Below are 72089 nucleotides of genomic sequence, written 5' to 3'. Positions count from 1 at the left end.
TTTTTTATCTAGACAGGCTTCCTGATGAAAATCTTCATGGCCTTGGTTTATCTGCTGAACCTAGGAATAAAGATCTTATGCTGAAGCTGGTTAAAATTGCTATTTTTTTTCTATGGCTAACCAACCCACCAGGCCACTAGACCCAAGCCAGCAACATGACTAGATGGTATTAAAGTCAGTGTAATTGATAGGAAAGTATTCTCAACCAGAGGCTCTGGCTTCAGCAGTGGCTTCTACAGGTCTGAGGGGAGAAAGGTGCTATCCTAATGGCACGGTGCTATCTCGATAAGATCAAAAGGAAGAGGAAGGTCTATGAAACGTGGAAAAAGGGCCTGTCCTCTTGGGAGGAGTATAGAGGTATTGTCAGGGCCTGCAGGGACGTGACGAGGAAGGCTAAAGCCCACCTAGAGATGAGGCTTGCAAAAGAGATAAAGGATAATAAGAAGGGTTTTTTCAAGTATGTAAACAGCAAAAGGAAGACTAGGAATAATATGGGTCCTTTGCTGAATGAGGAGGGGTGTTCTGGTCACGGGATATGCCGAGTAGGTGAAGATACTGAATGCTTTCTTTGTTTCAGTCTTTGCTTCAGGGACTCCCCCCCAGGACTCCTCACCCCTGGCGAGAGGACAAAAGGTCTGGGAAATTGAGAGCTCCCCCCTGGTTGACAAGAGAATGGTTCGGGAGAGTCTGAGTGGGCTCAACGCACACAAATCCATGGGTCCCGATGGGATGCATCCGCATGTGCTAAGGGAGCTGGCAGAGGTGATCGCCTAACCACTCTCTATCATCTTTGAAAGGTCCTGGAGAACAGGTGAGGTGCCTGAAGACTGGAGGATAGCCAATATCACTCTTGTCTTCAAGAAGGGCAAGAAGGAGGATCTGGGAAACTATAGGCCAGTCAGTCTCACCTCTGTCCCTGGAAAGGTGTTGGAGCAGCCTGTTCTGGATGCCATCTCCAAGCAATTGGAAGAGAAGAATGTTATGAGGAGTAGTCAGCATGGATTCACCAAGGGGAAGTCGTGCTCAACCAACCTCGTTGCCTTCTATGATGGCATCACCAGCTGGGTAGATGGGGGGAGAGCAGTGGATGTCATCTACCTTGACTTTAGCAAGGCTTTCGATACTGTCTCCCATGACATCCTGCTAGCAAAGCTGAGAAAGTGTGGGATAGAGGAGTGGACGGCGAGGTGGGTTGAGAACTGGATGACTGGCCGAGCTCAGAGGGTGGTGATCAGCGGCGCAGAGTCCGTCTGGAGACCTGTGACTAGCGGTATTCACCAGGGGTCGGTGCTGGGTCCGGTCTTGTTCAACATCTTCATCGACGACCTTGATGAGGGAATAGTGTCTGCCCTCAGCAAGTACGCTGACGACACAAAGCTGGGAGGAGTGGCTGACACGCCAGAAGGCTGTGCTGCCATTCAGCGAGACCTGGACCGGCTGGAGAGATGGGCAGGAAGAAACCAAATGTGGTTTAATAAGAGCAAGTGTAGAGTCCTGCACCTGGGAAGAAACAACCAGATGTATCAGTACAGGCTGGGGGGACGACCTGATGGAGAGGAGCCCTGAGGAGAAGGACCTGGGGGTCCTGGTGGATGACAGGTTGACCATGAGCCAGCAGTGTGCCCTGGTGTCCAAGAGAGCCAGTGGGATCCTGGCGTGCATTAAAAGGAGCATGGCCAGCAGGTCAAGGGAGGTGATCCTCCCCCTCTACTCTGCCCTGGTCAGGCCTCACCTGCAGTACTATGTCCAGTTCTGGGCTTCCCGGTACAAAAAAAGACAGGGATCTCCTGGAAAGAGTCCAGTGGAGGGCCACAAAGATGATACGGGGCCTGGAGCATCTTCCCTATGAGGACAGGCTGAGAGACCTGGGTCTGTTCAGCCTGGAGAAGAGAAGACTGAGAGGGGATCTCATCAATGTCTACAAATACGTGAGGTGTGGGAGACAGAAAGATGTAGCCAACCTCTTCTCAGTGGTTTGTGGGGATAGGACAGGGACAATGGCCGCAAGATAGAGCACAGGAAGTTCCGCACCGACATGCGAAAGAACTTCTTCTCGGTGAGGGTGATGGAGCACTGGAACAGGCTGCCTTGAGAGGTTGTGGAGTCTCCTTCTCTGGAGATATTCAAGGCCCGTCTGGACGCCTACCTGGGCAGCCTGCTCTGAGGAACCTGCTTTGGCAGGGGGGTTGGACCCGATGATCTTTTGAGGTCCCTTCCAACCCCTACAGTTCTGTGATTCTGTGATTCTGTGAAGGTGCCATGTTATCTCCAGGCAGGTTGAAGGAATTGGTCTGAGTTTAGTTCAGTTCATTTTTTGAAGGTGCCTTTAAACTGAAGTTGTTTTGTTCTTTGTCTGGGGGGTGGAGGTGAAGAAAAGAAAAAGCAAAACTGGAGGGAATACACCCAGCCTGCAAAAATCTGGTGGGGAAGGGGTACTTCATTCTCACATCTGTTTGGCTTAGTGTGCTTCCCCAAGCAGATGGGAGGGGTTTTTGTTCTGGTTTACACGTTGTGTCCTAAAATCCTACCTGTGTGGAGACTGGGAACCATTTGGCTGATGCTTCAGAGAGGAGATGGCACGGTGCTATCTCACAGCTCTGGCTGACGCAGGATTCCTACCAAACAGTTTGAACACTTTTGCATAAATATGTGAAGGAAAGATACTGAGGTAGTAGGTGGGTGAAGTTTTCATTAGGGACATGGTATAATGTAAGTAGAATTCATTTCAACTTACATTAGATGCTTAAGAACTAGCTTGTCCTCTGGGTTGCATGCATATTCAATAGAGAGAAACAAGTTGCTTAGGAGAAGCATCCACTTGATCTTACAAGCAAATACATGCAATCCAGAGGTTTCACTCTGCTTCCACTGACAAGAGATAGAGCATAATTAATGGGAATTACAAAGTGAGGCAAGATGAATCCCACAATTGTCTCAATTTGAAAAATGTATATGGATTTGATATGGCTCTTCAAAATATAAGTTGGCATCATGAGGTACCTTGAAATCAGACTGCGGGGTGGTGAATGCAGGCATGTTACCTTGTTTTACCATGTTACTAAATACACTTGTGCTTCCTGGATAATTGAGTGCAAGACCTTTGCCCTTTATAAAATGCACGTGCTTAACTTCCCCTGTAACTTGAAGCTCTCACTCCTTGCTATCTCTCGCTATCCACAGAACACTTGGCTTCAGGATAAAGCAAACAAGTGTCATTTGTCTATGAAATAGTTTTGCATTCCTACAAAGAAGCAATAATCCTTGGAATTAGTGCTAGAAAATCTAGGGGATGTGTGAAAGGGAGCAAAGAAAAACACTCCTTACTGCTGCAATCAGACTCGCTGCTTTCAAGCAGCTTGACCCAACAGCAACTTTGAGTCTAGCTCTTCCCATCCCACTAGTATTATCTACTATACCACTGTGCTCTTCTGCTGTTTGCTTTTCTCATCCCCTGGCTCTCCCACTGCAATTTGCATCTGCTACTACTTAGCGGCAGTGCTGGCAAAAGCCCTGCACTGAGTAACTCCCTCTTGGCATGGGGGCCCTCCTCCTGGTGCTCCACTTCCCAGCTGCTTTGAAACTGCAGAAATTAGAGGCTTGGCTGAACCACATGCCGAGAATGCCAGCAGTTTGGGGGGCTCCAAGTAGACAACATTTCAATTAACTGTGCTAAGTCTCAAAAGCATATTAAACACTAATGATCTTCCATAACATAACAGCTCTGACAGTCTTGCCTGAGTTGGTCTTCTCTGCCTGAGAAACATCAGCATCACTTAATATATGAATGAGGGAATGAGGAAGTGATATGACATTAAAACCACAACTTCCAAAGCCAGATTCTGTTCAGATCGAAGGTAGCATAATCCTGAAGTAATTTCATTGTTATCACTACCCTAGGTTCAAATCAATGTAATAGGGAATAAAATATATTCCAGCAAGCACTGCTAGCCCTTGCTTTAACAACACATTTTAACTTTACAGAGAATGTTAACTAATGCAATCTGAAGAGGAAGATGGAAATAGAGTGTGGAGACAAGTCACTTTCAAGCGAATGAATATATAATGTCTCCCTGTGAAGCAGCTTGCAAGCAATGCAATAGCTCATCCAGATTAGGCTTTTTAAAAAAATTTAGCTAATGTTAATTTAAATACCATTTTAATAGCTTTGAAATAAATTTAATACTTGATTAAACTTTATTGTGATTAATTATTCCAGTATTTTTTAAGCTTGATGTATTAGATTTGATTTCACTTGTGTTTTTTTTCCACTACTTTAATTTCATTAGCTTCAAAGCAATAACTCCAGATTTTTATAAAGAAATCTTGGAAAAGAAATAGGCTCTGTATAATTTAAAATATCATTAAATTGTGCATGATACAACTGTTATTCACACCTCCTTTCATTTATTCTGAAGACAGGAAAAACATAGCAACTCCAGTAAGCTGAACAGCATGCAGAGCATGATTTAAGCACTACTAAAATATAGATCTAAACAGGTGACTTTCATGTGATTCATTTTCTCTTTTATTGGGTAAAGTGTTAAATAACCAACCTAAGAGAAGCCAACAGGACAAGTCCACTCAAAGGAGGCTTCTGGGAGACTGGTTTAAGGCTTTTACCTTTAACCCTGCAATCACATAATTTCATTAGAATCGTAAAAATTAAAAGGTTAAATAATAATAAGAAAACACAACTGAGTGCTTTTGGTTCTGCATCTTGCATTTACAATGAGACCTAGCAGCCCTATTGAGCCTCAGCAAAGATGCTGAGCGGAGCCTCCATGAGTGAGACTTGTTTTCTCTGGAGTGAATGAGTGAATAACCCTTTTCTCAGGTGTGACTAAGTCTCTCAGTCTCTCCAAGATGTCCAGATGGCAATGTTACCTAAGTAACATTCAAGAATGATGCTAAATTTGCCAGGTGCCCACAGATATGTAGAGAGACATCTGTGTTTCAGTGATACTTCAGCACTGGTTAAAATTTTCAGCAATAACTATGCAGGAAAAATAATGCTCCTTCATGGATATTGCTTCTCACATCTCCGACTGGTAAGACATTGCCATTCAGTCTTCACTAAGTGAATATTCTGGAGACATTCAGAGCACTGCTCTCACAAATTAATGATGTCCTCCTTTAGAAGCTCAGGAAATGAAGCACAATTGGTCACACGGGAAATAAAAAGCACTCAACTGTGACCACGAAGCTCCAGTGACTTATTTCAAACCCGTGAAACACACCTGACAGACAGGAACACGGTGAGAACCAAGGCTCGAGCACACAAGGAAGTTTTCTCAAAGACCCAGAAACATCCAGGTGCACTTGTACTTGCTCAGTAAAGCATATAACATAATTTCTAAGCTCATGGTGTCGATATTGGGAGTTTTCAGCCCTATGATTTTTCAGTGCATTGGTTAACAGACACATGACATTCTGGATTTGTAATCCCTGAAAGGTTGTGCTGCCACGTTATACTTCAATACATTTATAGATCTGTATATACATATGGAGATTTTCTCTGATTAAGAGCAGTTAATGAGAGAGATTCCTGAAGTAAGAAGCTATGCCATAATATGCTTGAGTCCTGCAAAGTAGAGAACTGGAAAGGATTAGACCTTAAGGACAAGTTCACGCATGAGTCTGCCCTCAAGTGTGAATGATGTGGGTGTCCCAGCAATGGCTAACATGGAAGACCCCAGTGCATGAACACCTCTGCTCTACCTTCTCTGACAGGCAGTTTTGAAAAGTATCATGTCAATACTTAAAGCTCAGCCCATTCTTGGATGTAACATTACATTTTGTCCAGGAAAGCATACTGCCTTCACTGCACAACACTATTTGAAAAAAGTTTTAATAATACTCATCCTATAATTAGTTTAAGAAATAATTAGCATTTTCCTCCTTTCTTTAGGTTTGTTTTCTGGCCTGATCTCCAGTTACTCAACTTATATTTATTTCTGTTATTGGATTTCTCTAGCAATTCAATTTCCCATCAAACAGAACTCTTATACACCCCATTAAGAACAGAGGGTTAGTTATGTTGCATTAGGAAAGAAGAACATTTATTGTACTACACTAACAAAAAACATTCAGTTCACCTCCTTGGTCATTTTAACATCTGTCTTTACAAAAGTCCCATTAATTTACAGCCTGTGATTAATTTGTGTTTGCTACTCCTTCTGCTTCTTGTGAAGGGTTGTAGCATGCACCACAGCCCTGGATTGTTAATGCACCCATCTTTTCACTGTTTTTAATCCCTCTCAGCGATGGATGTTTCCGATGCCACTAACAGATTCCATTAGTATTGACTGTTGACCACACCAAATGCTTTATGTGCACTGTCAGATTTAATCGGGTGTGTGCTTGAACAAAATCCATTACTACCTTTCCTTGTACTGCAAAGAGCAAGACTAGTAAATTTTCTCACCTCACGGATTACTGAATCTTTTTGATGAACAGTGTTGTTTGTTGATGGACTGAGATTTAAATTATGAATCCTGGAGAATTTTGAATGATACACGATAAAGGGCTTTCAGTCAGTGCATGGGACTTCGACTAGATCCAGCTTCTCTTGCCTGCCCTGTGGAGCAAGTCTCATTAAACAATGAACAAAAGCATCAACTATTCTCTGTGTAATAGGTATAGACTTACAGAAAGAGAGAGAGAGATCCCAAATCTCCAGCTAAACCAGTTTGAGCTTAGGCAGGGTAGTGTGACAAATTTAAACATGGATACAGCTTATACTATTTCCTTTAAATTTTCTTTCTGGACAAAACCACCTCTGTTCAGCTCCATCATCAGCATGTTAAAGTGCTTGTTAGGACTGCATGTAGCCCTCTGGTGACTGCGTTGATGGATGATAGCTTTCTGCTGTGGGAAGAGATCGACTGCCTAGGGCTGATTCTTTCATATGTGCTAGCATTTTTTTTTTTGACCATGAGGTTTTGTTCATATGCCAGTATCTTAGCAACAGCAGGCAGCCTGATCAGTGAAGTTCACTGTTTCCTCCCTGGGAAATTAATACAATGGTGACATTCCAGTTTAATCCTCTATTTCACTGCATTTTGATGTATGGAAGATCAATTTATTTAGTGCTGTACTCTACAAAGCATCCGCTCCTGGAGCAACCAGCCCACAAAGGGTTTGAATAATGTTGCTGTGATACGGAAAGCAACCAGTGCACTAGAAACACAGTGCCAGTTAACACATAGCTCTTTGGCAGGCTGCTAAGTTTGTAACCTAGGGATTTTAATGACTTAAAATCAGGAAACAATAGTAAACAAGGTAACCTGCAACTTGATGAAATATAGGCCAGTAATTTAAAATACACCTGCAAAAAATTAAAAGTTCAGGAGATCATATATTACTCAGGATACAGTGGAATAGAAATAAGCTCTTTGGGAGGTTATACCTGAACAGCATTATGACTGCAATCACATTTGGCACAGTACTATTTGAATTGTTGGGAGGACAGTATTCGGGTATATAACCTTTTTTTTTTTTTTTTTTTTTTTTTTTTTTTTTTTTCCTTCTTCTTAAATGAAGGTTAGAAACCAAGCACAAGGCTCCATTTCCTCTGACACTGCTGGCTCTTCTGTTTAAGGGTATCTCTTACTGTGTGGGAAGGCACTGCTCTAACGTAAAGTGGAAGTATAACATGTCTGCACATTTCTAGATATTAATCTAAACGTTTAGCGTTTTTTTTTTAAAAAAAAAAAGAAGTGTTGAGTGCTATAGCTAGATAATCTTGTCTTTAGTGTCCTGCTTTAAAAAACATGTTTCTCCCTACTTTCTCATCATTATCCAAAAGTTTAACGTTACATTGCAGGATATGCACTGAAAGCCCAGTCCTGCAGCCCTTACTCAAAGAAGCAGCCCCAGGGAAGAAACCTGAACAGCATCTGTGAGGGTTGCTCTTCTCAGGCACACTACATACAGGGAAGGAGGGAAGGAAGGAAGGAGGGAGGGAGGGAAGGAGGGAAGAAAGGAAGGCAGGCAGGCAGGAAGGTATTGATTACAGGCTGATAGGTTCTTGTTCAAACAAGAACATGGTGCGTAAGGTATGCTTAATATCTGAACAGCACTGCCAGTCTCCTGTTGTTCAGATTTTCCAGATCTACAGTCTGGAGCCATGCATTCAGTTATATTCACACCCCAACATTTTTGTGCAAGTTTCAACAACACTACACGTCTGTGATGTTAATGCAAGAATCTCGCTGGTCAGAGACCTGCAGAGTATGTGTGAACTGACCACAGCAGACTTGTACAGGAACCTGGTCAGCAGCAGCCTCTCTTCTTCTGAAACTGATACGCATTTGATGGCTCCTTGGCTGATAATTTTCTGCAAAACTCAACATTTCCACGCTGTGATTGAAGAGAAATTACAGGAGGCCTTACTGGCAATGTTTTACAATTGCCACAGAAATCTAAAGACTTAAATGACTTCTTGATCATGAGACCACACACTGCAGAAAGGATTAGCATGAGATGCAAAGTGTTTTATTGGGGTGGCTGCATATAGATTCTAACGTTCAGAGAACTAACTTGTTTTTCAGGAAACATTTACTTAAAGTAAAAAGGAGATAAAAAGAAGTGGGATTTGAGGGGGAAATCCTTATTGTGTTAGGTTCAATGTGCCCAAGGCCTTGGCTCTGTGAGTGCCTTGGAATTTTTTCAGTTTATTTCAGAGAAACATTGTAATTGGCAGGAATTATTTCTTAGAAGCAGAAATCAAATTGCGATTGCAGAAAAATAAAGGAGATAACAGCATTTTTGCTTGTTTACAAATAATTAACATTTCTTATTGTAAATGATATTTTTATTAAGAAAAACAAAAATAATATTTTTATGAGAAAAAATACCATTTATTATTACTTTTGAAGCTCTTTAATGTTAAAAAATATGTAACAGTTCATAGCATTTTCTTTGCCTGACCAGGAAAAAATGTTTGAGCTTTCAAAGTTTAGTATATCTAAGAAATATTCTTACTCTTAGTGCTCACAAAAATCTTTATATTAAAACCCTGTATTTCTATTCCAGAATCATAACCACACAGAAAGAAAGAAGGCCAGACTGCAATATTCAAACAACATATAGTTGTTTTGGAAAATAATAATAAATTGTAAAACTACTTTTAAAAAATGTTAGTGACTGATGCAATCCCTGCATGTAGTGCTACTCTGTTCATCACAATATTTTATTTGAATACATGAAAATGCTTTTTCATGGACCTGATGAGAACATTTGCTCATGTCTGATAGCACATTTTTTTGCAGCTGTGGGGAATGAGAACCTGAGTTTCTGCTCCTTATATCCTCAGCTTATTACTTCCACAAAAATCTTCATGGAGCAACTTACACTCAAGATACATTAAAGGCAGGCAGCCAAATGTTTGACTCTTTTTGAAGCAAAAGGATTTTTGAAGCAAAAGATAGGCAAACATGAAACCCCTTGTTTACAGACATTTTGTTGATGTGCAGATACCACAGTAGAGCACAGTGTTCTTTTAGAAGTGGAGAGAGAGGCACTGCCTACATAATACCAGTAAAATAAAAGGACAGATGCCCTATCAGATGTCCGCAATTAGCCATACATAACAATAACAATATTATCACAAGCAAAAGGATCTCATTTTTAACAGTCTGTTACTTAGGAATGTTTCGGCAAAATGTTTTTCAGAGTTTTCAGTGATATCTACAGAGATAAAAAGTTTCCCACAAAGAAATATTTGAGAACAGCTGGTGATGCTATTTTACTCTCTCTACTCCCCTACTACTCCTTTTTATCTGTCTGATCTTACAACTAAAAAAAAAGTATTAAAAGGACAAAACAACAATTACCGTTTCAATTATGTCTTCCCAGGTAGTCTAAATCTCACCTGTAATTTTCTCATTTTCCTAATTAAAGTCATAAGAATTTACAATTTAAAAACATGTATTGGAAATTAAGTACTTCAGTCAGGATCTTACTAGGAAATAGTCAAGCATAAATATTTCACACAGTTAGGACCAAAACTACCATTATTAATATCACCATTAATAACAGGATAAACCAGTGAGGACTTGATTAAGGATTTAGAAGATAAGGAAAATGATACAGGTGTGGCTGAAGGGTAATGCCAAAAGCAACTAATTACCACGGGTTTCAAGAAGAGACTTAGAATGTGATTAAGCTGGTGATAATTTAATCCCACTTCTTCATTTGTAAATATACCCTCCCAAAACCTTATAATGAGTAGGAAAACCATCATGGAATTTACAGAAGATGAGAATTGAAACTTTAACAGGAGCCTTTTCTTTAACCATTAACTGGATCTCTGTCACGCTGACCATCTTCAATTCACACCAAAACCAATGAGCAATGACAAGCTGCATAGCAGAGCCTTGTGCAGGGAGCATGGACAAGTAGTTCTGATATGGCACTGCAAACACAGTCAAAAACATCTGCTTTATGTCAGTCATGTGCTACCATGTAAAGCCCCCTTAGGCATCCATGAAAAGACAGACAAATCCAGACCCAGGCCCAGCTCTGGCTACGGAGCTGCTGGACAGATAGACCAACAGCAGCTCTTCCAGTTTGTAACTTCCCCTAGTCCCACGGGCTGTTTGCACTGGAAATCCTCGTTACTATAAAAGAAGATCTGGGGGCCACCTTTAATGGAGGAGTACTCCGAACTATGTGGAACCAGAAAAGAGAACTTTTCTACTGCAGGCAGAGAGAAACCACTCAGCCATTGTATATTTCTTATAAAAGCTGTCATTTATGTGTTACGAGGAAGCGAGCAAGTAAAAACAGCATGCTATCAAGTCTTCATAATGAGCAAAGAGACCAGTAGAGGTAAGACCCTTTGTCCTCAGCAAGATAAGAATGAAAGTAAATAAGTATTTCACCTTTGATAATTACGTGGTGCACAGGCACCAGCTTCTGGCTGCCAACAAGCCTCCCTTTGTGTTTCTCCTGGCATTAGCCAGCACGTTAAGTAGTTATGTGATCTAGACCTCCAGCCTATTTCAGCAGTCACATTAAGGAAGAGTAAACTAGAGTCAGCAAAGTCATCACGCTGACTCCTTTCTCTTTAAAGACTCAGTGTGAAAAGCTGCCTACTGCTCCTCGCAGTAAAACTTCTGACTTGTTCATAGAAAATATGAATATACTAGAAACTGCTGCACACAAACTATACATCATTGGGTCAACTTAATGTAACAGTTATGTTTAAGTCATTGTTTACAGGAAAGTGAAACTTTACTCCAATAGCTGGCCAACTAGTACCTGTAGAAATATCACCTCCACAAGAATAATCTAGCAAGGACTTGTTTCATTAATTTCTCAAAGAGCACAAGAATGGAAATTAAGTAATGTTGGTTCATCCACTTTTCCAATGGGAAATCAATCTCTGCTTAAAAACACGATCCTCTCACATAGAATTGTGTTTCCAGCTACCCTGACGCTACTTTCCAGTTGGCAGAATAGCAGCAGTGGCAGCAGAATAAAGGTAGCAGCTACGAGATTTTCAAAGAAACCCAAGAAAATACAGCTTGTAGTTTTCAGGGAACTTCAGTGCCAGCTGGTTGTCTATTGGCCCTAGGCACACAGAAATTCAAGGTGAGAACAAACTGGCCTACAGCAGCCAAGGGAAGCAATTTTATGCAGGCTAATTTAACATTCATATTCTTAATGACCTTTCTGTTAAAGCCAAGACTATAAAGTCTGTTACTCACTTGAGTCTACAGAATAATAATAATAAAAAAAGATTTACAGGTAGTAGATGGGATGTAAAACATTATAATGTTACCTCTGTCTATAGTCTCATGCAATGTCACCAGACTTTCTACCGGTGGAAACTCTGGACTGTAAATTACGTAAGAATTAATTTTAAGTTTAACTGATGTATACAGGATAGACACTTGTCTCTAGCTTTTGACTAAGAATATATATAAAATAAGCATATTCTACTTAACACTTTCTGCTTGACATTGTTCTCTAATGTTGACAAATAGATCACTGATATCACAGATGGGATGATTAATGGTTATTGAGATAAGTAAAACTGAGTAATTATCAGTAACATCTGGATTCCCTCAAAAAAATTAGTAAGGTCTCCCATTTCAGTTTCCTCTAAGCCTCAAAACTAGACTGCTAGGGTGTTTAAGAATACCAGTTATAAAAGTTTATAAGCATTAAGTATTAAAAAATATTAAAGTATTGAGTATTATAAATTATAGGCTGAGACTATTTTTGGAATAACTACCATAAAATCATAAACTTTTCAACAGTGTTTTTCATGATCAAAGATAAAGATAATCATCTTATTTCAACATTCATCATCCAAATAAAGCCATCACCTCAGTACATCAGAGTAAACTTCCCTCAAGAAGGTATTGTTAAGTAAGTTTAAAAGAATAGAGTAGAGGACCCAAATAATTGTTCATTGCCACAAACTAGAAAGAACCTTAAGGGATAATGGAGCTTGTTTGAGCTCCTTAACTTTCCGAGCAGAACTTTCCCTAAATTCTGATCTATTAGCCCTTCATAAAAAGTTCATAAGCAAAGTATGTTGCGAGGCTTTGGGGCAGAATCCTCTCCCCATCTCCGCAGAAGGGTATCCACAGGGAGGAGGCACTTGCCACTCAGGTGTTTCTCATCAAGCATAAAGCATGAGTGTCTTGAAACCAGATGATAATTTTGAAGGCTGAGGTCAGGAGTTCTGAACTATCCTAGACTTCAAGACTTCTTCAAATAGATTAACTGTGGAAAGACCTAGATTTGGGGTCCCTTTGAGGTCACCATCCTTATATGTTCAAAGAGGAGCACGGGCACTTTTAAGGGTATTAGCACTCTTTTGTGGAGCTATTTTGAAGCTGCAATAGGAAGTGCAGGTGGTAGTTTCACAACACAAGACTTTGGAGACCATACTTTGGAGCCTCACGCCAAGCCCATGGCATAATATGCAGTGTCTCAGGACACAGCAAATCCATTTTGCCACCCAAAAGAGCAGTGTAACACTTAATCTCTGTGCCATGCCAAATATTTGTTTTGCCAGGCTAGCTGGCAGATAGATGAGTTCTCTGGCCCAGTTCCCCACATGGCTTCACTTACATGAGCCTGTGCGGAGGTGGTGGAAACACACACTTGGGGACAGCATGTTGCAGGGAGAGTGGGTGGTCTTAGACTTGCACCAAGCTAAAAAGCTCAAAAGGGCAGTGCCACACAGGGATATAAAACTGCTTTAACCCTGGGTCAGTTCACTGTCCCAGTTTGCAGTGCACCTCCGTGAATAGCTGTGTTGGCACAACTGAGAGAAGATGACGACTGCAGGGCCAGAAATGAGCAGTCGTGGGCAGGAACTGAAGGGAATAAACACTTCAGCTGTGATTGCCACTCAGCTACTGAGCAATTGATAGTGTTCAGTGTCATTTCTGAAACTTTCTGCAGTGCTGGAAGAAGCAAATATGCATTCTTGTTTTGGGTGGATAGAAGTATGTGAAGAAGCTTCACAGCTCTGAGAGGTGCCTCTGTCAAGCAGTGTGGTGTTAAAATGAAGCTCTGCCTGGCTGAGGGGATTTTACCATCACAACCAGTTCTGGGAATGTCTGCTAAAACCCACTGGCAATTAAACCTCTCACGTACCATAGAAATACAATAGAGTTTTAAATGAGTCTCTCCATAAAGCTGTGAAATTTGGTTATTTCATTGCCTTGCACTTATACGGTCATCTTTTTCCTTTGTAAACTGAATGGATGTTTCAATTTAAAGGATAATTCATATGTAAATGCTATTCTAATTTAAGAGCATTTATAGTCACTTTATAGACTTGAAGATTTTACATTAAAGACCAGAAATTACTATCAGGTCATTTAACATCATCTCTTTTTCTTGCACCCCTAAATTTTACTCCACCTTGAGCCAAGTAATTTATTTGACCAAAGTGTAGCTTGTGTTTGACAGCTGCTACAAACTCCCTTAATATCCCTGCAGTTCAGTGTCTTTCCCACTGTTTTACCATCATCACAACAGCTTCCTTATTGTCACCAGAAGAAGGAATACTTCTCTGTATTCCCTGATGTTTGTAATGGTCTCTCTCAGACTGCTCTGTACAGCTTCAATGAATTTCACCTGTGCCAGAGTACTGGCTGTTTCCTAGGATGAAATGCCAGTGCACTGCAGTTTAGATTCTCTACAGCCTTGGCGTTCAGTTACCAGTTAAATCACATCTAACTTTCATGCTATTTAGAATCCAAACAAAAGGATTTCTCTGTATGTCACCTAAAATTGACAAGCTCAAACTTTTTGCACCATGATCAAATATAAAAAGAGGTCCCTCCTCATATCTCCTGTGACTGCAGTCTTCTGCATACCATATGCATGTGGTATCTACAGAGCTTCTTTCTATGTATCACATAAGCTTTTACAGATAAGCTTTCTCTCCTAATCCTCTAGAGATTCCACACAAATTCAGTCTTCCCCTTCTAAACTTCTTAATTTCATACTTATTCAGAAAATATTTCTACGCTTGACTTCTTAAAGATTTTTCATTTCCTTGGAGATATAAACATCATTTTTTTCAGACTATCTGCTCAGCTTTGTACGTCACTGGCCTATTAACAAATCTGTGACTCAATAAAATAGTAAAATTCTACCCTTTCCCATTATCCTAAACTAAGTTAGACCATACCCTAAAGACAGCATAAGGTCTTACAGCCACACGTTAAACCTTTGCAGTCAGATGAGGCAAACTGCTGATCTGATTTGTAAGCAGCAAGACCATTAAAAACTGTTCCAAACATTCTGGCAAAGCGGCTTTGTATCAGATCAAGCAGTAGCTGCCTGTATCAGAATTGCCCAGACCACCCACGGGTCCTTGCAGCCCCTTCCCATTCCCTTCCCACGCCTTGGCTCCCTTCCTAGAGCCTTACCACCACGTACCACAACTGATCACCACAACTGCTTTCTCACTCCTCGTCCTCCAACAGAAAGGGGCAGAAAATACGATGGAAAGGACTCAAGAGTTAAGAACAGGCAGATTGCTCAAAAATTATCATCATGGGCAAAAGAGACTCAGCACAGAGTGATTAATAAAATTTATTACCTAGCTCCGGCCCGGGTCCTGCTCCTGCGGGGGCTCTCCATGGGCCGCAGCCTCCTCCAGGCCACCTCCACCTGCTCCACCGGGGGCTCCTCCACGGGCTGCAGCGTGGAGATCTGCTCCGTGTGGGACCCATGGGCTGCAGGGGGACAGCCTGCTCCACCAGGGGCCTCTCCACAGCCCCCAGGGGAACTGCTGCTGCCTGCCTGGAGCACCTCCTGCCCTCCTGCACTGACCTGGGGGGCTGCAGGGCTGCTTCTCACTTCTCCCTCCCAGCTGATGTTGCACAGCAGGTTTTTTGCCCTTCCTTAACTCTCCTCTCACAGAGGTGCAAACAACATCGCTTATTGGCTCAGCTCTGGCCAGCAGCAGGTCCCTTTGGAGCCAGCTGAAACTGGCCCTTATCAAACATGGGGCAGCTTCTGGATTTTTCTCAGAGGACACCCCTGCAGCCCCCCACTACCAAAACCTTGCCACATAAACCCAATACAACTTTGCATCTGTCTTTCACCTTGGACACCTTCTGCTTTTCCGCAGGCCCTTTCCTGAACCACAGGTATTGTATTTAACACCCTTGGCATTGCCACCAAGTCAGAGCCAAGCCGTAGTGCAGAGCCAGCACTGCTGTCGGCAGCTCTCCCTGGACAGAGCTCAGCACACAGAGGTGCACAGGAGCGAGTAGGCAGGAGGGCAGAGCAATCTCTCCTGCCCGTCAGACAGTGAGGAGCTTTACTGCACTGCTTCTGGCTGAGCATCTCAGTACCAGCGCTTACTGGATCTGGAGCAATGCAGGGAGACAGACTCTGAAGAGCATGTGCCAGGGGACCATGAATGTCCATAACAGCTCTAGTTCTGGCAGTGTGACCTGCTGAAAGCTCCAGGAGCTGGATCCTGTCCTGGTGAGGAGCTGAGATGTAATTCCCTCATGCAGCACAGATTATGTCTCTTTCCTTTATTTGGATTTAGATGCATTTCTTCTCCACTAAAGAAAAGGAAGCATCCATAGCCATGGACCACACTGCTACGGGGAGAAACCCTTTCAGAAAGGTTGGGCTACAGTAACCTAGGAATTCTTCAGTTCCTACAGCATCCCAAGTTGGATCCCAGATCAAGACCAGATAAGAAATTCACTCTGTGAGACCTTTCCTAACATAGTCATTTTCTCTTCTGGGACTGCAGCCAGGCCTTGGGCATTTAACCGATGCAATGATCTAACACAACAACCAGTATGCTTCACCTCCAGCAGTGCCCAGCCATGTGGTTTTCATCACACTCCAGACTCATCCTGCAGCTGGTCCCATGCATTTAACAACTGCTCCATAGTCCTGCACCATGAACACTTTGGCATGGGTCCTACTAGTTGACATTTTGTTGAGAACGATGAAAAACTGTGTTCCTGCGCCCACAGACAGAGAGATAAAGGAATAGTGTATCTATCCCAGAAGAACACGCTGGATAAAATTGAGCAAGGTGTCACACATCTCTCTCAGGGACTACAGTTGCATATCTGACTTCACCTAACATTGTGACCTACAAAACTGCACTGTAGCTTGGTTAGTATTATACATCCTTAGGATATTTTGTGATGCAGTGGACTTCCTTGCAAAGCCTCTTTGGGTAACTTCTGCTGCCAAGGCAGTCACTCTATCTGTCCTGGAAAGCCATAAGCTGCAACAGCTTTGGGACAGAGACACGTGGTCCTGGCTGTGCATGCAGACACTCATTGTCCTGAACTGACTCCAACATTGGTGCCATATCTGGCAATATTGGTTTTGTCTGAAAATGGATGTTCTGTTTCCATTGCACACTTCTCACCTACCCACCCACTATGCACGGATCCCTCCCATCAGCAGTAATCAGTGTGCCCAATGGATGACCTACACCAGAATCTGTTAAGGTCAGAGCCTACAGAAACAGCAGCAGTCTGCATCTCTGTGGGCACTATACCCCACTTCATGCAGCAGCCTTTAAGACCAAGAACAGATAAAAACATATAAAAAGTATTGTGCTATTACCAGGGCTGTGGAGAGCTGTCCCTAAATAGCTCTAAGGATGCATGTTACCTCAGATAGTTAATACAGGGCAGTGTGAGGGCAGGGAAGAGACTGCTGTTCTGCCAATAGGAAATGAAGAAATGGGATTTCATGATCTTAACAGTGCTGGATTGTTCTGTGGTGGCCATGGGCAATCACACTAATTTCATTTCTTACTAACAAGCATAAAGTTGGTGTGTGAGAGTGCACAGATAACAAAGGGCATCTATTCAAGTCCCTGCAACAACCATGGAGTCCTTCTATACTTCTCTTACTATTTCACTGTTGTCTTCTACTCTACATATGCAGCCCCTATGGCTTTTCCATGTCTCTCCTATGCAAACCGCTAAGCACTTGGTGGTTTGGTTGAGGAAAAGTGGGCAGTAAAAGGCACAGCAGAAGTATTAGCCCATCGCTATTTGGGATACCCAGAAAACAGAGACATACCTCTTCTTCATTCTGTTTTCTCCACCTTCATGCTTCAAAAATCGTGAAGCATTCTGCTTTTATTTTACATGCTACTTTACATAAAGACCTTAAAAAATATCCTTGAGTTTAATAGAACTCTGCACAACCCTCCTGAGGTTCTCATCCCTCAGAGACAGCCAGGATATAAGAAAGAGCTAACTATACCTGGGGCTGCTACTGCAAAAAAGATTGGGTGAGATAACATTACAAGCAAAATTACTTGGCAAGAACAGGAAATATGAGGGCAAAAGAAAGGAGAGGAAAAGAAGGAAGAAGCCAATTATATAAACCCAACGATGACTAGTCAGAGCTCCCCATACACACTTTGTGCCAATCAAATGTTCTCTGCAAGAGAACATTTCCCCACACTACACAAGACTTGACACTAAATAGTGACTGTGGGCTTCCCTCATGGACTACCTTCCAGCTCTCAGAGGCAAGTGAAGTGGCTGCAGGTGTGCTCGCGCTTGCATAGCAGGTTCCCCTCGGGTCCTTCAGTCCCATCCAACAGCCATCTGCTCTTTCATGGCCTCTATGAAGCACAGGCACAGCAGATCTTTTTCATGCGCTGCAGATCAAACTCAGCTCTGGCCCTGAGGGACAACCCATCTTTTCTTCAGATGGCTGAACAGATACTCCACTGGCACGCTGCAGCTGCAGGCACAAAAAACGAACACTCAGCGGGGTTGCCCATGAGTGACTTTGTAAACCATTGGGGTTAGGAAGGAGTCACGGAGAAATGACCAGCAACACAGCCCTTCTGTGGCTGTCAACAGACCCTGTTAACCTGCTCGCATGGCTGGAGCTGTGGAAGATGCAGGCATCGCCTGCTTTTCCACGAGTCAGCGCTGATGCTGGCAAAGCAGATGTGGCAATGTACTGCTGAATAGAGTGCTGTTGACAAAAAGCTGCCAGTCTGGACAAGGATAGGAACTGCCTAGGTGTATACATTCTTACCACAGACTATAATTTGGAGACACAAAACTCCCTGTGCTCTGCAATGCTCCCCACACAGCTATCACATAAACTGGAGCTTTCTGTATGGTCACAGCACCATCCTTCTCCCCCTGGCAATGGTCAGGAGTTCCCAGTACCTACACAGCCCTCTTCATTGTGCTCCTCAGGGCTCCCCACAGGGTGTTCAGGACACTTCTGTCAATGCCTTTTCCCTACCAGCAAGTGGCCCTTTCATTTGTCAACCTCCCTCACTCCAAGCATAACCAAAGTCATCACCACTCGCCTCGTCACTGCGGTGGTGAACAGCACAAACACCGCCCTCCAAAAGTTCTGGGAGTCAGACTGCATTATATCCTCATTGCCTCTGTGTCACGCACAGCCTCTGCTAGATGAATTAAACAGAAAGCAGCACATTTCACTCCCAGCATGCTGCAACCCGTTCGAGAAGCTCTGCTGAGCCCTTCTACAGCAACTGTGTCTGTGGGAGGTTAAAGGGGCCCATTGCTTTTCGCTCATCAGCGTGTTGTTTGGGTCATCAAGGTCAGGGCTGCCTCCACATGAAGCTGACTCCTAAGACTGCAGCTGATACAGATCCCACAAGTGTATATATCTTCTGACTTGCATCCTCAGCTCCACTCCAGTTAGAGCATCTTTTTTCACTCGGTTATGGAACACTTCCTTCCAGTGGATGTAATTTTCTTGTCAAAAACACAAACGTGTTTGTTTAAAAACTCGGTTTCATTTAGGCAAAACTAATGTTTGTTGTTGTTGTTGTTGTTGTTGTTTTATTTTTTTTTTTCAAATGTGTCAAATTATTTGGCCCAGAATTAGTTAGGGTCCCAAAGGATCTTTTTATAGTTTCAAAAGGAACATTTCCATTTTTTTTTCTTTGCCCCCATAGAAAGGCTAAATCTTATTGTGCTATAAATAAACCAAAACATTTTTTTTTTTTAAGTGTATCTACAGTTTCTGCCTTCATTATGGTCTCTAGAAACCCATCTTACAGGTTGCAAATGTTAAGACAAGCTTGCTTAAACTGTGTTTATTCTGCCAGGTCAGGAGCATTTTGCAGAGATCTCTGCTGTGTTCTGGAGCCCAGCTGGTGTGAACGGCACCCTGGAGAAACATGAGGAACCCAAGCCAGGGATCTCCAGAGGGTGGCATGGGATGTGCCCGATTAACACCTGTGAAAAGTTATGCCTGTAATTACAGAATAAGATTATTATGGAGAAAAAGGATGCCAGCAGATTGTCTATTGGTTACACGGCTGTACTCAGCAATAGACGTGGTGAATTCGGAAGGCCAGCAGAGGCCAGCAGTACGTACGCTGCTATGGAAATAAAGAGCCCTCTGTGCATTGTCCACTTCACAGTTTACATTAATGCCAATATTTACAAGCTATATTTATTGCAGGCATAGAAATCTTTGCAGCAAATAATAAATCCTTTACTTTTCTATGCCTCTGGAATGTCTTTGCCAATTCAGCGGGTTAAAGGACTGTGCATTTTACTTTCTTTCCATTAAGTACGAAACCAGCTCAGAAAGTTCCAATTTAAAACAGTGGCAGGTTGTCTCCTTCTCCTGTTTCCTTCATCCCTAGTCTAAAATTCCTGTTCACTGACCATGCGAACTGTTACTGACCGCAGTGTACAGCATAGCCGCTGGCTGCTTTGCCCAGCGTTTTTAACAAGGCGACAAATTACAGGCACGCCTGCTTCGTTAGCCTCACGGTCACTGCTCGTCGCAGACGCAGGTTTACTCTTTATCAGACACCCCCACTGTTTCTGCATGCCATTCGTTATTACTATACAAAACGCTGAAGCATGGAATCAATGAAAGGAAAATGAGCGGTATATACATAAAGCCCTTCCTCTGCCAGACAAGACTGCATGAAGAAAAATGTTAAAGTGTGGAAAGGTGGAAAATGAGGATGTTCTAGTATCATAGAAAGTTAAATCACAGCATAGCTGAATAAAACCCAGCTCCTTGGAACCCCATTTCAAAGTAAATGCTGTATTCCTGCTTTCCCTCCTTGGTAGCCCCTGCACCCCGGGAGGCTGTATGACGGCCGTGTGGCGGCGATGCCAGTAACATGAAGCGCAGGGACGGCGACGATATGACAACCTCAGTTTCCAAAGACAACCTTTATTGGGGGTCTCAGCTTTCACATTCTTGAGCACAGCAGCTTAACAATTAATTAATATAAAAAGCACACGGGATGGCAGAGAGGAGCCGTAGGGCGCTCCCCTCGCAGGCTCGCCGCAGGCCCCCTGTGGGCCAGCGGGATCACGGCTCCGGGCGGGGAGCACCCACCGGGGCCCACCTGCGGGTGCCATCCCCGCTCTGCCCGGTCCCCCCCCGGTCCCCCCCCCGTCCCTTCGGGCCATGCTCAGTGCGCTCGGCGCCGCCCCGCCTCCGCCTGACCCGGATACAGACGGGCGCCGCCTGCCCGCCGCGGTGCGGAGCCGGCCGGCCCCGCCGAGCGCAGGGAGCGGAGCCATGGGGCCGCGCTGAGCGCCCGTCGCCCGCCCGCTCCGCCGCCAGCCCCGGCCATGGCGCCCATGGGGATCCGCCTGTCGCCGCTCGGCATGGCCGTGTTCTGCCTGCTGGGGCTCGGCGTCCTCTACCACCTCTACTCCGGCTTCCTGGCCGGCCGCTTCGCCTTCTTCATGCTGAGCGAGCCGGCGGCCGGCGGGGCCGAGCCCCCCCGCGGCTCGGCGGCCGCCGTGGACCTGCGGGAGCTGCTGGCCGTGTCCGTGCTGGCCGCCGTAAGGGGCGGCGAGGAGGTGAAGCGGGTCCGCGAGGGCAACGTCCTCAACGAGAAGGCGAAGGGGAAGACGCGGGAGGGAGCCGAGGAGAAGCTGACGAGCGGAGACCTCCTGTCCAACCGCAGGATGTACCACCTGCTGCAGGCCGCCTTCCCCGGCGTGCAGGTGGGCGACCCGGCACGGGCACGGCCGTGATTCGGGTTCCTGGCTGGGGATGGGGAATGGTACCGTGATTGGTACCGTGATACCCTTTATTATTATTTTTCCCTTCCTTCCTTCTGGTTTTGTGGCAGTGCCACCTCAGCGCTCGCCATGCTGCGGGTGATGGGGCGCAGAGGGGTGGTGGGGCAGCTCGGGGGGCTCAGATGGTGCCCAAGTCTTGCAGGGCAAAAACCTCCTCTTTCTGCTCTAGTGGAAGTGTAACCTGGTAGTGCCACCTCAGCACGCGTTTGGGACACCCAGGTGAGCGTGTGCTGTTAACTTACCTTCCTAGTTACCCTTCCCACCCACCGGTTGTCCTTCCCACTAGGTTATAGAGCCAGAAGTGGGGAGAGCATATAGAGAAGTAATAGAGTATAAAGGAGTGTAGTGCTGCGATACCCGAGGCTGTTTGGCTCTGTGGGTGAGCAGGTAAGCCAGCAGCTGTGCCACGACACAAACCACTGCCCACGTGGGCAAAACGGATTCGCTTTTCCTCCAGAGAAGCGTGGCCCTCTCTGCCCCTGTTCACCTCCAAAACTTGGGTCTGATATTTCAAATTGCACCCAAACCAGAAACAGATTTCAGGGCCTTTTTATTTTTTTCTGCTTTGTTTCTATTTTTCTTTTAGTAAATGGGAACTTTTCTTCAGTCTTTTAATGTTAAATCCCTTAACTTTTTATCGACATTTGAAATGGGTGGAAAACTTAGAGTCTGAAAGGTGCTGATTGCATGGCTTTCCTGCACAGGTTGAGGGAAAAAGAAAATAGTTATGTTCGCTTAAGCATAGTCACTATTTAATCAGTTCTCAGTGACTTTTTAGAAGATCCTTATGGTGTGGTGGTTGTTTTTTTTTTTTTTAAGTGTTCTAGAGACCGCATTGAGTATGTAATCTAAAAGAAACACCAGAGCGATCGGTATTGGAAATAAACTTAATATGTACTTAGCCTTTTTCTGCTAAAAGATTATAAAGGTTATATTTCAAAGATTTCTGGCTTTTCTGACAATGGCAAGCCACTTTCAGAAGCTCTATATTAAAGGATGAAAAAGTATTGTTCCTGTTTCTGTTTTGCTATTCAGTGCCCTTGTGGAGCATGGCATTATGGTATAGCTGTATGGCTGCTGCTTGAAATTACACGTTTTCACCCTTCTGCAGAAGGAGGGGCTTCATTCCTTTAGGTATAAGGGTTCTCTGTGTTACTTGAGAAGGTTGGGGATTTGTTGGGCAATACTGAACTGAACTGCCTGCTCCGTGTCTGTGGTTGCCTGCATGAGCCCTGCTCGGGTGAGGGTCTGATGTGGGTGTGTTCCCCTCAGGGGCATTAAGTTTGACCATCTTTTTAAAAACTTCGGACTCCTTTTGATTTTCCAAGTAGTTGGCTTGTGCTGCTAGTCTTTAAAAATAGATGGCACTTTCTATAGCACAGATATGTTCAGCAACACAATACGAAATCAGAAATGCATGTGTGTGCATGCATCTGTAGAATCTGATAAAATTCAGGCATATGCCTTTCTTCCCACCCCGTGCCCTGCCCCATTAGACTGAAAGAGCTTGAACATTGAGGAGGATGAGGAAGAGTCTGTTTGAGAAATCTTTCAGCTGACTTAAAGTTGTTAAATCTGACAGGTCAGCGCTGGGATGTTTAGCAGCACATGATCTCAGTAATAGCACCTTATCTCATGAGGCAAGTAAGAAATGTCTACCAAGCTGTATATGCTGATAACCCACACTGTCTCGTAGTCTGTAGCATGCTGAAGATGTGTTCATAAGTATTTGTCCAAGCAAACAATTTGTTTTACTATATACGTGTTGTAGTGTACACTTTCAGGTGTGAAGACAAGGTCATCTCAATGTGTAAATCCATCATATGAACCTTTAGCATGACCTGCCTAAAACTGCTGCTATTTCACTCAGCAGACCTGCAGTTTGAGTTGGTATGAATATGAGGATTGTATGGGATTTCCCAAGACACCTTTCATGTTGAGGCAATAAAAGACTGCATCGTGCAGTAGGTGTCATACTTCATAACTGCAGCCTTATCTCCAAGTACAAAGGGATACTCCAGCATAAAAAAAACCTGCTGAAGTCAAATAAAAGCTCTCTTTTCTGCTTGCTAGAGAGGCTACTGCTCACAAAACGACTGACAAACAAAAACTGAAAGAATGCAAAGAATTCTGAGGGTAAACTTAAGCAAAATTTTTATTTACTCGCATCATGGAAGCCTTGAGCCTAACGGGTATCTCAGCATTTAAGCTGCTGCCAAATTCTGGCTTTCCAGTGTTAAAAAATAACTAGGGGGAGAAGTCATTTGACTGAAATAAACTGAATTCAATGAGCAGTCTTGGTTATCTTGTATTGTGCTGCTTGGCACAGCAAAAAACACATGCAGTCTGTCAGAAGCAGATATTCTCCTAAGGCTTGATTATTAAGAGAAGATAGGAAGGCTTTGGCTTCTTTCTCTTCTAGAAGCTGAAATAAATCTGGGAAGATTCTCACAATCCTTACAGTTGTGGTTTATAAAAAGTGTTCAAAATTTGAGGGGAAGAAAAGGAAAAAATATTGAAAAAGACAAAGGCAAAACATTTTGCAAAGCTGTTGTCTCTATGGAGGAACAGAAACTCCGCTGCTTACGTTACCTGTTATGTTTGGTATAAATGGATGTGTTTGCATCAGTTTATAAGCAAGACCTTCTACAGCAAGGTTAGGTGATACAGAAGAGTGGCAGGTCAATTCGCTTTTATGACTGCATAGTAAATTGAATGGTACTGAGCATTGTCATTACACCCCTCAGAAACAGGTGTGAGGAAGGGGCAAATCAGTTCTTTCTAACTCAGGTATTACCCAGTGTTGTCTCAGGACAGTCAAGATCCAGCAGTGGATATTTGCACGCATCTTCTATGAAACAGGTTTGTGCAGTTGATCTTAAAATACACTTTATGCTGAAATATATGCAGTGGTTTCTTCTGACAGAGTCGTCAACCACAGTTACTGTTACAGGCTGGAGGTGTTTCCTGCTCCTGCATTACAATGTGTTGTCCTCTGCTATGTGTTGTGGTGAGAACAAGTTGGGGGGTCTGATCCAGCTAAAATCATCCCTTCTGCTTCTTTCAACTTTTTTTTTTGAACCATATTTATCTATTTTAGGCTACTTCACTGCTTTCTTGTTTGTTTTTCCATGCAGGCCCATTTACTCCTTGCTCTAGCGTAGTGGTGGTGCAATAAGAAGGGCTGGAGCAGGAATCAGGTTAGGGGATTGAGGTGATGCTCAAGGCAGCCCTGCTGCTGGGTGGAGAGAGTGTGGTGGGAAAGCTGTGTTTCCAAATCCAGTTAGAGACTGGCCAGAAGCATGAATAAGTTCTGTCCAGAAGAGCGCTGGGTTTGAAGAATTGGTCTTGTGGTACAGGAACTTGAGTTGCGTTGCCTGCTAAGAGCTCCTCTGAGTGCCACGCATCAGGGTCTTCCCTTTTGGCAATGTTCCTTGTCCTGGGGTTGGTATCTGAATGCATCTAAGGTAGGAAATGTAAAACAAAAAAAGATTTAGGAATACCCCGGCTCACTTCATGCTGCAGCAATACCTGTGTCACTATATCTGCAGGATTGACTGGCAAGGGAGCTGCATGCATACTCTTCAAACACGACCTTTGGCCAAAGTCCCTCTGTGCTCAGACTGTGGAAGAGCCAGTTTTAAAGTGGCACAAACAGTTCTGCTGTTTTGCTTCTGCACTACACTACCATGATTTTCATAGATCCAGTTTTATTGACTCAAATGAGTTTACCTGATACTCTCGCTTTTCCAACAGTTTGTGCTCATTTTTGACCAGCACGTTGATCTATGTTCTATAGTTGTGCCAGCTATATGTCTTGTTTTCTAGTATAAATACTAAGCAGAGAATTATCTTTCCTTTCTTTCTAATTTATTATGACTGGGTTGGAAATCGAGCTTTCCTTGTCCCAGCCATTCTCTTCAAGCACCTTCAGGCAGTCTTGGCACTGCCTGGAACCTGGCTGGTTCTTCTGTCTCTTTCCCAGTTAAGACAGATGATAAATACCTAATTTCAACTTTGTCTGTGATAATGCTGAAATTGGGCATAAGTGTTTGAAATGGAAATTTAAGAACATGTCAGTTTTACTTTTAATGAGATGTTCCCCTAAATTAATTCAATTTTTTTGAAGATGAATGTCTCTAAGCACTCTTTTTTTTCCAGCTACCAGAAATATTTTCCAGGTTTAAACCTGCTGTTTGCAGATTTCTGGCTGCAGTGTCAACTATCGTAGTTACAAAACTGGAATTTCATCTAAGATTGCAAACTGCATCTGATACCGATTCAGTGGGAGGAGACAGATATGTTAAAGAACTGGGTTTAAAAAACAAAATGCTGCTTAAACTTCAGAAGGATTTCAGTGCTCTGCAAAATAAACACAGTCATTTGTCTCTTCATGTTGGAAGAATGGCATGCTTAGTTCTTGGGGCTTTTAACAAAATTAATGTTCTTTTGACCCTCGTGATCTTAGCAACTGCCAACAGGTTCATGAGTAAAGCGAGAACTGTGAATGTTAATCTGAATCCATCAATAGGTGTTGTCTGGGCATACGCCTTCTAACGTGGCTTTTAATTGATGGTAGTTGACTTTTGCAGGCTCTGTACCTAAACTGAAATGAAAGGCTGTAACTTCATGGTAATGGTTTCTTTCCAGATGTAGCTACCAGTAGTGTCGGGAGACCCGAGTTCTGTGCTGCTGCAGCTGCTCGCAGGCAGTGTTGTGTTGGCGTGCTTCTCCTCCTCTCTTCCCTGGCTAGTGTCTGAAGCTGGGAAGTGGAAGTGTGACCTCTGTCACAAGCCAGATGATCATTTTTTTTCAGCTTGCATCCGTACAGAACTGTAACTGCGAATCTTGCCATCGATAGTCTGAAAACTAATGAGCGAGTGGCTTTATTACTTCTGGTTTTAGTTGTTCCAAAAAATTACTGCTGAAAATTGTGTGGCTTCTGTGATCCATGCAGTTTCCTCTGTTGCCTTTCTGTTATTTTTACCAACTTAACCAACTTCCATTCATCATAAGTCGGAAGAAGCAGATTTGTCATCCGATACGTCTTTATCTGTTAGTTGCACTCTGCTTCCTGCTGGCTTAATGACCGCAGCCGTGTAATGAGTTCCCACAAGCATTAACCGAGCTTTTTGACACTTAGGCTTGTGCACCTTGTCATCTCTTTCCTGAGTCAAACCACTTTTTTTTTTTTTTTTTTTTTTGTTAAAATAATTGAAGGTGTAGTTGACAGTAGAGGAAAGTTCAAAACTTCTTCCTGTCTGGACTTCTGTGTCTTTAAAAATGCCTGCCTCCTTTGTCTGTGTCATGGCATTATTATAGAAGTATTTGCTGTCTTCCTTTCAAGTGGGAGCCAACATGTGACTGGCACTTTATGCCTTTTACTGTTTTACATATTTGTGTACGTTACACATTTATATAAAAATATATTTTAATTTAAATTTATATTTTACTACTTTTGTTACATTTTAACAAGCAATCTATTTGGAGAACCATGTCATTCAGCAATGTCCTCTCTCTCCTATTGTAATGAAATGTACCCTTATAAACTCAAGCGTAATCTTTCTGAAAAGCATGAAGAAGCTCACTTGTAAAAGCTGTTTTTCCTTTCTTGGTATACTGTGGTATCTTAGAGGACAGAAGGAACCCTTTCAAAAGGAAGCAGCCTGATTTTAGAGTGTCAATTTTATTGAATAAAACTGGAATTTTTGGCTGTGCTGGCAAGGCTAATACTCTGTTTCGAGCTTAAAAGTATCTTAAGTATGTGAGCTTTTGATTTCACTCATGACCTAACAAACCTAGCTGAAAACTAGCTAGCAGCCTGGAAAGGTGAAGAAGGAAGTGGTGTTTTGATTTCCAAGTTTACTTCATTTTCAATGTCAAGTAGTGACAGAAGCTTTCAGGAAGCAGTCTTCATTTATGGTGGAAATTTCTACTCACCACCTCCAAATTCAGAAGATTGAAGGGAAGGATTGCAAGTGGCCACTGCTGCCCATGAACCAAGTCTTGGTGTGCATGTGATTGCTACCTTCTACAGCAGATTCTGGAGCCCTATTTCTTAACCAGTATAAGCAGACATACGTACTTTCCTCCCGTACTAGGAATATGGTGACTTGTTTGCTTCCTGCACTCCTGGAGAGTGCTCTCCTATCATGCTGCTGCAGAAGGTGCCTTTGGGTATCCCGCCTTATTGAGTGGGTGGCTGCTTTCAGAGGTTTCGGCATCTGATCAGTTCATGCAGTTTGCATATATACAGGTGCTGCAAGAAGAGGAGGCAACTTTCCCCTCCAGTACATTTGAGGGGAGAGTCAGAAGCCGAGGAAATGAGGGTGAAATGGACTGGCCACCAGCACAGTGGGTGTGAGCACCCGTCGTTCTTTGGAGCAAAGTGATAGCAGTGCTGGGAGAGACAAGGCGTGAGGCTGCTTTGGGATTGCTTGTTGTGCGGGGGCGATCCTGAAGGCTGCTGCTGGAACTGCTTTCCCCTGGGTGGCGGCTCCTCTGAAGCATGGGTAGATAACAGCAAGTCATGTTCAATCCCATGCAGCTGCACAGCAGCAGGTCAGTGAGCCTTGCGAGGTGTGTGGTTGTGGGTGTCCTCTTGCCAGTTGGTTCCTGGAGGGAATACCTCCAGGTGTCCACAGGAGACATCCCAAGTCAGCCAGGAAGAAGGCGTCGGGATGACTGTTGAGGGGTTATTGCTTGCAAATATTTTTGTTTACTGATTTACTTCCGTCTCTCTGCTCCATTCTTCCATCTCCTGTCAATACAAATGGCAAAGTTTGAAGCTTGGGTGTGTACAATACATACATTACGTAATGACTGATGAAGCAGCTGTGTTTGTTATGCAGTTATTGAAAAGTCTATTAGTATTTTTACTAACGTTCCCATGTGCTGTTTTGTCTAGGTGTCTAGGCTTTTCATTTTCACGGTCCCATTCAAATCAATTGACTTACCCATTGAGCTGATCTCTGTCCTTGAAATGTAGTACCTACCCTTGTATTCATATTCTGATTAGTGAATATTATCTTTTGTTCTTACCTGAGCTGTTTTGTTTACCTTGAGTAGCTTAATTAGCGTTCTTTCTCTTTTGTAATACAGGTGAGATAGTACTTGTGTTCTGGTTTTGTTTTCTATTCTAATAAAAAAGCATTTAGATTTGGATTTGAGAGAATTCAATTAACAGATGGGGATACTAACACTTCCAGGAGTAAACATATATGCTACCTCATCTCTTCTTCAAGAGATTTTGATTATTTTCATAGATAACAAGTATGTCATATTTGGATGGATGAGGATTCGGGGAAGGAGGAAGAGTAATAAATTGAAATAAAATCCAAAATGCTTTCTAAGAGAAGCATTGCATTTTCAGGTATTTACTTTTAAAAAGGAAAAAGCTGTGTATCTTAAAAATCTTTGATGTATTCAAATAGAAATTTCTATCTAACTTCTCCAGTGTAGATTTTCAGTTTAATTTCTCTTTAATGGGTGAGTTCAGAGGCAGAACTACTTCCGTGCCCGGCTCTTTCAGACCATGCAGCTTGAGGCTGGTCACCTCACCCCAGCCACACAGCTGGTATTGAGGATGGTTTCCTGGGTGGCGAGTGGCCATGGAGCCCCGGTGAAGTGCTGGTGGACACCAGTCCCACGCAGGGCAGTGAGCCTCTGTGAGCTGCCCTGAAGCCTGCATGTAGTTGGGACTGCTGGCTGCTCACCCAGAGCATTGAATTCATCCACACAGCTCTGTAGCATGCTGTGGAGTTCTCTGCCTTCCTCTTGAGCAAGCAGACCCAGGTTTTCCTCTCCAGCATGCAGGAGGAGAGTGCCTTCTGTGTGGTGGATTAGCTTCCTTAGGCTTGGGAATGGCTCCGTATTTTGAAAGGCTCACCTCGATCTGATCCAGGCATTGCTGTTGAACCTCTTCTGGCTCCTGAGAGCAGCACACCTCACTCGTTCCAGGATGCCTAAATGTTTCTGACCCATTTTAGGAGGTTCTGCACTGGCAAAAATCAGTCAGATTACCTAATTCATAAAGTAACTTTTTTGTCGACATTTCAGCAGTAGTCTGTTCACTGATTTACATATGTTGTTTTAAATCTCAGTGTTTGATGCAGCTCTTCTTTGTGAGGAGAACTTTCCCTTCAAACATAATTGGGGAAGATTATTGAAACTGTTAAGCTCTGTGTCAGTGGGCAGCAGGCAGAACTTCTGACACCAGCTCTTACTGCTTGCAGCTATTATTAGGTGACTGAATTGCAGTAGCCCATTATTTTTGTCTTCTGCCTGCTGCCTCAAATTCTTGGACAATGGGTTCTATTTAAATCTGACTCTTAGGAGTAGGGATATTGGGTTTACGTGGCAAGGTTTTGGTAGTGGGGGGTTGCAGGGGTGGCCTCTGTGAGAAAAGTCCAGAAGCTGCCCCATGTTTGATAAGGGCCAGTTTCAGCCTGCTCCAAAGGGACCTGCTGCTGGCCAGAGCTGAGCCAATAAGCGATGTTGTTTGCACCTCTGTGAGAGGAGAGTTAAGGAAGGGCAAAAAACCTGCTGTGCAACATCAGCTGGGAGGGAGAAGTGAGAAGCAGCCCTGCAGACCCCAAGGAGGGCAGGAGGTGCTCCAGGCAGGCAGCAGCAGTTCCCCTGCGGGCTGTGGAGAGGCCCCTGGTGGAGCAGGCTGTCCCCCTGCAGCCCATGGGTCCCACACGGAGCAGATCTCCACGCTGCAGCCCATGGAGGAGCCCCCGGTGGAGCAGGTGGATGTGGCCTGGAGGAGGCTGCGGCCCATGGAGAGCCCCCGCAGGAGCAGGACCCGGGCCAGAGCTGCAGCCCGTGGAGAGGAGCCCACGCAGGAGCAGGGGTCTGGGGGGAGCTGCTGCCCATGGGGGCCCCGTGCTGGAGCAGTTTGCTCCTGGGGGATGGACCCCGTGGTACAGAGCGGTGTGGGAGCAGTTCTTGAAGAGCTGCTGCCTGTGGGCAGCCCCCGCAGGCTCAGTTGGGGAAGGACGGCATCCCGTGGGAGGGACCCCACGGGGAGCAGGGGCAGAGATGGACCGTGAGGGAGTGGTGTGGATGAAGCGTCAGGGACTGACCGCAGCCCCCATTCCCTGTTCTCTGCACTGCTCGGGGGGAGGAGGTGGAAGAGGGTGGATGGGAGCAGACAGAAGGTGTCCTTAGGGTTTTTTTTTTAATTTGTTTTTCTCACTGCTCTAACTTGTTAGTAATAGGTAATAAATTATATTAATCACCCTATGCTGAATTTATTTTGGCCTTGACAATGACTGTTGAGTGATCTCCCAGTCCTTATCTCAACCCTTGAGCCCTTTCCATCATATTTTCTGCCCCTTTCCGTTCGAGGAGGGGAAGTGAGAGAGGTTGTGGTGGAGCTTGGCTGCCCAGCTGGGTAAAGCCACCACAGCTGGCAAAGTTATCTATGTGATAGCAAGTGTACAGACTTGGAGCTTTACAATTACGTACAGTAACACAGCAGTTTCGCTGAGAATATGTTGCTGTAACAAGCTTTGACAAAAAGATTTGGCATTGTGTTTGTCTATCTACCATAACTACTCCTGATTTCTGAGTGAAGACTTGACAACATGTCTTTATCACTTTAGAAAATATTGAAAGGTAAGGTCATGGCCTCTGGAGGCTTCCAACTGAAGGAGGAACTGAAAATCAAGCAGTAAGGTATGCCATCATCTTGACACAAAGATTTGTTTTATTGTTATATTCTAATTCATTAGAAATAAATGAAGTTCCCAGTTTTAAGGGCTGGTGATCCTCTATAAGGCAACCATGTCGTACAAAGCCTGTAATGTAGGTTCCTAACAATATATTTTAAAAAAATCTAGTAACCACGTGGTGGAATGGCTGTGAATTTCTAATTAACCTATGACTGATGCTCGGCTAAGGGTACAGAGTAAATGGTAATATGAGTGGGAGAGCTAGTGGCCCGCAGAGGAAGAGACCAGCAAATGGAGCTAGTATCATGGGATCTCTGCAACCACATTGCTATCTTCTTATCCTCCTTTTTCTTTTCCTGGTAGATAAATTACGGCTGTTGAGAGAGACCGCTAGCTAGCATTACAAATGCTGCAGCGTCATGGCCACCATTACAAATGTTGAACTAGCAGGGAGTCTTTGAAAACAATGTCTTTCAGATACTTTGAGCCTTTTCATTTTACTGTAATGTTACAACAGGTTTAACAAGAGATTATTTTTTTTCTTTCTTAGGATTGATTCCAACCCTCGTTACTTCTTGGAGACAACCTTTATTCTGTTGAGGATTTTTTATTTATTTTTTAATGTGACTTCTTATGGTGGTGCTTGATTTGCCATGGTGGAACTTGAACTGCCAGGAGCTTGTGTTGAGCTTGCCAAGTCTGTAGAACTACTATTCTTGATTTTTCCAGGACCATTACCCCCAGGGGAGAAAACAATCATCAGGTTGATTGTACAATGGCGGATGTTTAATTTGTAAATGTCACGGCAACTTCAAGGGCTCTGTTTGGCATGCAGTGCTTCAAATACTGGTTTTACATGAAAAGACGGCTATGACGTATGGCCGGAGTTGCTGCAGTTCTGCTTGCTTCTTTTTTTAAATTCTCTTGGACAAGGCGGCCCTTTACCCTTTGCTAATAATCTGTTAGAATTGAGGTGTGATGTCTTTTCTTGTTGTGATGTGAATTATGTAAAAATCCTGCTGATACAAAGTCTGTTACATTCAAACATAACCTGATTTTCTTTATTTTCCTTACTTTTCAATGTCACTTGCCTACCACATCTAAAGTTAATTTTAGTCATAGCATATTTATCTGCTCTAGCAGTCAGATATCTGTATCTAAGCTAATAGTCTAGACTCCGTCTGCAGTAAGTAAGGGGAAATAGGTGGTTGTAGGTCTGTAGACACCTTGCATCCCATACATGCCTGCCATTTAGCCTTGACTGGACATCAGAACTAGTCAATACAAGATCCCTTTAGAATTATGTTAGATTAAACCCACCTCTAAAGTTAGTGAGAGTAAAAAAAACTTGGGTTTGTAATTTCCAAAATGTCCTAAAAGTTCAGTGTGCTTGCAGCCCAGAAAGCCAACCACATCCTGGGCTGCATCAAAAGATGGATGGCCAGCAGATTGAGGGATGTGTTTTCCCCCTCTACTCTCGTGAGACCCCTCCTGTAGTGCTGTGTCCAGCTCTGGGGCCCCAGCACAAGGAGGACGTGGGGCTGTTAGGGTGAGTCCGGGGAAGGGCCGTGGGGATGATCAGAGGGGCTGGAGCACCTCTCCTGTGAAGACAGGCTGAGGGACTTGGGGTTGTTCAACCTGCAAAAGAGAAGGCTCTGGAGAGACCTTAACAGCAGCCTTTCAATATACAAAGGGTGCTTGTAAGAAAGACAAAGGAAGACTTCTTACTAAGGCATGTAGTAATAACACAAGGGGTAATGGTTTTAAACTAAAAGAGGGCAGATTTAAATTGTGTAGAAGGAACTGAACTTTCACGTGAGAGTGGTAAGGTACTGGCACGTTTCCCAGTTAAAGCTGTGGATGTCCCGTCCCTGGCAGTGTTCAGCGTTTGGTTGGAGAGGGCTTTGAGCAGCCTGATCTGGTGAAAGATGTCCCTGCCCATGAGTGCTTTCTTTCTGTGATTCTATGAAATGCTCTCTGATCAAGAATAAAACTCATGACGCTAGGCAACAAGTGACAGTAAGGTTAAATATGACATTTGACTGATGTTTTAAAATGTTCCTTATGGGTCACTTTAGGTTCTTAGCTCAACCTACCCTAAAGACAGACAAGAAGCATTATTAACTTGTTTATAAAATAACACACATCTGACAGTTGTGTCAAGGTTACATCCAGGTGAGCTGCTTAAATTGCTAGTCATAACTCAATGTCAGAAGCAGGAATGCAACCTAGAATTCTTACTCCCCGAAGTCATACCACAGTCTGTGAAATATTTATTGCTAAAATGTTTGTGAATTTGAATCTGCATTTACTGATCTGTGTAAGTGCGATATTTGACCCCAACTATAGCTGTGCACTGTACAAGTGTCCAGAATTGAATGTTCTGTTTGTAGTCTTTGAAGCAACTGCATTTAAATTCTGATGTAAAACTGCAATTCCTACAATTAGTGTTCCGTAGAAAGCGTTGCAGCCAGATAAATGGTGTCCAGCTGTGGTGTAGTTCACAGCAAAACTTTGAATTCTGTTTTTTTCATTGTTTGGTGAATGGTGTTGGTAGATTTTCAGATCCGGAAAAATGTTCGTTCCTAAAACAGTTCATGCTCTTTTAGCTTGAGGTGAAGGGAGAGAGAAAATACATGAACACACCTGTAATTTTCCCAGTACCACAGCTGCTGCATATGATAAACTAATGTGCCTACCTTTGTTGTCTTACAGATAAACTCTGAAGAACGTGTTGATACAGCTGATCAGGAGACAGTCTCTTGGGATCACAGTATACCTGAAGAGATAAAACAAAAAATACAGCCTAAAGAGGTTCCAGCAGAAAGTGTTACTGTCTGGATCGATCCATTAGATGCTACACAAGAATACACAGGTAGCTGATTCTTGTTGACAAATCATGTGTGTAATTCTGATGTCTGCCTTTTATACTGGAGACAAAATAGTAAGTATTTAAAGTGGCATCTCTTGTTCAAGTGTGCTATATTACAGCTAGGGGGATATAATTGAAGAAATTGTATGAAGAAATATCAGTAGCTGTCAGATTGTAGCATTTACTTTTGTGTGTGCCAACTCTGATAACTTTGGTATTCCTTATAATTAAATAATTGCTAAAATGAATGGTAACTCTTATATATGGATTCTGTTGGAATTGCACATTTCTTTACATTTCTTTATTTCAGTTACTACTGTGGCAACATTAAATATCTCTTTTTTTTATTAATTTCTGTAAAGGGAAGGATAAATTAATATATTAATCTTAACTTGAGATAAAAACGTTTTTGTTACAGTTTAAAATACATAATTCAGTCTCCCTCTTTTTCATACGTTTTAAGATGTCGCATGAGCAGCTTAGGGCAACGCAACTAAAATTCTAGCTGATAAATACTGCAGAACAAACACAACTTGATGGGGATTTTTTTGTGTGAATATTTCATTGATACCATCACCTTTTCAGGTGAATGTTCTTCAGTGTTTGAATTTTTCAGCTTTGGACCAATAGAGGATAGGGCAAGGGGCATGGAAGGGAGAATTTAAGGACAAAGATTTCTGTGAATGTACATCTTGTAGGAGACACAGTTCTTAGCATTAACTCTGGTTAGGAGTATGGGGTACATCTGCTGAACAAGAAAAAGTGCTGGAAAGCTCAAAAGTCTTCAAAATCTTTTGATAACTGCAAGGTTATCAAGGTTTGAAAATACAACAAAGTTACATAATTGTAAGAGTTAGAAATTAGGCTTGTCTTCAAAGAGCAATGTTTCTGTAATGTTAGGTCTGCTTTCTTTTTTTTGTTCTTAATGTCTGTCCATAAACCTGCTCCCTCTCATTTTGCCCACAGAGGATCTTCGGCAGTATGTCACAACGATGGTTTGTGTGGCTGTAAATGGTAAACCAGTAATAGGAGTGATACATAAGCCATTCTCGGCATATACAGGTACCTTTGTCCCTTCGTGTATTTCTGACTTCTTCAATCATAGTGTTAATTAAAACACAATGTTTGAGAGAATGTCTGTAGATACAAACGAGGAAGATAGTACCACGGTGCAAAAGAACACTGCTGCAGACCTTAGCGTTAGAGCCATCAAGGTGTTCTGTACTGTAAAACCACAAAGGAAAATGCTGCCTGTGTTTAACATTAAAAAATAATGCCTTTAAAACAAACAATGTAACTGAAACTATGTTTAACAATTAAGCTTCATTCATTAGGAGCACTTACACCAAACCAAAGAAAGTGAAACCTGTGCATACTGACTGCTCTTAAGTGTGCTGTTAGTCTTTAGTCTACTTGGTTCATGCAGCAGCAGAACTTGGATCCATAAATTTACAGCTAGGAGCCGGTGTTTATTCAATGGGGATAACACAAAGGATCTTAATGGCAACTGTGTGTATGCATCAGGCAAGACTGTCTAACATAGCCTTATTGAATATCTGACATGCTGTTAATGCACAACCCCGGCCTAATTAAATCTTTAGTACTAATGATGTATCAGTGAGGATGGCTAAAAGTTTGGCACTCTGTGTTTGCGTACTTCTGAATGTTTCAAAGTAGTTTCAGTGTTCACATCTTCTATACTATACACTTAAAACAAGAATTTCACTTCTTGTTTTTCCCTTAGGCAATACTGACCTCTAGAGTTGTAAAATTATGCAGTAATTCTGGCACAGAAACTGTCTGTATTTCAGTGCTGTTTTTCAGCACCATAATTTTGAGAACTTAACTCCTTTAACAGCAGTAAAATATGACATGTTCAGACATGGCATTAGGTGAAATGCAATTAATTCTGTTATTCCATGTGAAAAGTATTCATTTTCCAAGCTGGAAGTACCAATGTGTTGTGAATAGGATTGTAGTACCACACCAATATAAAGCAATAAAAGGCAGTCACTATCGTTAATACACATAGCTCATTCTGTTGCCATACAATCTGGCCCTCTACTGAGATAAAATTGCTGGTTAGTCTGCTAAGTAAATGTCAAATTAGTGGTTAGGGGATGCCAACTTCCAACCTTGGCTTTGAATTTCATGATAAAGCAAGTGGGAGGCTGCATATTCTAAATCCATTGCTCCAAAACACACTATCAGATATTTTCACTTCCTTATTCATTATTATCCTTCTGAGCAAGAAGACTTAAGGTAACATTTTTGATCCTCCATATTCTCTTTTGAAGGGCAGTGGGGCTTTTTGTTTTTATGAAAGTGTTTTTTGAGGAAATTTGGATATGTGTTTGGCGCAGAGCTATCTTCTGAATTTTTGTGGCTTTCCAATTGCGAGTTTTAAATATTAATTCTTGGGATTTTTCCTTCTTATTCTGATTTTGCAATTGTGTCACAAGCATATTCAGGCATGAAGTAATGTCACAGAGACTCAGATTGTGCATGTGTGGGGAAGAGCTATTTCTTTTTCCCCCGTGCTCCTGTGCACACATGGACATGTGCCTGTTCCTTGGGTCAGCTCTAACTCTCACTGTTACAAAGGGAAATTCAGTCAGAAGGAGGGATCTCTCTCATTATTTCAGGTAGATATCCTTTTATCTCTACAAAAGGCAGCCTCTGTTAAGTGTAAAGCTTAGCAGAATTTGTGTTTCTCTTGTAGCTTGGGCAATGGTGGATGGCGGGTCAAACGTGAAAGCTCGTTCCTCCTACAATGAGAAAACTCCAAGGATTATTGTATCCCGCTCCCATGCAGGAAAAGTGAAGCAGGTTGCACGGCAGACTTTTGGAAATAAGACTGTGATAATCCCCGCTGGTGGAGCAGGTTTGGTTCTTTAAACGTCCTATCCATTTTAATGCTTTCAAATAATCCAATGGGATGTTACTAGACAGAGGGATACAACTGTGACATCCCCTCTTTCTCCTGTACCTTCTATTCATGTTACCAAAATCAAGCCCTAGGCAACAGGGACACAGTGACTCCTGAATGTAGACACGTAAATGGAAACCTAACTCAAGTTTTAGGCTATTCACAAGTTAATATGTGAATCTAATCCTGGATGAGCAATGATTTTGGTCACATTGAACACACTGATGTGCGTTCAATGAAGATACTGATTGATGCCTGTCTGTAAGGAAGACAGATGTGAAACCAAATAAAGAATCATGGAAGAGAATCAATTTGTTCTTAATTAACAAGTAGTACATTAATTAAACAATATTTTAAGAAAAAGCCATTGAAGATTGGTACTATTTCTTGCATCTATGTCAAAATAGAAAAATATTGTCACTGAAGTCCATTGTTACCTGTCCCATATTCAGTACAAAGAGGTTTTAGGTGTGTTTTGTTCGATTATGCAATATCCTCTTGCATTTTACTGGCAGAATGCAAATATATGAGACACCAGTGTGAAGCAATAGCTGTTTGTAAGTCTCGCAAAAGCTGTGCAGAACTCAGATTTTACAAAAATGTATCTTTCTTTGTCTTTAATGTGAAAAGCTAGAGAAGATTATCTTGCACAGGTTCTTGATAATCAATCTAAATGAATTTTCTTTTGATAGAGGTGATGAAAATGTAACTGATTATATTAGATCTTTTCCTGGTCTTGACTGTATGAGAAGAAAAAGATATAGCTTAACAAAACAAGAATATTGGATGAACAGTTGAAAAATAGAAAAAAAAAAAAATCCGTAAAATAAAGAATGCTGTTTTGAGCAGTGACTTTGTACTGCATAATGTATGATAGAAGAAAATGGCCCTGAGCTAAGTTGTTGTAATAGACTGGGATATGCATCTTTCTTCTATTGTAATAAAAAGGCAGAAAGATGGTAGGCTTTAGCATAATATAAAGATTGAGAAATAAGTAAGTGAAAGTAAGAGCAAAGCTATGTTCAAGTTTACAGACTTATCTGATGAGACTCGTTAGAAGAACAAGACTTTGTAACACATTGATAATGGGTGTCTATAAATCTTGGGGGTTTGCTTTTGTTTTGTTTTATGGGTCAGGTGGCAGGCAGTTTTTGGTGCTTCCACCATTATACTGAACTGGCATGATATAGTTCATGACATCACCTTCCTGTAGTTTGCATGTGTATCTTGTGAACACTGCTAGATTTATCCTTTGTAATGGAATTCGGAAACTTGGTTTAACTTTCTTATTCCAACCAATTCTTGTAGGTTATAAAGTGCTGGCCCTCCTTGACGTAGCTGAAAAGAATCAAGAAGAAGCTGATGTGTATATCCATGTCACCTATATTAAGAAGTGGGACATCTGTGCTGGAAATGCGGTGTTGAGAGCATTGGGTGGCCATATGACTACCCTGACTGGTGAAGAAATCAGTTACACTGGCTCAGATGGCAATGAGGGGGGACTTATAGCCAGTATCAACATGAACCATAAAGCACTGATTGAAAAACTTCCAGATCTGGAAAAAACGTCACACAAACTTGACTGATGGAGAAATACAGGTCATGCTTTTGTAAGCCTCCAGATGTTCTGACTGAAGAAGCAAGTGTGAAAACCTGCTGGGAAAGATGCACAGCAAAGCAGTTTGGTGTGGGTTTGGGGACTGTATTTGCATTGGGTTTCTTCAGTGGTGGTATTTAAAAAAAAAACACACAAAAATAAAAACACAGTAATAATAATCAGAAGTAGGAAGGGCACTGAGTGCCTCACACCTCAGTTTCCATGTCTTTTTTTTGACTGCTTTCATTCAGTTCTTATATTCAAGGTGCATATACAATATATATTTGTGAACATAGGTGAATTAAAGAAAGATCCAAATTGTTTCATAAAATAACCTCAGTAGTTCTCAGAGGAATTTATTGAAATCTTTTACATCTTACTGTAGTTGTGGCAATTCTGTAATGAATTAGGTAGAAACAAAGATTGATTTATATAGGCATTTGATAACTAAAAATTCAGGAGGAAAGATGGCCCTTTGTTCTGTATCCCCTGACCAGAATTCACAAGAAGGTTGACACACATTTATATACAGCAACAGTTTATTTTGGACAGAGTGGCACTCTTTCTGCTTTTTAAGAGGAAACAAAAATGTTCTGTACTATTTTGACTTTTTTTTTTTTCCCTGAAGGTGTAAACCAGTTTAATTCAGATGAGTTGTGAATATCAGTGTTTTATTAATCAGTGTAATTATTTCGATATACCTTTTTAAAAGAAGGCAACGTTTCCTTGTATAGTTTTTAACAGTTAATTCTTGTCCTTGATGATTTCTCCGTACAGTGTTGAAGATGCATGCTAGATCTTCCTCTAATGTAGGACTTGTTCATCATTTGGCATTTGTACTTCGAGAAGCAACCTCTTCAGTACCTGTTTGTTTTGGTTTTCCCCATTGGATAGAGTCATATGAAATGAGTTTTATGGAAATAGTAAGTTAATTGGTTGTTTCCATTTACAACACGAAATATAAACTACCATTTTTTTCTAAAACCCCAGAAGGGGCATTCTTTTCTGCAGAAAGGCCTTGAGTTATCCCAAATAGCTTGTGGTTACTTGATTCATGGAAATTTACACATACAAAGATTGTTTCTCTTAAATTTAATCTGTTTAAGCAAGTTTGAAGAACAAGTGGCCCTTCAAGAACACCAGAGTCCACAAAGCCTTACTGAAAAATGCTCTTTGTCAGTCCAGTTTACGCAGAACAGAACATGGGCCCTTTGATACCAAATGACAAATTGTTGTACCTCTGAAATAGTTAGACTTCTATCTGCAGAAGCATAACCACCTGTGTTGTTGTTCTTTGTGCCCCTCTGAAGGGATTTCAGAAAGTTAAAACATACCTGTTGTTCTAATTGTCAGTAGATAAGCTTCCCATCTCTTCTCAGTTCTTCAAATATTTGTTTGAAGTTTATTCAGTGGAAACATAGGCTATTTAAACGAAATTATTATTATTTTTTCATTTTAACTTCTTTCATCATACTGTTCTCATTAAAAAGAGGTTTTCCTGCTTATGTTAAATGTTAATAGTGGAGAATGTCATAATACCTCTTTTAATGCTCTTCTATCTCACATTCACATTTCCAAAAGACCTCCTCAGATACTGCATAATTACTGATACAGATTTTAATTTCGTAAACTTACTGGCAAAGTAGACTGAAGCTTAGTCCTACTAGCCTTTGGTACGGGTAGGCTTTTTTTTTTTCAAATTTTTTCCAACATTGACACAATTGCTGCTATTTGAGAATACCTTCTACACATGTAGATAATATACAAAACAACTTAACTTCCATTTTAAAGTTTAATGACCTGCTATATGGTATGACAAATAAGTGAATGTGGCCTTTAAAAAAGGGGCTGATCTCTTTTTAAAAAATGTTGAGCTTCCAAACCTCAGCAAATAACAAAAATCCAGATATTTATCAAGGCTTTACTAATATTTTGCAGCTTTTTTTAAAATTATTTTCCCTTCAGTTTGATACAAATGGCTTAAAGCCTAATAAAAAAGCATCTCTGCTGTTTAGTAGTTAAAGAACATGGATTGAAATTTAAGCATGAGAAATAGCCATAGTTGGGCTAGTATTAAAACTTGTATGTCACAGAGCTTGGCTGCACAATATTTAAATAGACAGTTAAAGTCTCTGGGAGGTGGCTGGTTTTGATTCAGGTTGAAAGCATGTTTAAACTTACCTTGTGAAAATGTGACTGCTTTTATTTTGGTTGCAGTCCCATCACTTCCTTGCATAAGCTGTGATCAGACTTAGGTTCTGCATGAGAAATGAAAAATAAGATAATGTTATGTACGCTAAAGGGGCTTACTGGGATTTTCATTGAAGGTACACAGCAGTAAACAAAAATGTTTGCCTAAATTATGAAGGTAAAGACCTTCAGAAGATAAAGAAGTTACAAAGAAGAGCCTCAGCTTTCCTTTTCTTGTTCCCATGTGCTGGCTGAAATACTAGTTTTTAAATAGGAGGGCATATGCTTCTGACCTGTTTGTATCCTAAATTGCTTTGCTGCATTGGATCAGTGTTTGATACCTTTCTGCTTCAGGCCCCTTTTTGACCCAATCTCACTTTTTGTGACAGTGAAGGAAAGGTGAAAGGGAAGTGCTTCTGGCACAGCCTGAGCTCTGTCAGCTGCCCCACAGCCAGGCCCTGTGGTGCTGCTTGCAGCTCCCAGCCTAGCTGAAGGAGGAGCTGCTGCAGGGTGTGCCGTCAGGCCCCGATCAGTATCGGTTTCTAATATAAATGCAACTCTTGCACAGACCAGCAGGTGTTCAGAAGTGCTTGCTTAGTGCACGTGTGTCAGTGCACTTTGATATTTCTGTGTACAGTATTGACAACCCATGCATCTTATTTCTTTGACCATGTCTACACTCATTTCTAAAACATTTTACCATTCTGGCTCAAATGCTTGTTTGGTTTCACCTCTGTGGATGTGAGAGAAGCTTATTCTCTGAGATCAGACTATAACAGTGTCTCACTGCCTGGCTAGGGCATTGTTCTGCACCTTCCAGCCTTTTCCAAATAAAAGTGATGTAGCATGTTCAGGGATGCTACTTAAAACAATTGCACAGTGTAGGTGGGTCCTGCAAAAGCGTCTTTGCTAAAAATTGTAATTTAAGAACTTCATGGTAATATTCTAGGTCCAATCAAGGGAAGTAAGAGAATGTATTGTGCTAGCATTGGTTTTCAGAGGGTGGCTTTTTTTATTATTATTATTATTTTATTTTTTTTTCCTTTGGGTGGATATTATGATTATGGTAACTGTCAGTGAAATTATTCTAAAGCGGTGTGTATTTTCTATTTTTCATTCTGCTAAAAAGAATGGATGGTAGCATAGATGATACCTAGTACTGTACCAAAAGTCCTAACTTGCATTCATGGAATGTTTTACAAATACATGGACACAGAAATAAAAGGGTTGAATATTGTACTCAACTGGTATTGAGTTTAACCTATTTGCCAGACTTTTACAGGCAGATTTATGGAAGCACTGTTTGTTCTGAACTGTAAAGCACATAATAGTAATGAAAATACGAGCAGAGATAGCTTATGTGAATGATGGAAGAACCATGTGGATGGAGCTAAGAAATCACCTGGTGATGTTGTTTCATGTATTTGCTTTTACCTTACAGTCATTAAGAATAGACTAATTGGCTTCAGGTGCGAGAAGAGATGTATTTTTTTTTGGAAATGGGCAGTTATTGGAGACAAGATATGAAGAAGAGTCAGCACTGGAGTTCATGTCTGCTTTTTGTTTATAAACAAGTGTATCCATACATCTTTGTAGCATCTTGTCTGCTGGAGTCTCGCAGCAGCGGTGCAATGCTCTTGTAACCTGGTTTCACCATATAAATCAAGCGCTCTGCATCCTTGGAGCAGTACAATGAGGAGGGACTGACCTGTGCTGGGTCCCGTCTGGGTTATTTTCCCTAGATGTGGCTGTGCTGGAGAAATTGCAACAGAGAACACTTATTTTCCATTTCTGGCTTTAAATTGCCTTGCTAGTTTCATTTCCCTTTCAGAGGTTAGATAATCATACCGTTGAAATTTACCCACAGATAAATGCCTGTGATCGTAGGCTCTGGCAGGATGAGGGGGAAAGCGCCTCTAACAGAGGAAGGCTGAACAGCTTCCTTTCAGGCCAGTCAGACCAAGCCTTATTTCAGGGCTCTGTTGTGCAGACTGAGGTCCCTTGACAAAATTAGGAATTCAACATTGCCAAAATGCTCATAGTGTAATAGTCAGCTTAATAACCGAGTGCTAACACCTGTTGCCAGTCTTCTCACCCCACAAACTGCCAATGCCTTTCACAGCACATACCCAGGGGCACTAGGCCTTCTACTTTGTGCTTTTCAGATGTCAAAGGGCAGCCACTTTTCCTCTCGTTGCTGTTCCTCATTTGTGCCTTCTTGATCCTTGCACCTTTCTTAGTCCATGTGGACAAGAAAGATGAGGGATCGGAGGTGGAAACTCCCTGAAAGAGAGGACCACAGTAACAAACTATCCAGCATATTTCATCCTGAAGCTGATAATGTTTGGGACCAAGGCCTAAGACTTGGCCAAGGCCTTACCACAGCTATCTTTTTTTTTTTCCTTTTTCTTTTTCTTTCTTTTTCTTTTTTTTTTTTTCCTTTTTTTTTTTCCTTCTTTTTTTAATGGCCTGCAGCTGATGGAGCCCCCTCTCAGATAACACTGTTTTCAGCCATCGGTTGTTGCTGTGTTCCCCCACCCAAAGGATGAGCAACACTGGCATTTTTCCTGTTATCCCACCAAGTTGTGTTACCATTTTCCAATTGTGTGCCAAATTAAAATGACAATTCCGTAAATAAAACTCTGAAATATTGGACTGTGAGGGTGTTTTCCTGTATATTTTCTTTCTGTTGGTTGTTTCTTGTTTCTTTGTGCACCAGATTCTTTTCCTGGTAATATGTCGGACAGCTTCAGCTGTGCTATGTCCATCCTGTGTGCATGGCTCTCTGCCTGAGGGATTATCCTTGTTGACGGGTTCAGCCATGTTATGGTGAGTATAGAGATCTCCAAGGCTTTTGTTTTCATGTGTTTTATTCTGAAACTTGGTGGATTTATTGGATGGAAAAGATAACGGAAATTTCCCATGTTCCTTGGATCTGAAGATTTCCTTCCAACTTCATCTCAAAGACTTCCGAACCATCTTTATTCATTCTGCCTGTCTCTTGTTTCTGTGACTTTGGTTTCCTGCCAAACTCTACCATTAGTAGCCCTGTTTCTGATCATGCACCATTCTTCGTAAATGAAACCATGCAATAAGTTAGAAGATGTTCTAATCTCACTTCAGTGTGACATTTTGGGCTGCAGTTGAGTGCAGCTTCAGAGAGGTGCTTGTCACCCCTGCCAGTATGTGCAAGAAAGGATGCAGAATGATGACATGTATCATCCAGGCAACACTGGTCTTCACTCTCTTTACTACTTTTCATCTTTTTAAGATCCAAAATTTACAGGCAGCACCTGTGCCAGCTCAGTCCTGGTAGCACTCACAAAAGCCATGCTTTAGCATTCCAAAAATCCTGCCCCGGCACTAGCACCAATTACACATACTACTAAATGGTTTCAGACTCCAAGGCAGAGGTGCTACAAGTGGACTGCTGGCTGAGAAGTGTCCTGGGGTCACACAGGCTAGCAAACTGTGAATGGGCTCTTGAGCATTTTGGGGAAAGAACAACCCATAACTTCCCATCCTGCAAACTGGGAGGTGGGCATGGGTGTAGGGGGATGGAGACTTTCATCTGTCGGTGTCACTAGTGTTCTCCCACGCGCATTTGATGGCACAGTCTCAGCAGCAGCCTGCACAGCCCAAGCAGCAGCCTTGTCTAAGGAAGCCACCGCATGTTTCTAGTTGCTGTTCTGTGTGACTGATTGCTGGACTAGCTGATTCCCATGGCTGCTTTGTGAGTTGTGCTGCACTGTTTTTTCAAGTAGATTGACTGATGGGGAGAAATAAAAACTGCTCTTTGCTGTGGCTTCTGTTAAGCCACCATGTGAAGGGCAAAAGCACAGAAGGAAGGAAGTTGCAAAAGCTGAGCCGCAGCATTAACAGTTGGCGTTTGCAGGGGGCTCTCAGGCTGGGGTTACTCCCCGAGTTACCACCGTGGTATGGTACAGGGCTGGGTTGCCAGCAGTGCTTCTGCCAGGCCCCGAGTGCTGCCACGTTGCACGTGTACCTAAAGGCCAGTTGCTCGTTTCTTTCTTTGTATGATAGTGAGACCGTCCAGGTAGTCTTCTCTTAGTCGGTACATGGACATCCCACAGACTCAAATAGTGTCTGAAGGCTTTTCAGTCACGATCTCAAACTCCAGACATGAATTCAGTGGTATTGCCACAATAATTAAACTTTATGTCTTACAGGATAACAATGTGTGGGGTTTGGTGTCCTTGCACATGCTGAGAAAAAATAGCTCAGTGTAAACTATTTCTGCATGGGGACACTGTGCAACTAAAATAAGTATTTTTTTTATTATTTTATGAAATCAAAAATCATAAAATTATATTTTAATAAAATAAATATTTTTAATTTATAAAATATAATTTTATTTTATAAAATAAATTTTATTATTTTTATATTAAGGGATTAAATAAATGTAAATTCTCTTCTAAGGGAAAGGCCAATGTTTTAACCTGCTTTCCATAATTTTCTAAAACCTTAGTACATGTTAGAGTTATTTGAAGCAACAGCATTTTTTTATTATTATTATTTTTTTTCATAGTAGGAGGAAGGTTAAATCACTCTTGTATGTGATGTGTCCTATAGGACTGAACTCTGACAAGTCCTTTTCTTACAACAATAATTTTATGCAAGTGCAATGAGGACTTTTGGAACCCATATTAAACCTCATTCTAATAGATTTTGACAAAATATATATATATATATATTCCAGAATAACTGTTAGCAGTGACACTTGCAGCATAATTGGTTTGGTAATTTTTCTATAGCATTTCTTCACTCGTTAATATTAGAGGACTGCTAGAAATAGGATCTCTAACACTTGACTTGGGGAAAGAAATGCAGCGGCCAGTAGAGGGCTCAATGTTTACATGAATGCCCTGAAGTGCCAGAAAGATACTGGGAACTCTGAATTGACACACCCCTTGTTTGTTGCTATTGTTTAAAACAGGGAAGGTCTTTCACTGGCTTTGCTCAGTCGGGGCATATGTTTTCAGTTAAGAGGACACCCGTAGAGTTCTGGGGTCAGATCCAGAGGGCAGCAATGAATTATTACCGTTCAGTTTGGCAGCTTGTTGTTATTTCTAATGCACGCTTTTTCTTGTATTTTTTATTTGATTTAATATAGTAGTAAAAGTGCAAATTTTTGTACAGTGGGTTTCAGCTACTGGCAATATACTTTCTTTCTTCCAAACTCCATAAATTTATCCCCCAAATTCACAGATGTTTGTAACTAGAGCTTGAAAGTCATGGTGTGAACTTCACGTGAACATGTCTCTGTGCTTGCTTATTTCCTATCAGTTTTGCTCCTGCAGATCATAACAGTAAGTTCAATTGTGACAAGAGTACATCCAAGCTTTGTGTGATTTTAAGTACACAGCCACTCCACTTGCCACTTCAACTTAGTGGCGATTGTCTGATATTGTTAGAGGGGCAGATCCTGTGCTTCCATCAGCTCAACTTCTACATTTCAGTCTCATGCAACTAAAGTCTTTATTCCCATCCATCAGCAGCACGAGTTGACCTTCTCTAACTCTGTACCTCCCCACACACTTTCTGTTGGCTTGTTTCTTAAAATTGAGATGTTCCCTCACCACATGCACATTTTTATTTATTTATATTAACAAACAAAAGCCTGTTCTGTTGCTTAAGCAATTGCAACACCCCATCTTACAATCATTAAAATGCCAAGACTTGGTTCTCCAACTAATACAAATTGCCTTATATGTATTGAAAGCATTTGGACTTCCAGCTAGCAAACAGCAGGCTTCTGTTTTGGCCTTCCTTGCACATGAGAACTATTGTAAACTTCTTTATCTGGAAATGTTATGCCTCTCAGCAGTGTGCCGAGGCCTCTTGAAGCACCTCCATCATACTTATCTAGGCTCTTTCTTGCCTCTGTACCATCAACAACAATTTGCTCACTATTTTCTCAGCTGTTTGCTACTGAAATTATTTGGATATTTTTCTTATTTTTGTCACTGGCATTTGTTGTCCTTTTGTTCATTTCTCACATGGAGAAATCATGTAGAATTTTCTCTTTCTTTTACAAGAAGCTTGCAGGGCTTTTCTCCACAACTGTTTACCAGCTTTATACTAAAAACATAAAAAAGGCAGTATTATTGCTTTCTTCATATTGCCTTTTCTTCGTACCACGTGGTCTTCTAGTGACTGTCACCTTCCTGCTGGTAGAACTGAGAAAAAATCAGTGTCTTACACTTTCCTGCACATAAAATAACTTCGTGCTGTTCTCAGGCTCTGCAGACTCATTCAGTCAAACTTGATGCAAGAAGAAAGAGCTGTAACCTAAACTTCAAGTGTCAGCTGTAGGGATTTTGCTCCTGTGGTGAAAGCTAAAATAAATAGGTCCTAGCCTACCAGAGGTATGATACAGACTCCAGAACATCTAACAGCAATAAAGAGCTAGAGGGGAAAAATAAATAAATAAATAAATGAATCTTAATTTTAAAGAAAGAAATGACAGACAGTGAGAGAAATAGATTTATGTATTAACATTTGCACACAACTATAATGTTAGTGTGGAAATTGTCATTTCTCTGTGTGTGCACATAGTTCCTTCTGTTATTTATATATAGCTCTGTAATTAAGTATAATATTTAAAAATAACATAAAAGCTAAGTTTCTTAGATTAGCCATTGTAGGAGATGAAACAATTAAAACAGGAAAGCTTGTGCAATGTTTAAGAAACAAACAAACAAACAAAAAGTTTAAAAAAGTAGTCACTTTTTGTTTGGCCAGCCCTCTTCAGTAGAAATTGCGATGCTCTGAATCACTGACAGCAAGCTCTGAGTTCTTCTTGATTCATGTTAGTCTCAGGCAGCTTTTGCAACACTGACTGCCTGAATCAGGACTACGCACAGCTTTGTTGTGCGTCTGTCTTATGACTGGGCTGGGATGTGTGTGAGTGCAAGAGAATTTTTTCATTCCAGGCATTGATTGGGATCATCAGAGATAAGTCCTTGCTGAGTAACACTCTCTGGATTTCTGTTTCCATGTCTAATACTTTCACCTATGAAAACTGCATTAGGACAAACAAATGGAAAATAATCTCTCCGATGAGGAGTCTGTTATGACCGTGCCTGTTGCTGCCTTCAGTTTGGCATGGTTTCTGTAGTTAAGAGAGAGGCAATTTTCCTGAGGCCATATCTGCTGAATCACATGAAAAAGGAAAATGAGAACAGTAACTGCCCATTTTTGAAACTCCACATCTGAGATTCAGCGTTCTTATGAAAATTGCAGTTGAGGGAGAAAAAGTGCATGAATAATTCCTATATTCTATCGCTCTTATTCCTTGTGGGAATGTGGTTTGAATATCTGTGGCTTGAGTCCATCTCAAGCCACGTGTCCAGGACACTGGGAAGAGGAGAGGGAGGAAGGAGGATGTTATTGGAAATAAAATTAAGATTATTTATATAGACTCGGGTCAAATATTTAGAATGCAAATTCCTTATCAAAATGTGATGAAAAATTATGATGATGACATATTGACAGCCAAGAAGAAAATTCTGTTACTGGCATTTCATAAAAATTTTACTTTTAAACCAAAACAGAGAAATTAGGATGGCTTAACCAAGCCACTTCTATTTTCATTTGGTCTGCTTTTCTTTTCACTTGAACTAACATGCAGTAACACAGGAATTACTTCAAAATGCAAAGTTCATTCCTGTACACACCAACATTTCACTGTAATTTGGTTAATATATAATAGACAAAGCACAAAGGGTTTGCTTACATGATAATGAACAATTAACATTTCAACGTTAGCTGTCAAAACTAGAAGTTTATTTCAGTGCTATCTTTAACAGTGTTACCTTTTTAAGGGAGTTCATCTTTATTTGTCTGCACTGTCCTAGTTTGTGCAGTCTTTGTAGGGAAAGAATGGGAAAAATAATATAAACTAAAGATTTTGAGGACTGGCAGAGCAGTCTTTGCGGTATCTCTAGAAATGTTTTTCTCTTCTTGGAAAAATCCTAAATTTCTCTATATTAGGTAGTAAAATCTTGACAATAGTACACTTCCCTTTTTCAGCCATTGAGATTATTTTTTTAACCTTCTCAAAGTTAAGGGTCTGAACAATATTACAATATCATATACTGTTTCTTTTGCTAACACTTCTGCCTTCAACAAGTACAGAATGAAAATGGACAAAGCACTACCTTTCTGAGATCAATGTGATCATAAGCCTCTTGTTTTAAGTGTTTCGTTGTGGTAATCTTTTAAAACAAGCACCTTTCCAATAAATTACCTGAAATATACAGACTCAGTGTCATGGTGTTGGAAATTTTCTGCCCAGGCAGTATGGACAGAGAGGCTCAAGGTTCTCCTTTGTCACCATTATGGTGCCCTCAGGATAGTAGATGGAGCATCTCAAGTCTGAAGCACTTGGAATGATGGACTACACCTGTTTCCCACTGCCTCAATATGGCCATTTTTTTTTCTAAATAAATAAATAAATGAGAAGTAGACACAGGCTGTAGCTGTATGACATAAAAATTAATTAATTTAATAGGTAGAAAATAAAGTCATCCTCAGTGTAAGCAGGACACAAGATAGGCTCAGAGCACGTTTCATCTTCATAACCCTCGGTAGAAACCCTTGCTGTTTAAGCAAGTGACATTTGTTTTGTCTAAGGTTTTTCTCATATCTTGAAGACTTTCCAGCAAATTTTGTAACAAGGATTGCTTTAAATCTACACTGATGATGAGGTGATTGCTCCAGTGAAAGTGTTTAATGAGAACTGCAAATACTTGAGCCCTTTGAAGACCCTTCCAGGGTGGATTTCCTCAGAAGTACCTTAAAAGAAAACTCAGTTTGGAAATTTAAAGAAAAACTAAATCATGATGTTCCAGACTTTGTCTCAAAGTATGACTGTGTTTTTGGCATTACTGAACTTCACTTCTTTGTGTGGGCAACAGGTGCATTTCTGAGCATTTATATCAATAAAGCTCTTAGCCATCTGAAACTTCAGAGACAATGCTGCTTTTCTATTTTGTCATAGAGCCCTTCAGGATTCCAAGTACTGTGCACACAAAAATGAAAGGAAACAAGACTATGAAACAATTCATGCGACAGTGAAAGGAAATGTAAAAAAAATAAATAAAAATCTGTTTCCAATTTCTCTTTTTGGAAGGCCTTAAATGACTTGTATCTGATCCAAAAACCAAAACTTTTCCAAAATGCCACTTTCTTTTTTCTTCTCATGAAGCAGAAAGAATCTTCATCCTTGTAAGCAAAAAGCAGAAAGCAGGGAGAGGATTAACTGGAAAGGGATTAGGCTGAGGTTATGTGAACTTGAACAGCCTCAGGTCTTTCATCCTGTGCCGCAGACAGTAGAAACAGAGGCAGGAGTGCATTTATCTAGGAGTACTGTGTGTCTTCCACTTTGCACAGAAAGGACTAAATTGCAGGAAATTAACAGCTCTTTGCAGATACATGCCTGGAGACTGGGACTGACCTGGCTTAGGGGTTCAGAGAGTAGTTGATCCTCCCCTGCCTGCATTTGGATTTAGAAAATTGTGAATTCTATTAAGAAAATTAATTTTAGGGTGCAGCATAATAGCAACTTGAAAACTGAATGTGAATTTATGCCTCTGTTGATCTTAATATGCTCATTGCTGTACCCTTGCAATGAAATTCAACTTCACTTACATTTTTACTGTTGCAAATCACTGTTTTTGAGTGTGCTAATGTATCACATGGTCCTTGAATAAATGCTAAATAGACATGTCAAAAACTGATAGTCCATTTTTATTTATTTATTTATTTATTTATTTATTTATTTAGAGTTGGATTAATGATCCTTTTCACAGAAAAGCATGTTTATCATCATGGACACCATAACAAAAGCCAATAACACTATCTCATTGGAAAACAAACAACAACAACAACAACAACAACAACAAAAAAGACAAAACACGTGTAGGTATATTATGGAGTATGGCTAGCAGATCAAGGGCAAGCAGATGACAGTGAGAACATGCCCAAAGATCATGCCCATGGTTGCCCCCCACCTTCCTGCAAGAGAGCTGTGGATAGGAGGCAGCTAAGAAGGTCAGGGTCCTGGAGCGTATGGTGTACCCATGAGACCTGAGGAAGTCAGGCTTATTTAGCATGAAGAAGAGGAGGCTAAGGGGCCTAATACAGCAGCATCTTGAAGTGTCGCTACAGAGATACCAGTGTCACACTCTTGGCAGCGGCAGGTGGTTTAACAATGGGCAGTGGGAGCAAATTGCAGCTTGGGAGGAGTTTTAAGCGGGGTATTTGCAAAACCTTATTCACTCTGAGGACAGTATGTGCCGGGAGAGGTTGTGGAGTCTCCAGGTTTGGAGGTTTTCAAGATGTGGTTAGACAAGTGGCCAAATCTAGACACTTGTAACTTAACGAACAGCCAAAGGAGTTCTGAATGAAATCTTCATAGCAGACCTGAAATCCAGGATTTTTAAAGGGATTTCTCACTGGATTACTATTCACCTTGTAATTCTTTGTTATCTTTTTAGTGCAAATTTCTTGTCACTTGTTATAACAGTACCTTGTAGTTAAAATGAAAATAAATAGGAGCATTATACATAAATTTCAGCCTTTTACAAAAATAGGCCCTTTATATTCTCTGTATAATTGAGTTACTTCCATAGATTAAGAAAGTTAAGACAAGCCAGAAAAAAAAAAAAAAAAAAAAAAAGGAGAGAAAACAGGCAAAACAGCAAAACTGACACTATTTCTAGATTCATCTGTTTCTTAGCAGAAAAACATGGTGTCTAAAAGATCTTTTTGTGCTATGTAGAGCATATATATGTCCCCGGCAGAATAGCTCCAGTTGTTCAGGCACAACCCTAAGAAGAAAAGTGATATTTGTCACTGCAGTTGAGGGGCTGCAAGGCTAATTTCCACTGGGGCATTTTCTTTTTTTTTTTTTTTTTTTTTTTTTTTTTTCTCTGTTTCTGTGAAGCAGATGTAATGGAGAAAACCTTCAGGTTTTTCAGCCCTCAGAAGTACCCCCCAAATGGCCTCATGTCCTCTCATAGCCACTTAGGGGAAAGGATGGCTTCAGACCTCTCCTCTTCACATCACCTTCCCTCTATCCCTTACCTTGACACCAGGAGCTGCTCTGCGGCGGATTGGGCTCAGTGCCCCACCAGCCCCAACCTTTCACTGCCTTCTTGCTGCCTCAGGCACTCCCCTGACCCTGTGCAGAGCTGTTTCAGCTCCCTAAGGCAACACAACAACTCACCTGACAAAAAATATTGAAATGGTTCAGGTCAGGGCCAGGCAATCACTCGGAAGGAAGATGCAAGAAGGCAGCAGCTGAATTGCTCTTGCCTGCCACCACACTGCCTGCTCGACTCTGACCCGCTGCTGCTTTGTGCTCATGGCTCCTGAAATCCAATTGTAAGATCATATTCTTTTTCTATTTCTACTGAAGTGAAGAAGAAAAGTATTGCTCCTCTGGCCCCTCTGTTATATCAATCTTGGAAAACGTTTCAGCTTCATCTTTCTTGACAGAAGAGTTCAATATACTAACAGTTAGGAAATCACCGTAGATCATCTTTATAGCTTCATGACTAGCCTTATAAAAAGATGTAAGGAAGATGCTTGGGTAAGGAGGTTTCTGCAACCCTCACACAGCGCTGCTCTTGAAAAACCCCAGGCTGTTCCCTGAAGATGTCGTTATGCTGTTTGACATTTCGGATTGTGATCTGGCAGCATCGGTCTGGCAGGACCAGAGAAAGGAGCTTTGGCTGCCTGTCTCTCAGCTTCAGCTGTAAGATATGATATGAACGTGGGTACTGATGAAATGTTGGGTTCTGATTTTCACAGGGAAGTCAGAACATAAACTCTGTGGGTTGCAATGAGAGAGATTCAACAAGCTCATTATATACACACCAGTCCAAGAAGGTTCTTTCTTACAGTACTACTAGCCAGAAAACACAACGAATGACTGGCTTTCAGTTCAGACATCACTAAAAAAGAGTATTTCTAATGTCCAGCTTTGTTCATTTCTGATTAAAGCATACAAAGATGTCCACCATACTACCTAAATCCCATTTACCACCAAGCAGTGTCAAAAAATGTGCCTTTTCTCCCCTTTCATGCCAGGTAGTGATTTCAGAAGCATTTATTTAGCAAGGAACAACTGAACTGCCTCATGTGTTGCAACGGCAATGCACATTTCTGACTGGCCACTCCTAGGCCAGCTTTCAGGATATCGTTCCACCTGCCAAGATGCTGTAACTGCATCATGTTATTTTCCATCTGCTTTAGATCTGTGCCTACAAGAGCAAGGAATGAAAATTGTGAGCAACAAGAGCTAGCACACCACACCTTCTTTTGTAAATACTGTGCCTACTGCAAATAAGATAAAAAAAAAAAAAAAAAAAAGTGAAAATGGAAGATGTAGAAAAGTAAGACATTAGGAGAAGGTCTGCACAGTAACAAAATCTTTCTATAGATCACTATAATGAAGGTAAAAAAATTTCAGCTAGTCACTGGTCTATATATTTAAAGATGATGTTGCTCCATTTTCAATTATGTATTTATTTGTATTATTAGAAGTACCAATATATTATGTTTCCTGAGATACAATAATAATTTTGAGTCTATGGTCATACTTTCAGATTAATAAGAGAAATTTAATCTAATGCATTACATAGAATCTGCCCCCCCCCCCCCCGAGAAAAAAAAAAAAAAAAAAAATTGTGGGTATTTCACAATTCACAGTCAGAAAAGAGCAACAAAATTATTATTTTTTTATAGAGAGAGAGAGATTTGAAAGAAATAGAGATTATACAAATGCATCATTGAATTACTTAAATTTTAATTCTTCTTACAACAACATAAAATAAGCAGACTGGTTGTCAGTGCATATGTATGGAGTTGTGTTTAACTGAATGACTTTTAGGCATCAGGTTTTCTTCTGTCTTCTGGTTGCACACGCATGGGTATAAGGTGGGGGATGCTGAAGGATGCAGTGCGAACCTGCCTCCCCATGGTTCTTCCTCTTCCACAGAGCTTCTAGGCTGCAGCCTGGAAGTACAGCAACGGGAAGCCTTTCAAAAACATGGCTGAGTGCAACATATGATGACTGAAAGAGTTCTGAAACAGGTGGAAGATAGGAATAAAAATCAATGTCTGTAAAGAAATGATGAATACCATTGAAAACATTTATAATAACAGTTACTATTTTTTTTTCTTTTTTTATTTTTCTCATTAAAACTGTTTAATAAACAGAAGTGCAAACCTCCCTCTTCATTCCTTGCTTTATTGCTGCATGGATAGTGAGCTATCAAACTTTGCCACAGAGGGGAAGTAGAGTATCACTGTAAATACATGTCAGCAAAGCAACAGCCCTGGCTCACTGATGGAGTTAAAACATCGTCAGTAAAAGCTGAAATTCTGAAACTTCTCCTGCACCAAAGTATATATATGTATTTTTGCAATTTAGAGAAAGAAAACAGGAAGCTTATTTGCCTCTATTCTAAACATTAAGCTTTCAGTATTTCTCTTTCCTTAGTATTTGCTATAAATGAGGACACCCTACCTGGAAACAGGATGCTCCCAGGTTGGTTCTGCTTTTGGTTTGTAATGTACTGCTTGACTTTGGGAGAGTTTCCTTAGCCTTCTGCTGGTTTACGACTTAAAATTAATTATGACTTAAAATTAATTACAACTTAAATATCAGGTTTACAACTTAAAATTAAGAATGCTATTTCAGAAGACAGCAATTATCTGTTAAGCAGGTGCTTTTTCACTGAAATGGCTGATGAGGAGGAATGCAGAAGTTTAATGTCAGTGGAACAGAAGTATCATTAGTATTTAAGGAGCATTTCTTCATGTAAGTCTTCGTATGAACAGACTTAGAAATTGCATGATGTTTCCTATAATCAGACTTATACCTCCTAGAACAGACATCTACAGAGGTGAGTGTGACCCAGCACAAGCTCTCTCCATACAGAACATCTTATTAAAACAAAACAACAACAACAACAAAAACTTTCAGTTATTAGGAGAGCCTGCAAGTTATTGTGGCTTAGGTCATGTGCAAAGAAGGATGTAACAGTGCTGTGTAGAAAGTACGCACAGGCTCATTTCTTTTGCTTTCTAATGATTGTGTGTGCATGCTTCAGAGATACTGAGAATCACCTGAGATGATAAGTCTGGAGGGCTGCAAAGTGTTTGCAAGGAGCTGTTTTGCCTTAAGCAAAGGTGAAGTTAATATAAATACATATAGAGCAAGACGGGCGAATAGTAGAAGTAAAAAGTGCAGAAGTTATTTCAAGCAGTCTCTGCTACGAAGAAGCTTAATTCGGAAACTAGGTCCTACTAACGCCATCAGATTTACTGACGCCATCAGATTAACATTCTTATTCTTTTAGAGTTACAAGTGTACCAACACAGGAAGCTAAGAATAGCCCAGCTGCCTCTGTGGGGACCATAATGTGCTCTCTGATAAACATAACACAATCAGTGCTGCAGCCCAAGGAAAATCTCATGTGGAAAACTGTCGCCAGTGAAGGGAGTGGGAGCAATTTTATTTATTTATTTATTTATTTATTTATTTTTCACAGATGCTAACATGTCCTCTGATGCACACTGTCCTCTGATTCAGGCACACTACTTAGGGGTTTGCCAACAGGCAGCAAAAGCCTCCTTTGAGACTTCTGTTTAATAATTTGCTGCCTGGTGAAGGCTAACACAGAAATCAGGATTGTTGGTCTGGGTAGGGTGTTAATTTGTTGCTTCTTCCTGGCTCACACCAGATTGTGGAGAGCCTTTAGGAGCAAGAAATTCATCTTTAAAGAAAGAGAAGACTTAGAACATATCTGCAATAATGAGCCAGCAGATGGACTATACTCCAGCACACATATACACAGTCCTGGCAATCTCCTCTTTATTTATGCTTTCATTCAGCTTTATACCAACAGCTGCCCACTTCTGTGTGTGTGAGGGTTGGGGGCTTCATAGAATAAGCAGGAACAGTGGCCCTCTTTTCACTTTTGCTTCCTTTCTGTCATAATTTTCGAGGTGCCATGAATGTTCCCCTGTATGCCTTTTCCCTCTTCCCATTTTCTGTGGAGTCAGGCATAGAGCAATGCTTTGGGGATTAACATTTTGGGTTTGTGATGTCTTCTTTCTTGCTGCTTGACCAACCTCTCATCTTTTTCTTTAATTAGCCAAGATTGCTCTGCTGATGCAATTGTCCACTCAGCTGGAGTGAGGCCAATCTCACATCACTTCAGCTCTCCTTGATTGCTTCCTGCCCAAGCTCTAATGCAGAACATTGTACAAGAATTTGAAAAGTGATTACAAAGTCCCACAGACCTTCAGAAAGACAAACTTAGTTTTGATTTGTACCCAGAAAACAATTATAGTGAAGATTGCTTCAAGAGAAGAATTAAGTAACAGTGTTGTAAAGCTTTTTTTTTTTTAATTATTATTATTATTATTATTATTTTATTATTATTTTATTTTGCAGGTGTTTTGTTTGCTATATTTTGTCATAAAAGGAGAGCTTTTGTTATAAAAGGTCCCAAACACTTTAAATTCACTACTTTATTTATATTGTTATAATATTTCTTACTGCTGTTGCTTAGGCAAGCTGTATGTAGAACATCTGTGTCAAAACTGAATGCAAGATCAGCTCGTACAATACTGGAAATTCCTGAAGTGCAATTGCTACAAAGACAGGCCTTTTAAATAACTGTGATCCCAACAAATAACATAAATCAGTGTGCATTAAGGATTTGCTGAAAACGTTCAGTACAGATGATAATATTTGTTTTGACTCTGCTTGGATTTCTTATGATTCTAATTCAAGGTGAGGAAAACTTTCTATTTCTGTGTGTCACAGTTATTGAGTTACTGTTTCTCTTCCCCATCATCAATTTCTAACAGTCAGAGATATAGCATCCAGGTCTCAGATGGATTTGTGCCTAGTTAGGTGTGACAATTGTGCCTTACAACATAGCAATGCACATATCCCATGCCATGTGAGATTGTGGGTTGCGAGCTGGAAAACAAAATCCTTGACATCTCATGTACCTGCCATAAATAATGTTGTTAGCCCTCTTCAGGGTAGACACATCAGAACAGTGACTTCACCACTATTATGAGGCCAAAAAGAAAAGAAAAAAAAAATGTTCTAGTGCTAGAATAAAAATGTTCTGTATGAATTTGCTTACTGCATAAAAGTATTGCTAATTAGTATAGCTCTTTGATTCATTATTATATGTGACCTCTATCCATAGGTTAGGTTAATGCAGTGATTTTAGGTGGACAAATTTGTGTATATGGTTGGTCAAGATGTCAATGTATTTGGAAGCTTGCTCATATGTTCCAACAGTACCTGTTGTACCAGTTCCAGCTGTACCTGTTTGTGTTGCACCTCACAGCACTACAGCCCTTCAGCATTTCAGCACTCACTTTTTATTTTTGAAACAATTTCAGGAGGTTAAGCAGTAATTAAGTTTCTGCTCCTTTGTTAGCACAGTTTTTGTTTAATGTTAAGCAAAACTGGTCTAGTAATAGCACTGTTTCCCGGAGAGGCCAGCATGCTGTTTATCTGTAAGAATCACCCTTTTTTCCACATTTACTGAAGAAAGCTTTCGAAGTCAGAAGGACAGAACAGTTTAGGATAAGTTAACTGTTTAGGACACGTAACAGAGGGCACTCCTGAGAGCAGAGCTTTAACAGGGTGTCAGCTCCCCGCAGCCCTTCCTGAAGCAGTGCTACAAGCAGCCCCAGCATTTGACAACACACGCTTATACACTTATATCTACCCCATGTGCCAGACAGCCTCACTCACAAAAAGCTTTTCAGCTGGTCAGGATCGCTTCTCTGGCACCAATGAAGATCAGTGCAGGGAGAAAGAAAAATGTGTGTTCAATAAAATACTAAGTTTTGTTTGTTTGTTTGTTTGTTTGTTTGTTTTGTAGAACTGTACAAATTTATCATTATTTTCTCTGCGGCATTAAATTTTCAGAGAGGACTGGAGCTGTTTATATTTCAGACTTTGTTACCTTTTGCTCAGTTGTGATGAAACTTTTGTTATAGCAGCACAGAGTTGTGCAACTCCCTGTTCCCAGCAACCTTATCTTTTCTCTATTCTCTGCTTTTTTAATGAGCATTTTCATTTCTGAATTATTGTTAGTTTTAATTTGCTCATCTTTCTGTATTTGGGGTATTGTTAAGAGAGGTAAAGCCAGTTTTTACTTTTATTATTTTTTTATGAACAGCACTTAGCATTACTGGGGAAAAGTGTTCTTTTATACTTGAGGAGTAAGGTACCTTATGAACCAAAAAGTAATTAGCGGTAGTCACAGAGGACAGGTAACATGCCAGTGAAGTTTCTCTAATAGGGCTAAGCAGTAAGTAGGGCAAAGACGAAACGGATTAATTTTGTAAAGAACAAGCCAAGAAAAAAGCTGCCCTTGTACCTGTGTTCAGAAGGAAGGGCTCTGCACTGGGTGCTCACCACAGGCTCCCCAGCAGGACTGCCCAAGAGCAGCAGGATGGGGCAAGTTTTTCTTTCTGACCTCTAAAGGGGTAGGGTCCTTGTCCAATTGTGGAGGATTTCTAAGAAAATAGGGAAGAAACCCTTCTGCCTACCTCTCCCTCAAAGACCTACTGCTGTGGGTTAGCTGAGGACAGTCTTTAACGGGACTTCCCCTGTCACCTGTAGAATAGATGCTACCCAAGGCTGGACAAAGTCCTGCTCCCTCCTCCAACCCTGGTGCCCAGAAGCAGATCCCAGCTTTGCTGGGGAGCCCTCTGCTGCATAAATTGCAGCTGGCAGGACTGGACGGGAGGATGGACACAAGTGAGGATGCCTAGCACCACATTTTGGAATGCACCTATGGGCAAAAAAACACCCTCTTCCTCTGGATCAGGCTGATGAAGGCTGGCAAAGTATCCTATGGAAACTTCTGTTCCCAGATACAAAGCATCAGCTCACTGATTGCAAAATAAGTAACAAAAGGAAAACAAGAAGAAAAAAAAAAAAAAAAAAAAAAAAACTACCCCTGAAAATGAACCCTTAGCTTTACCAAATCAGATGCAATTACAGTGGCCAGTCCAAAATGAATCCTGACATGCAATAATACCAATCTCAAGTCACTTAAAAATTGAGTTAAAAATGTATATGTCAGAACATTATTATTATTAATATCAATATTTGATTACTTTTCTCTTTCTCCTTCAAGCAACACTAGGAATTAAGAACTATTTCAAACAGATATTTCAAATCCTTCTCTTTAAACATTCACCAGTATTGTCATTTGCCTGAAGCCTCAATGCCAAAAAAGTTACCATGGGAACAGTTTGTGGTTCTGTCATGCCTTTAGCCTCTGTAATCCCAGGGGTGGAAGATTGAACCAGAGTCCTAAACTCTGGCAATTATGCTTTAACTAATGGTTTTCAACTCAGGGTGTGTGGGGAGGGATGGGACAGGACATGGTGGGGGTAATACACACTGGGGGAAAAAGCGTGGTCATTAATAATGTAAGCTTTACCTTCAAGTGTCACTAAGAGCACCACCCTCTTCTACTAAAAATAATCATGTAGCCATGTGACTCTGATTAAGGAGCCATTTGAAGAAAAAAAATAATTCCCCTAGCATAAACCTGCTTTTGTTCCCCAACTCATCCACTGCAATCGTTCTTCATCTTGATTAATTATTGGCACTCACAGCTAATTTTGAGGGAGCATTCTGCATCCTTTCATTTCTTCTGTTTTTGTTGTTTTTTGGATCTTGAGCTTTAAAGAAAGTTTCTGTTTAAGTCTACAGTACTTTAAATATGTGTTATATGGATTACGTTTAATGCATTAAATGCTTGTGGCCTAATTCTATTTAGCAAGAATATGTTAAAACACAAAGCAGAAAAAAAAAAAACTCAGCCGGAAGATAAAACACGCTTGATGCAAGATGCATTATATATATATATATATATATAATAGCTCGAAGGAGATTTAATGAATTATTAAATCTTAGTCATTGAATCATCTCTCCTACTTTCTAGAGAAATTTTGAAAGAAAACATGGTGAAAAAAGGGGAAGGGAAGAATTTCATCCTTTTTTTTTTTTTTTTTTTTTTTTTTCATTTGTAAATGTCCTTACTGTGAAATGTGTGCAGCTTATTTTAAACTGTTCTGGCAAAGTGAAAACTTCACTAGGAGAAAGAAAGCCATTGCATTGTCTTTAAAAAACACTGTTTAAGAAAAAAAAATAAAATGGTCACTATAAAATATAATTTTTAAAAAGTGCAAATTGCAATGTCAAAATGAGTATTCAGAGATCTCACTGATTCAGTCTCAGCACCACTTACAAATTATCTTTTATGCTCTCTGGTTGATTTTGGAAAGTCCTGGTTGATTATAATTTTCTTCACTCTGAATGGGTGCCGAATACATAGCCTTTGAGCTAGAAGGAACTAATCATCAGTTTAGTCAGTCCCGGATGAAAAGAACAGCTCAGAAGTGTAAAAGGTTGTAAAATTCAAAAAAGTGAAGGGGAAAAAAAAAAAAAAAAAAAAAAAAAAAAAAAAAGCACACAATCTATTTCTCTAGTAATGTCTTAGATGTCTTAGGTCTGTTTTTTTTTTTTTTTTTTTTTTTTATAATTTAAATATTAAAGCAACTATCTAGTCTTTCTGCTCATTTATTCCTTTGCACAGACAATTCTATAGAATTGAGACTATTTTGGATCCAATTATTCCCAGCTAGCTTGCACAGATGCATAGTCCAAAGAATTGCTTGGAAGTGAAGGTTAAGATTTGGCCAATAGTACTTTTCCCATTTTACATTTAGCTTTATTACAATTCTTCTTCAGGAGCATGCCTTGCTTTTCATGGGTGAAATCTTTGAGATTTTTAGAGGATCAAAGTCCCTGGGGGCACTGGCACTTGCTAAAGTGCTAAGGTCATGTGCAAAGCATTTCAAGTTCTAGCAGAACGTAAGAATTGGTATCAAAAGGGCCCATATGTATGAATAGATGCATATATTTGCATATATGTGAATATAACTATGCATATACATAAGTATATACATATATGCATACGTACACTTACATATATGTGTATATATATATATATAAGTAAGGCTAAAGATGAAGATGCACGAATTAGAAACTTAAATGTAGGACTCTCCTATTTCTGTCCAGGGCCCATCTCACAGAAATACATGAGTATATGCCTTGTGGCAGATATGCAGAGTATATGCTTTGTGACATATATGCAGTGAGTTCAGGTCATGTTGACGCATGTGGCTAACCATGCATGTGCAAAACAAATGATTTGTTTTGCACAGCTGACATATCCAAAATGTGCTGGACCTAGTGGGCATACACTGAGGACATTGTTCTGGGATTTGCTCATATCCACCAGCTTAGTCAGACACTCCGCTCCAGTGAAACTGCAGGATGTGCAGGATGTAACCAAACAAATGGTTAAAGTTCTGATTCTATCCAGACCAAATTTACAGGTGAAGACTGGTGACCTTACCCAAGGAAAGATCACTCACACAGTGACCCTACTACTAGGGCACTTTTTTGCTACCATCATCTTACATCACTGCACAGAGAGGTCTCTCCTGACCACTGGTCACCTGGCACATTTCTGGCATGTCAGGATGTCCTCCAGTGGATTCACAACACCCATGTTGGGCATAGCTAGAGCTATTTTGCATCCTACCTCCTTGGATACCAGATCTTTTGCTGCACTGAGCTTCCTGGAAGTTACTTCCAAAGCAACTGCTCTGTTGTAGTCTATGGGGACCTTGGAGGCTGGGGTTGTTCAAATGGATGCACATCTTCCATAAGTTTATTAGAAGAAGAAACATTGTCCTCATTATTTGGGAACAGCAAAACAAAACGTGGCTCTCTGTGATTATTGAATACAGAAGATTTTGAATGTCTGCAATTATAAAGAAGCAAAACTAGAATATAAAATTGTGTTCCTTCTCTCGTCTTATTTTGCACTAAGTGAATGAATATCATTTAGAGACCAGAATGGATGAATTTTCTTGGAATACTGAAGATTATATTTCATATAAAAGCCTCCAGTAGAGAAAATCATGATCAGGAGCAAATAAACACCAGCGCAATGCACAGTAGCTCTTTTTATGAACAAAGAATAAAGCAGAGGAAAAATTTTGTCCAAGAGCAATAGTAATTATGATACCTACTGAACAGTGAGTTTGCTAGGGCCAGCTTCTCAAACTCTTGGAAAGTTTCCACACTCATTCACATATCGCACAGTTCCTGTAAACTGCTTTTGTTCCCTTTCATTTCACTTCTCCTATGCTCTAAAAGTCATTTGGAAAATTAAAGATATTTCAGCCTGCTCTAACAATTAATAATACTGTCATGTTTTAATGGCTTGTCTTATTTGGCCCTCTGTGTATGTATCCTTGCACAAACAATCCTAAAATATGATTAGTTAAGAACAACAGGCTCGTTAGTCTCTATTAATGACATTATGTGTTTCCATTTCTTGTCACTGATTTTATTAAGTCTTTGTGGAGATGCATTAGCAGTAGCAAGCCCTCTGACTAAAACAGCCTGGGAAAGTGGTTTGCATGTTGTCCTGCATTTAAAGCACCTTTATAATGTGAAAAAACATAGTAATAGGAAAAATGTGGGAGGCCTGGGGACGACAACGCAAACCGTTTGGTATCAGGCCTGTTACTGATACAGTGGTTCTGCAGTGAGATAATGCTGAGATGGAGTTCCACTGAAATTGGTTAAATTGGACAGATTTTAGGCCCATTTTGATCTCCAGTATAAGTCCTGTTGGAAGGAAATACTTGCAAGACTGTTGGTGATCAAGCATAAGGGAAGATTCAAACATCGCATTAGGTTTCCCCAAATTATGCTGAAGGTCGCCCTGACCAGTACCAACACCAAGAGAATAGTTTTCCTTTCCCTGCTCTCCTCTTCTCTCCCCCGATGAATTTAGCAATGAATCAGTAGGATATCTGTCAGGAACCATCGTTCTTTCTCAAAATTGTGGGAGCATTTTAGGCACAAGTTTTATGTCTTCTTTTTTAGAAACAACTGTCAAGATACAATGCAGTGTTTATGAACATTATTTAAAATTTTAAGTAGACTTATTATATTATTTCAGTTCAGAGTAGATTTACCTGTGTTCTGTGTATGGAGCTTGACAGTTCTTGTCTTCCATCTTAGCTTAAATGAATCCAAGTGATATGAATACTCTGTATTACACTGCAAATTGCACTTATTTCTGTGTGAACATGGGGGTGCATTTTCTAGAAATAAACAGGAGATGACATGAGGGATGGAAATGAATAAAGCTTTTGAGCTCAACCTTGACATCCAAAGCCACTGGTAGATTTTACTCCTCTTCATTGTTCTGTTGCAGAAATATGAAACACAAATATAATAAAAAAAAAGATGCTAAGATGTTAAGCTGTTTTAATTTTAAAAGTACCAGTCTAGGGCTGAGAGTAAAAGAGAAATGTCTTTGACTGTTCTTGGTCTGTGTTTTTGTTTGAGTCAAGAGGATGGTGTATCTTAAGAGAAGCAGAACGCAGTATTGATTCCATTATATTACTTCTAAACCATTACAATATTGTATTATAGTCAGTAGTTTCAAAAGGGTACTCTCATAGTGGAGTTCAAAATGAGTTCTTGCATCGCAGTTGCTCTCTGCAGACACTTATCTGCATACACATTTGCTTCTCATGAAAAATGTATGATCTGTATTGTGAGAATAAATGAAGAGAAGCGAAGCAGAGAAGTTCCATTTTCAGCTAATTGCTGTCTGTCAGACAGCACGCTGTTTCAGCTCTCAATTGTCCTTTGGTCTCTGTCAGTGCTAATATTCATATTTCTCAAACATCCAAAGCTCCAGTGTGCAGATTCAGCCTGTCTCAGATGAACTGCCCTATAGACCTTGCCTGCAAAAGTTTTTCTGAAGTCAATGGGACTTCGTGCAACTAAGGAAGCAGTACTGAGTGAGGTTATTTTAGCTTCTTGAATACAGCACGGATTAAAGTGTGCCAGGTGATGTGGCAGCTTATTCCACCTGCCCACCCACTCTCTCTCTCTGAGAGGTGCCACCCTGGCATGCCTCAGCAGCAGGTCCCAAGCCTTCCAGTGTTAAGGTCAGCGAAGCAAAACAAATCACAACCTGAGTCAATTTCCTTTAGACAGCCCCTTACAGGATCAGCTGGGTGGTGTAATCAGCCTCCCCAGAAGTAAAATAAGTAGAAACCATGAAGGCAAACCACTTCAGCCTTCCAGCTTCCGCGTGTGAGCCTACAACCACAGATACTGTTAGGAAACAAGCATGCAAAAAGGACAGCATGCCTGTACACAAGAAAACATAATGCCTCATTAGAGGGTAAGTTTACGTTTAATTTGTTTGGTTTAGTCTTTTTTTTTTTTTTTTTTTTTTTTTTTTTTTTCTTCTTCTTCTTCTTCTTCTTCTTCTTCTTCTGCTTGAATATGACATGGCATTCTATTCAGCTTGGAAACCCTCTTTATTAAATGTAATAGTACCAAGTACCTCGGAAAACTAGAGGTAAAATGTTGCGACATGCAATGTTCACAAACAATGTGAACCAGTGTGAACCAGAGCCAAGGCCTTTCCAGCCCCTCGTGCTGCCCTGCCAGCAAGGAGGCTGGGGGTGCACCAGGAGCTGGGAGGGGACACAGCCAGGGCAGCTGGCCAGGCTGGCCAGGAGGATGTCCCATACTGTAGAATGTCACGGTCAGCAATAAGAGCTGAGATAAAGAAGGGGGGAATATTTGGAGTGATGGTGTTTGTCTTCCCAAGAAACCATTACATGTGATGATCCCTGACCTCCTGGAAGTGGCTGAACACCTGCCTGCTGACGGGAAGCAGCAAATGGATTCCTAGTTTGGCTTTGCTTGCACATAGCTTTTGCTTTACCTTATCAACTGTCTTTATCTCAGCCCATGATTCTCACAGTTTTACCTCTCTGGTCCTCTCCCCCATCCCACCTGGAGAGAGTGAAAAAGTGGCTGTGTGGCACTGAACTGGCTGCCAGGGTTAAACCACATCTGTGCTTCACCTATACGCTGTGAAGGCTTTTCTTAATGCAGGGCAAATTCTTCAGTGGCAAATGCAGCCTATTGCCTAGTCCTTTTACACTGCAAGTGTTCCCTGTTCCATATTGGGTAATGTTTTACATAAAGAAATATATCTGCCTAAGATGTGGAACCACATCCATTACCAATGCTCCCCATTCACATGTCAGACACTAGTGATTTTATGGACCAGACATTCATCTAGGATAAATCTGTGCCATTATACAGCAGCTCATGTCTGTACACTAAACAGTACAAAAGTAGTCATGATATCAGTAGATGCCCCAGGATGCACAACTCAAAGAAGTGCCTGTAAGATATAGGCAAGGACATTATGCCAGGAGGTGCCAATGACTGCCAAGGAGAGAGTCTGGGGGCACACAGAGAGAGCACCCTTTTTAATTAGTTACTGATATACAGTGAGGTTTAAGACTCATATTTTTTTTCCTAAGGCACCTTTTAAATTTCAGCCCAGACTGTTATTTCTTTTATCACCTAGTATAATATAGCACCAGGTATTATGTTCATAATTTGAACAGGTCTTTTTTTAAAAAAGAAACTCCCTAACCTTTAATTACTGTCCAAAGTATGGAGTGCCGTTTCTTCTCTTCTTTAACTTTCATGTAAAACTAGTCTATGAGATCTTTGGAAAATTATGTCCTGCTTGCTTCAAAACAGGCCCTAAGACTTTCACATTAGCTCAGTATGTTGGGGAATAACTACTTTGCATGTAGTTTGCATTATGCATTACTAATAAATTGTTCTGGTGCTATGAAGTACATTGCACAGAAAAATCTTTTTTCAAACAGACAGTTTCATGAGCTTCAAACGCTTTAATATAAAGAGTTCAACATAATGACATTCCCCCTAGTATACTCAACCAATAGTTATTAAGAAAACCAATTTCATCACAAAGAAATTATCATCCTCTTGCTTTAAAATCTCTCTGTAGTTTCTGAGCTAAATCTTCTACACTAGGAGAAATGAAAAGATTGTTAGATTATACAACTGGCATAATACAAACATTTCAGAATGCCACCCTGCTTGTATTTGCATGACAAGCACATGAGTGAAGTCATGGTTTTTGAATCTCATTTCTGCTCATTCTTCCTACTCCATTTCTGTATTTACTGTCTCAGTAAGTTGTTGGATTTTTCATGTGGCTTTAGAAACTTCCACAGGATCCTGCTGCAAGACATGCATAAAAACCTTTTATATCCAATTATATCCAGTCCTTACAAAGTTATTTATTCTAGCATCTAGTGAAATGTTAAATGAAATGTTAAAAATTCAAGAGAAATCTCATATTGGAGCTTTAATGCTGCATTGCTTTATATAAGAAATGTAAAGTAAATCCACACCTGTAGGGCTTTATTTTTTACACTCTAAGTGTTTTTATAAAAAATGTAGCTTATGTAATATTAATGATTGTGTTTGCTGTAAATTGCTAACACATCGATGCTGGGCAAATGTAATACTTTTAGTTGTGTCTTCCTTATTGATAAAATGCTTTAAACTTTATCACTCAAAGGATATAATAAAAGCAAGAATGTGCCATGAACTTTTGTTATGATGCAGGAATAATCTAAAATCTTTTATGAAGGTTGAATTCCAGGACTTGTCTATGAAGTATCAGTCAGTTTATCCAAGGTGTGAATATAAGGCATGTGTTAAACTATGTTAGACTTTTTCTCAGATAATTTGACTCAGGATGAAATGGTTTGGATTGTTCAGACACAAATTAAATTTGCCTGTTTCCAAGCATTCCCACTGAGAGGTCTAATGCAAGTTGTTCTGTGAGCTTTACATCTAAATCTTTAGCTAATTCTGTTTAACTTTCTTGAGTGTCTCTGCGGAAATAAAGTATTAATGGAATGACATTGATTTGCCTGCTTTTTGATTAAATAAAAAGGTAAAAATAAGGAGGATAAAAATCATTCTCTTCTTTGCTCTCTTATGTGATTTACTGATTTAACAACAGAGAAGAGAGTGGAGTCTCTTTGCTACCAGTATCAGTTTTATGGACTGCAGTGGGACTAGATGATATTTGAAGGTCCCTTCCAACTGAACTATACTGTTCTATTCTAATCTTGTTTTCCAATCTTGTTTTGTTTTGTTTTGCTTGCAAAATGTGTACAGATCCCTTCACTAAATCTATACCTCATTTTCTTTCCTAGGATATGACTTTACAATGGCCACAGCTGCTAGTCATAGTTTTCTGTTTGGGAGCATCAGTAAATAGCTTTGGTCACACCCAGCCTTCAGTCATCTCCTCTCCTCTCTCCCTGATAGCTGATTAGTCCTAGAGACAATTTATTCTTCTCCTTATTTCACTTGCTTTTGTACATTATGGGGATAAGGGCACATCTGAGTACCAAAGCCACCTGCTGCATGGCTCCATTTCAGTACCCCAGTACCCCATATGTTGTAATATGTTATATTACAACATATAACAAGAATTTGCTGAAAGTACTCAGTGGAGAAATAGATTCCTTCACTTGACACATCATACATATACTATTGCTTTAATTTAAATATATATATAGAGAGAGAGAGAATTTCAAATGCATAGCTAGAAAATTTGAACCTTACATTTTGCTGTGTTGCTGTTCTGTCAAGGCACCGGCATAGCACTGACTATGAATATCAATGTATTACCAATTCCCACATGTGTTTAAATGTCTGAAGATACAGAGGAATTTATCTATACTAGGATACATCTTTCTTACTATAATAGAAGCTTAGTACACTGTAGTCACTCACCCTCAGCAACTTTCTAATGAAGGGGTTAGCTATCAGGCAGTCAGGCACTCCCTCACATCAGATTGCCATCAGTGATATTGAAGGAAATTTTCATTTATTCTTCACTAATATTCTCCTGTTTCTTCTTTTATCAGGGACGTCCATAACCCTTTTTTCTCTCTCACTAATTCTTCAAAGTATCAGAACATATTACAGCTTATGCTGACTGTTAACGTAGATTATCAGAAATCTGACATGGTGCTGAATTATGTTATAGAAAAAAAACACTCGATTTCATGTCAACAATGGCTGCAAGACCCAGTATAATCTAAATGACCCCAGAGAATATATGCTGCGCAGCTCTAGAGACCTTAGTCCTGGTAGAAGTGTGGGAGCAATAGGCTTGTTTGGACATGGTGTGGTTTCAACTAAACATTTATTTTAAGAAAAAGCATCTTGGGTTTGTTTTAAGTTCAGATAAAAACATTCACATTGCTGTTTGCATCAGCATAGATTCAGCTGTAATCAAGCAATTCACTGTGTTGACAGTTCTCAGGAAAGGTGAAGATCAGCTGTTTTCACTCTAGGTAGAAGGAAGCCATGAAGAGATCAGTGAAGGTATTTTCTGCCAAAAAATCTTGGCCCTCACATTTTAAAATCATAGAGATGATGTAGGATGCAGTAGCCTTTACCTTCATCAGCTCTCCAGAAGGAAAATAAAAAGTATTTCTCCAGAATTATTAGTTTAAAAAAAATAATTAAATAAATTGGAAGGAGACTTACTAGTTTCATCTCTGTTCAATATCCAGAAATGTAGACAGTTGAAACATGTTGGGCTAGAAGTCAGTATAGAAATATTGTAGAGTAATTTGGTAACCAAACCAGCTAGTTTGGAGGTAATGGAAGTAAACAGAGTTTAATGAAAACATTTCAAACCATCAAAAATTTTTACCTCTCATTTAGTTGCACTACAATTTTATTTTGCATAACGTTAGTTTGAGAGGTAGAGGATCATGCCTATATAAACTCACTGAATGCTTCCTATAAACGTTATTACTTAATTTCCAGAAGCTATTTCTAACATTTTAAAATGAATGCAAGATACATTTGTAAATTTTTTGTTATATTCTAAGTTGCAACAGAATTGCTCAAAACAGCATATACTCCATATTAAAATTTATTCTTAGCAATATCATAATATGTTTATTTGTCACAAATGGCATAAGTAGATGTGAAGTCCATTTGAGACAGGCTTTATTTATTCTGCAGCAGTGACTGATAATATTCAGGGTACTGACAGGATATGTCATTCTGGAATTTATTCTGCCAAGTATTTGATACTTTACTAAATATCATTTGTAGGATAGCACTAATATTAACTGATACTATGTTAAAATTGTACCACTTTAATGCTCATTTAGGTAATTTATTAAAGATAACTGTCACCAGGAAAATAATTATGACTGAAAACAAAAACAAATACAAAAAAAATCTAATTATCACTGTTTACTACACAGTTACATAGAAAGCATTTTAAAAACATTTCAGAACTTTTTAAAATACAGTGTTTATTTTCTAAGCTTTAGTAAAGTGCCTAGGAGTACAACTCTGCAAGAGAATAATCTTATCTAACAATTATTTAAAATTACTTCCTAATTTTGCTAATATTATAAATAAATTGCTCCATACACATCCATACAATGCAATGAGGGCAAATAAGAAACAGGAAATCTTTCCAGTGTTTACATTTCCAGACTTAGGTGGCTGTGTCTTTATCATATTTTAACTTAGTTATTAGAATGTGCAGAAAACAGATTGAGAAAAGAGATCCAAAATAAAAATTGGTAGATATTTCTCTGTAAAATTTGAGATAACTCATTTTTTTAAAGAAAAAACAAACAAACAAAACTAATTATCAGTATTTTTTAGCTTTCTTAGAATTAAAACATTACTTTTTAAAATAGATTTTCGTAACGAAAATTTTACAATGAAACCTCAAAGTGCTTATGTTTTGAAGATGAGAGATGTTCCAAGTTTCCTGACATTCTTTGTTGTGCTTACCTCTTTGTAACACATTTTTGATAAAACTGTTTGGGAATTTGAGGAATATTCATGAATACTTCTGATCATCCAAAAGCATTCTTTCCAGTGTTTAAACTTAGAGAATAAAATATATCAACTAGAAGAGAAAACCACTTCCCCATACTAATCTGAGTTTTGCTCTTTGGTTTCCTCATTCCTTGGGAATTATGACTTGAGCCTGAGGTCAATTCTGCACCCTGGAAAGTCATAATACAAGTCCTCCTCCCAAACTGATAATGTTTAGCATTTGTCTGAACTGAAAACTTTGCAATATTGTTTTGATGAAGACTTTATTTTTTTGAACACTAATCACTTAATGTTTCCATGGCAGCAAAACCATGATTGCATTTTATTTGAAATCCCCATGCCTGGAAAAATAAATCATTCCTACTGAAAGATATCTCACGGCTATCTGTAACTAATTCTACCAGCAGTTTCATCTTTTTTTTTTTTTTTTTCCCCCAGTCTATTGTTACTCAGATATGGTTTTGCAAGCCTCCTGTGCTCTTGAGTCTTGACAGGCCGATAGTCACTTACATGGTAATCAGTGCAAGTTTTGCCAGTACCTCTTGCATACAGGTGCTTACTCTTAGCATCACCATTTATTTTGTTCTAGGGATGTGACATGATCTGGAGTTTACTGGAGTCATTGGACATCTACAGCACATTCAGTGGATTTCTGGTAAGTCACACGCTTTTGTTTGGAATTATTTTGAAAAATAAAAAATGGGTGCTTGAAATCAGAGTAAAAAAAATCAGTGCTTGTATGTTTCAAGATGTTTTATCAACTACGACTGATAAATATAACCATATTTAGCCAAAATACCATCATATAAAATGAAAAGGAGATCTAAAGTACGGAAATCACAGTTAAATTATAAGCAGTGAACTAGTCCTTCACAAGCTACTCAGAAAAGATGTGGTGTTGACATTTAGAAGTGCTGCTCATAATTGCTCTGCTGATTACAAAGGAAACCAGTCAGAAAGATTTTCAGTGGTAAATATGCCATTAAAGCAAAACCAAACATACAGCATTAAATGGGCGATCAATGCAAGACAATTAAATTTAAAATAATTTATCTCCAAGACAGGACAACTTGAAAAACATGTGATTGCAACATGGAGAAGAAAGGAGCCTGAGGTAATTCATATGTCTTTGATGTGAAAATTGATTTGCTGTAGTGTGAATGCAAAAGTAAGATGAAAAAAAAAAAAATCCTCTTGAGCAAGGGTTTGAGATTATAAAGCACTAGCAGAACAAGAACAGTTCTTGAGGCTAAAGCTCTAGGTTATTTAAATGATTAAGCAAATAAAAACTTTTTCCTGTTCAATTTTATACCTCTCCCCTCTTGTATTCATAGAAGTTGCTGAACAGAACTTAAACATCTGGTTCAGAAGACTAAGTACCCATGTAAACAAATTACTACAATCTTTGAGTAAGCCCGGCCCACTCAGGCATTTAGCCACAGGACCTGTATGTTCTCCTGAAAATACTAATAGCTCCATCCATCTTTTTGTTTATCTCTGACTGCAAAATCATAGCAGTTGTTAGGCTTTGTCCCTAAAAATAACAAGAAGCTATGACAGAATTTTTATAGGTTCATTCTTCTTTGCTATCTTTCAGTTATCTTTTAGTTTTGGTATGTAGAAATTGAAAAATGCCTGCAGAAATCAATACCCACATCAGAACCCCACGCTGCTGCCATCAGACAAAGCATGCTGGGGCCCATGTAGTGCCCTTCTACAGGCCTGGAACCCCCACCAAGCACACTTGTGGTGGGAAGACCCACAGCCATGTCCTGGGGATGCCCAGTGACAGATGCCTTCCTGAGATAACCAGCACCCCAGACTGGAACCAGAGCACGGGCTGGGATGTTTTGGGAAGGAGATCCCAATGCTGGGAGCAGAGCCCACATCTGTGAGCATCTTTGGGATATTTTGCATTCAGAATACACGGCCTTCATCCAAGAATATGGACTTGCTCTTCTCCCCTAAGGTCAATTCACCTAATATAGTTTTGTAACTGTCATATTAGGCCATAATGTACCACAGACTGCACTGGCCATTTAACAGTTCAAACATCTATCAAACATCAGGTTAAGAAACCAACTACTGTCTTTGGAATTTTTAGGATTTTTTTCCAATTTCTTCTGGAGTGTTATTCACAGGTCAATCTTATCTGCTAACTTAATAGAGGCAGACTGGAGAGGTGCATAACAAACAAACAAACAAAAAGACAATTTCCAGTGCAAGCAAGCAAACAAACAGAAACCACGGCCAGTGCATGAAAGCTGCAGTCGCAGATCAAAACCCTAAGCCGTTTCCAGAGTCCAAGAAGTGACAATGATATAGTGCATGATA

The 72089-nt window shown here is 40.5% G+C and overlaps 1 protein-coding gene and 1 long non-coding RNA gene across 2 annotated transcripts; both read left to right on the top strand.

The window, feature by feature from the left end:
- Nucleotides 1–20960: 20960 nt before the first annotated feature.
- Nucleotides 20961–42052, top strand: BPNT2 (3'(2'), 5'-bisphosphate nucleotidase 2). The gene is made up of 5 exons (XM_035317676.1): nucleotides 20961–21470; nucleotides 33941–34100; nucleotides 35064–35159; nucleotides 36820–36981; nucleotides 38335–42052. Exons 1-5 carry the CDS (start codon nucleotides 21090–21092, stop codon nucleotides 38610–38612), a joined length of 1077 nt encoding a protein of 358 aa, XP_035173567.1. The 5' UTR covers nucleotides 20961–21089; the 3' UTR covers nucleotides 38613–42052.
- Nucleotides 42053–43254: 1202 nt separating this feature from the next.
- LOC118161913 lies at nucleotides 43255–44644 on the top strand. The gene is made up of 2 exons (XR_004748225.1): nucleotides 43255–43918; nucleotides 43967–44644. It is a non-coding gene; the product is annotated as an uncharacterized LOC118161913 (long non-coding RNA).
- The last annotated feature ends 27445 nt before the right edge of the window (nucleotides 44645–72089 follow it).

This window comes from Oxyura jamaicensis, chromosome 2 (assembly GCF_011077185.1).
Source record: "Oxyura jamaicensis isolate SHBP4307 breed ruddy duck chromosome 2, BPBGC_Ojam_1.0, whole genome shotgun sequence".
NCBI classification, from domain to species: domain Eukaryota; kingdom Metazoa; phylum Chordata; class Aves; order Anseriformes; family Anatidae; genus Oxyura; species Oxyura jamaicensis.
The sequence above is the reverse complement of the archived record's forward strand: the minus strand, read 5'-3'. Positions and strand labels throughout refer to the sequence as shown.

Excerpts from the sequence above, each read along its gene's own strand:
- BPNT2 (XM_035317676.1), top strand. The coding sequence starts at position 21,090 with ATGGCGCCCATGGGGATCCGCCTGTCGCCGCTCGGCATGGCCGTGTTC. Across the intron at positions 21,471-33,940 it reads CCGCCTTCCCCGGCGTGCAG|ATAAACTCTGAAGAACGTGT; the intron begins GTGGGCGACCCG and ends GTTGTCTTACAG. Across the intron at positions 36,982-38,334 it reads AATCCCCGCTGGTGGAGCAG|GTTATAAAGTGCTGGCCCTC; the intron begins GTTTGGTTCTTT and ends CAATTCTTGTAG.